Genomic DNA, 72,089 nt, shown 5'->3' with positions numbered 1-72,089 from the left:
AGAACCTATCAAGCAAGAGGCGTTTGTGTCGCGTCAGATGTGGACAACAGTCCAGTAACAGACGGTTGAAGACGAGAAATCTTTCTAATAACGGTGAGTAAAAAAAATTATGAATTTTATAGATGAAATAGCTAGAGATAGTAAGCTAGAATTTAAAGATGTGTCTTGTTATCCAAATGACAGTCACTTGTGGTTGTATATGTACCAAGAATGCTTAAATTCGAATGTCCGGATAGACAAATCCAGGTTTACTGTGAATAAATTACGTAAGAAAATAAGTAATGTATTGAAATTGGTAAGAATATTTAATAAGATGATTATTAATATTTTACCTGCCAAAAATGTGTGTACACTAAACCAGACAGAGACAAATAATGTACAGAACACAGGAATACATAAAAATGTGTCCCAGGATGCTCTCAGTTGTTCTAATTGTGAGATTTTGTGTAATTACATAGAAAATCTTAAGGAACAATTAGGATCTAAAAACATGATTTTGCCAGAGTTACAAAATGACAGTAAACAGATTGCTGTAATAAATACAGATGACAAAAAGGTTGAAACCAAGTCAAAGCTACAATCTTATTTTCCGGAAAGTTCGGAAATAGAGAATGTTGATGCTACTGATGAAATGGAAATGAAGCATAAAAACTTATTATGTAGGACTGCAAAACTTAAATTGCAAATTCATGATCAGCTGATGAAGGTTCTAAAAGACTTTCCTATTTATGACGTTGAGGCTACTGTATTTTCTAATTGGGATTTATTTGAAATGTTTGCAGATCGTTTTAATCTTTCAAACGATCAACGCAATTACATTTTTCAGTTGTGGATTCCTGTTAATTTTGCTAAACGAATCCATTCACTTGTTAGTGATGATGAAGGTCAAAATGACGCCACAGATAGATTGCGACTATTATTGCTATGTATGACCGGTGAACAAAAACCGACCATAGAAATGCTAGACCTATTACAGACTACTGCAGAAGAAGATCCATTTTGGTTTAAAACAAGATTTTGCAAGGTTTATGAAATGATATTTGGAGTAGATGATGAAACTGACCCAGGTTTAAAAATGGCTTTCATAAAAAAATTTAAATACCTTGACCCAACTTCAGTGGCCATAGTACAGGAACGTCAAAATTTAAATGCTATAGTAAGTTTCATTGACAAAATTAGGAGACAATTGAATCAAAGCAGTCTCGCACACAAGGTTTCTATAAGGCCCCATACTCACGAGCAAACATGTCTGCTGAAACTGGCCCGCAGGCCAGTTTCAGCAGACATGTTTGGTCGTGTGTGGGCGCGAGCGGGCCGAATTCCAGCAAACATTTGCCCGCCGGGCCTTTTCCCAGCGGACAAATATTCCTGGACTTGTTTTAAAACAGCCCGCTGGAATTCTGCCCGCTCGGACATGTACGGTCGTCAGTACAGACCTACCGTACATGTCCAGGCGCCCGCCGTCCCTCGCATGCGTCGAATGACTTCGACGCATGCGTGGAAGCATTTTAAAGGCGGGCCGCCCACGTCGCCGCGTCATTGTCGCGGCGACACCGCGGACACGCCCCGCGTATTGTTTACGCGCGGACTTCTGTACGATGGTGTGTACAACCATCGTACAGAAGCCCTCTGGCAGACATGTATGGTGAAAACGGTCCGACGGACCGCTTTCACCATACATGTTTGTCCGTGTGTACCCGGCCTTATTCAATGTGACAAAAATAGTCAGGCTACAGACGTGTCAGAAACGACAGGTCTTAGCAGGAATGACAAGGACAGGTGTAGTCAAGTGAGTCAAGGAGACGACCCCATGATGTGTTTTTACTGTCATGGATTTGGCCATATGAAAAAACATTGCTTTAAATTTAAGAGTGACTTACAAATAAGAACTAAAGATATGGAGTATGAAAAATCAGCTTTTGTGCAACCTGATTTTTCATGTCAAGATAACATTTTGACTGAATTGCCTTATGACACTGAAGTCAAACAGATCAGTAATTTGACTGTTCACAGTAGTTCAGACAATATGGCAAAAGGAGCTGTCACTGAAAAAGAAGGTTTATTGCCATTGCCAAAAATAGAATCACACCCGGATTCAATTTCTCTGCCATTACAATATGTAGCACCAATTATTTTGGACGAGAATGGGAGACCATATTTACAATGTTTGATAAATGGTAAACATATTAATTGTCTCTTAGACAGTGGATCTGAGATTACCCTTATCAAAGAAAACATACCTGTAAAACCAAATTCTCCTATGTGTAATATAGTGGGTTTTAATAATACAGGTAATTCCACTGCTAGACAGGTATCCAATGTAACATTTGAAGTACCTGGATTAGTGAAAACTAATATTAACATTTGGGTCTGTCACGAAGCAGAGAATATACTTGGCATTGATGTAATCAATAAACAAAAGTGGGTGATTGATTTGGCTAATAGAAGTATTTGGAAAGATCCATCTAGGCCCAAATCAGTGCTGATTGATCCCTCTGTATACCGTAATGTTGGTTCCGTTACCAATATGTCTACAGAACAAAAGTGGCCTGATATTGATGAAAATTGTGCTTTAAAGGAAGTGGTACAATCTTTTCCAAGTTTGTGGTCAAAGTTCAAAAATGACTTTGGAACTTTGAAAAGTGCCGAATTAAATATTGAAGGAAAGGATCCAGAACCTCTTGATCAGAGTGAGTTACCACCAGAATCAATTGGTCCACTTTCTGATATTATTCAAGAATTTGTACAACTTGGAATTGTAAAGAAAGCTAAATCAGTGGTAAATAACTGTATTTGGCCTATCAAAAATATTGATAATTCATATTCTTTATCAGTTGACGTAAGAACATTGGATAAACAAATCACAAATAGCCCAGTTCTTCCTGATAAATCTAACATAAAATTACATTTGAATGTTGAGAACAAAGTGTTTTCTGTACTAGAAATCGCTGGTAGCCATTTTTCCATTCCTTTAACTAAAAGTTGTCAATACAAACTTGCATTCACATTCAGAAAAGAGACTTATACGTTCACTCGATTAATACCTGATCTAGGTATTGGTGATGGTATAGTTCATGAAACTATAGCAACAATACTTTCTAAATTTTCTAGGCCAGATTGCATTTGTCAGCACGTGGATACGATTTTGCTGAGTACTCAGAATATCGATGAACATATGGCTCTTTTGTCTGAATTGTTTATGATGTTACAAGCTGAAGGTTTAAAATTAAACACAACAAAAGTTCAGCTGATGAAAAGTCAAGTGAAATTCCTTCACATGCAAATTAGTCAAGGAAAGAGACAATTGTTGCAAGAAACAGTTAGGGATATTACTGTTATCCCAACTCCAACAACTTACAAGGCATTGCATAAATTTTTGCATAAAATAAATTATTGCAAAGAGTTTGTACATTGTTTCGCAGAAAAAGTTAATCCACTATATAATCTTTTAAGGAATAAAGGTAATATAGTTGACCAGTGGGGTCCAAATGAGAAAAATGCTTTTGAAGTGTTGAAAAAAGATTTGCAGAATGCTCCAGCATTAAGTACAATAGAGGTTTGTCCTGAAACATCGTTTGTTTTGAAAACTCATGTATCTGAGAATGCCATCTCAGTAACATTGTTTCAGTTACAGGAAGGTAAGGAGAAAATAATTGCCTATTTCTCCAGAGTTTTATCATTTTTGGAAAAAACTTTTGAGCCAGGTGTGAAGCAACTTCTAAGTGTTTACTATGCAATTAAAGTTACAGAGAGCATAGTAAAATCAAACAAAACCATTGTACGGACACCTGACTGTTCATTAAAAGATATTTTTGAGGAAGGTAATTTTAGTGAAATTAAGAAAATATATCCTTTATGGTTCAGAGCTTTATTACAAATACACATTCAGATAGATGGGAACGAAAGACATCTACAGAAATTTACACCAGCACATGTTTATACAGCTGTAGCTGAGAAGTCTTTATCTCAGATTTCCAGCGTAAGAGCTGAGAAATGCATTGAAGTACTTGCAGAACACTCTGACACTAAAGTAAGAACTCCAACACAGAATACAGTTACGCATATTTCTAATCGTTTAGAGGTGAGAACAAAGGCATAGTCCATTGTCATCTCTGGGGTGATATGAAATCTAACTTTGTTCGTTAGAAATAGAATTTGTATCATGACCGAAAAATGAAATATTGCGTCCTGACATACCTAAACCTCACAGTACATATATTTTATAATTTAGGTTATTTTTAGACAGAATAAGGACAATACACAGAAGTATATAGACGTACATAGTCACACAGAAAATCTCTTTGAAGGAAAATATGAGATAGTATTTCACATATAGTTTTAACAAATTCACAAAGTTATTGTCTCATAATGTTTTAATATTTGTTGAAAAAAAAAGGAAAATGTATAAGAATTAATATAAATATTTTATTCCTGAGTAATGATACTGCCTCTCTTTCACAGATATGGCATCTAAAATCAAACAAATATGGAGGATAACAAGCTTCTATAAAGAGCAAAGAGAAATTTGAAGTTAAAAGAAGAGATCCTTTTTGGAAGAATATTTGACAAAAGATATATATTTCATATTTATGAACTATTTTAACGGAACTTGAAGAAATTTTAAAGACATTTCATGAAGAAAAATTAATCGGAAGGAACATTATCTATCTAATATAGATAAACAATTTAGGACTGAAACATTTGTCCACATATACATATACATTTTTTGATTATCCAATTATTATGATATTAATGTTCACATGAAGTTAGGATTATTATTTTTATTTATTTTTATTTATTCACATATTGAATGTTAGCACACTCATTCTAGTTAATAGAACATTTTTTGTTCATAACTTAAGAAAGATATCATTAATAGAACTATGGAAAGTTATGAAAGTTTTAGAGTATAAAGTATATTTCCAAAGAGCTAAAAATATTATTTGAGCACATATATGGAAATATATTATTGCATTATTTACTTTTTTTAATAATAATAATTTTCATTATTATTATTAATATTAATAATTATTGATATTAGTCATCATTATGTTATACATTTTTTAAATCTATACCATTATTTCTGGTAAGATTTTGATTAGATAGATCTAAGAAGAGTTAAAAGTAAAGAGTAAAGCATTTAGGAAAAGGAAAATTTCTAGTTGCTTCAGTTCTGAGGAATATCGTGTCCAATCGTTTGATACAAGGTGGAGAAAATGAGATATGAATGTATGTATGTGTGTATTAAATGATTTAGTATGATTAATCATAATTCAGGGGGGATTGTTAGAATATTATTCCAAATTCATAATTCGGCAATTCATGGCAAGCTTGCAAAACATATTTTGATTTATGATTAATCATAATAATTAGGTATGAATGAATGACCTTGATCAATTGATATGACATAATTCTTCTATCCAAAACTGAGCATTACGGATAGCCAATTTGAGAATGACTTATAAGGAATCCTGGTGTAGGTTGACAAGAATAGATTCAGAATAGATCTGTATTTACGTAGTGATATCAATAATATACTAGTTCATATCTATTGTTAAGCTAGTTTAGTAAAAATCGTATTTATACTAGTATGTATTGGTATATAGTTACTTAATGAAGTTATAGCTTTATAGCTGATAATATATGTTCTATGACATTGCATCATCAAGCACACTACTCTAAGTATAGAGTGTCACATGTGTGCCTGTCAATCAAACTCCATACGACTCTGTGCTAAGATCTTCATATTGCTGAACCTAGCAGATATTAATATTTGCCATACAAGGGTCTAAGCCTGGGCCGTATGAGGTCATGACGTTCACTTGTAACATATATTTAAGCTTTGCTTTAAAGAAGGCTGAACACATTTGCACCACACACTTACATGACACACTGATACTCACTCACATTTACATCACACTTAAACTAAGACACACTCATTCACACCCTCTTTGAAAGACAACACTGACATACTGACATATTGACTAGGAGAACAGCTGAAGCCAGAAGTCAAACGTCATTTCCTGTTTCTTCCTGGATCACTTTGGAAAATCTCAGAAGACAACATGGCTGCAAACATGCTTTCATAAGCTTGCTACAATACTATCGATCCAATTCCAGATATTTTCATCTACGCTAAACTGAACTTTATACTATTTTTCATTGTGTTTGTGATGCCACCTGTGTGACAATAAACTCACACGTTATTTTCAAATCAACCTGACTATGAATGATCTTCATTCAGATACGCCCTTGAAGCTATAAGAATATTAGTTATTAATTTTACATTCTTACAACTAGATACGCCTATTCACTAACGTATGCCAGGCCGACGCAGTACAGATACGCCGTTTCCATAAGAGATAGGCAGCCTAAAGATAAAGATGCCCCCTAGGTGGCGTAGCCAATGTTAAAGTATGGCCGCCGTTCCCGCTTCGAAATTCGAAAATTTAACGTCGTTTCTGTAAGTCATCCGTGAATAGGGATTTACGTCATTTACGTCCATTTACGCATGCGCCGTTCCAAAAAAACATCAATCACGTCAGGTCAAGCCCCATTGACATAAAACAAGCCCCCTCAGCCAAATTTGAATTAGCCGTCCTTACGCCCGCCCGATTTACGCTACGCCGCCGTAACTTAGCAGGCAAGTACTTTAAGAATCATGTACTTGCCTCGCTAACTTTCGGCGGCGTAGTGTAAACTCGATACGCTACGCCGCCGCAAAGTTAGGACACCCTATGTGAATCTACCCATATATCTCTTTCCCATTTCTGAAGGAATCCCGGGGCATAACCCTCTGACGATTGTACTAACAGTTTATACATCTCAGATACCCCATGTGCTGAGGGAGCATTTACCAAGCATACATTTTCCACGGGCGTATTTGGACGATCTGACCACTCCTTACGAAGACGGGAACTAAGAAAGTGAGTAAGTTGCTGCATCCGCCATGGATCCAGTGGTGGATTAAACATCAATTGTATTTCCGCCCTAGTCTTCAGCCTATATTCTTCAAGATAATCACCTAGACGAAATTTACCCTGTCTCACTGTTTGTCTGAAACGGCTATCTGTATATCCAGGGGGAAATGCTGGGTTTCCCAATATTGGATACATCCGGGATATTTCTCCTTCTTCCTTGGAGAAAAAAATGGCTTTGTTGTATTACTCGCAGAGTTGCCCCTATCAAAGGATGGTTCCTCAATGTGCCAAGTGCATTTGGCCTTAACCATGGCACACATTGAAGTGGAATCTTGGTGCACGATTGTTCAATTGCTACCCATGTTTTATATCCCTCATCTCTGCACCACGCCATAACCCTGGCAAGGTGTACTGCCTGATAGTATCGGTTCAGATCTGGGAATGCCATACCACCCTGGGTTTTAGGCCTGGCCAGAAGATTGTAGGATAGACGTGGGTGCTTTTTTGCCCAGATAAATCTGATAAAAATACTACGCAGTGATTTCAGAAATGGCCCTGGAATAACTATCGGTAAAGTCTGAAACAGATACAATAGCCTGGGCAGAATGTTCATTTTAAGAATCGCATTTCTACCCATCCATGTATAGGGCCCCTTATTCCATCTCTCCAGGTCCGCCGACAAATCCTGCATTATCGGTGGAAAGTTAGCTGCGAATATTTTGTCTACTGAGGGAGTCAGTTTGACCCCCAAGTATGTCAAATAAGATGAAGCCCATGGAAAAGAGAATGCAGCTTGAAGAGCTTTAACCCGCGCAGGAGACAGGGTAATATTAAGCAGTTCCGAGTTTTGAATATTAATTTTGAAATTTGACAGAGCAGAATATCGATTAAACTCTTTTAATAGGTTTGGCAATGTGGTCTCTGGAGATGTAATAAAAAACAGTATATCATCTGCAAAAGCCGCAGCTTTATGATCAGTCTTGCCTACTGAAAAACCCTGAATATCCATGCTTCCTTCGGACGTATCGCAGAAATGGTTCTAAAGTTAATATAAATATCAAGGGAGATAGCGGACACCCTTGTCTTGTACCATTCCTCAGATTGAAGTATGAGGAGGTTACCTCATTGATTCTAACAGCTGCAGATTGAACTGAGTAAATAGCCTCTATCCATTTACTAAACCCCTCCCCCACCCCGATATGGATTAACGTCTCCTTCAGGAATGTCCAATCCACCCTGTCAAAAGCCTTTTCTGCGTCAGAGGATAACAAACACAATGGTATTTTATGCAGATGAGCTAAATGAATGATATTTAAGGCTCTAGTAGTGTTATCCTTTGCCTCCTTCGTTGGTACAAACCCGGCCTGATCAGGGTGGATGATATCCTGAAGGTGAGATTGTAATCTTGACGCTAATATACGTGTAAAAAATGTTATTAGGGAGATAGGCCGATAGTTCATACAGTGAGCGTGGTCCTTACCTTCCTTTGGAATCACAGTAATGTGTGCCCTTAGGGTGTCTATTGGTATAGACCGTCCTTCCAAAATGGAATTAAATGCCTTAATAAATCTAGGAGCTAAAAATGAAGCAAATGCCCTGTAATATGCTGTTGTATACCCATCTGGGCCTGGGGCTTTATGAGGTTTAAGCATCTTAATCGCCCTCATATATTCCTCTGACGAAATTGGAGCATTCATTAATTCAACGGCTTCTTCAGATATTGATGGTAGCCCAGACGAAGAGATATATTCCCAAAGTACTCTCGGAAAACTTCTGCAATTTCCCTGGATATATATTTACGTTTCCCACTGTCAGAATCGATAAATGGAACATAGGGCCAGATTCACGTACCCACGGCGCAGCGTAACGTAACCCGTTTACGCTACACCGCCGCAAGTTTTCAGTCTAAGTGCCCAATCCACAAAGCACTTACCTGGAAACTTGCGGCGGTGTATTGTAAACACGTCCGGCGCAAGGCGGTCCAATTCGAATGGGGCGGGTACCATTTAAATTAGGCGCGCTCCCGAGAAAGACGGGCATACTTTAACATGGTGGAGTAATTTTACACCATGTTAATAGCAGCCCTATCTTTGCGACGGGAATCTAAGACTTGCGCTGACGTAACGACGGGAAAAACCTTTGTGGATCGCCGTAACTGCTAATTTGCATACCCGACGCTGGTTTACGACGCGAACTCCCCCCAGCGGCGGCCGCGGTATTGCATCCTAAGATCCGACAATGTAAAACAATTACACCTGTCGGATCTTAGGGCTAACTATGCGTAACTGATTCTATGAATCAGCCGCATAGTTAGAACGGCCAGGAAACAGAGATACGACGGCGTATCAGGAGATACGCCGTCGTATCTCTTTTGTGAATCTGGCCCATAGTTTCTCCGGGAAATTTCCCTAAGTGAATGGACCAATAGTTTACCTGATTTGTTCCCATGTACATATTGCATATGTCTGGCTTTTAATAAAAATATTTTAGTTTCATGTCCAAGAAGAGATGCCAATTTTTCTCGTTCCACCCTAAGGTCCACTGCTACCGAGCTAGAAAGTGATTTTTTTTATGTTTGGATTCTAAATTAGCCACCAAATTTAATTGAGTTTGAAGAGTTGCTTGCTTATTTTTACGTATTTCAGTCGCCTTTTGAATCAGTAGACCACGCATAACACACTTATGTGTTTCCCATAATGTAAATGGAGAGATATCCTCTGTATCGTTATCACAAAAAATTCTGGCCAATGCCTCAGATAGATCATTACGTAATAGACCTTCTTGTATCAAAGATTCATTGAGCTTCCACGTCCACGGTCTAGTTGCATACTTATCAAGCTGTAGATCTATAACAGCTGAAGAATGATCCGATACAGTCTGAATACCAATTGAAGAGCTCACTACCACTGGTAGTAGGGACTGAGTTACCATTATATAATCAATCCAAGAATAACTGTCATGTGGTGCCGAATAAAAGGTATAATCTCGATCATTGAGGTGTTGTACAGGCGGGTATTATTCTGCAATTGTTATTGTATTCTGGAAAAGTAATGCATATGATGTACCTGTACTTCTTGCTGCATAAGAAATGTGACTGAATGTATGTTGGCTCTGTCTCTCAAATTTTTTCTTCTGATTAAAAATAATATATATACAGGGGTGAGCTAAATGAATGTGATTAAAGAAAAAGGGGATATGGAAAGTGGGGCCGTGTATATTAGTGTGCAATGTGAGTGAATGATGATGACTTCCTTTCCTCTCAAGGTCCCCTTTATGCAGATAGCATTCCTGCAGGGCCACCAAACACACAAAAAGAAGAGGAGGAAGAGGAGGAGAAGGAGATTTGTGTCAGTATGAGTATGGATGTAGAGCACAGGGGTCAAACTGGCAGCCCTCCAGCTGTTGCAGAACTACAAGTCCCTTGTGCCATTGCAAGGCTAAGGCCCCATACACACGGGAGGATTTATCCGCGGATACGGTCCAGCGGACCGTTTCCGCGGATAGATCCTCTCGAGGATTTCAGCAGATTTTAATGCGATGGAGTGTACTCACCATCGCATTGAAATCCGCGCCGAAATCCTCTGGCGATGACGTGTCGCGCCGTCGCCGCGATTATGACGCGGCGACGTGCGCGACGCTGTCATATAAGGAATTCCACGCATGTGTCGAATCATTACGACGCATGCAGGGGATCCCTTCGGACGGATGGATCCGGTGAGTCTATACAGACCAGCGGATCCATCCGTTGGGATGGACTCCAGCAGATGGATATGTTCTGCATGTCAGCGAATATTCGATCTGCTGGAATCCATCCCAGGGGAGATATATCCGCGGAAACAGATCCGCTGGCGTGTACACACCATAGGATCTATCCGCTGAAACCCATTTGCTGGGATTTATCTGCGGATGGATTCTATGGTGTGTACGGGGCCTAACAGTTACAAGCATGACTTTCAAGAGGCAAATGCATGAGTTTTACACCCCTGATGTAGAAGATAACATTCAGCAGTCTTCAAGGGATTGTTTTAGGTCCCCACAAACCCAAGGAGTTGTATGTGGCTGGGAGGAGGTAATTCCTGTAATCCTTAGTGACCCAGAATCTCATGCCTCTTCAAACTTACGCTACATGGGTTTCCCCCGATTCTGCAAAGCCTGCGAAAGGACCCGAGGATTTGTGGTATGAAGGAGAGGGATCATTACTGGCTGGCAACCCTTCTTGATCTATGTTACAAGGGTAAAGTTGCAGAGCTCATCCTGAGCTCTAACTGACCAAGGGAAGGCATAGGTGAGGTTCCAATACACCAGTCTATGTACCAACAGCAAAACACAGATTTCTTCTCAGAGTTACCAGGCTGCAGAAATGTAATTTAGTATGACATTGTCACTGACCACAAGGTTTCGGTGTGGCTTAAGCCGTATTGTATTTCAGAGGCCCGCTGACAGGCAGTAGCCAAAGAAGTTTAGGAGGATGTTCGACCTCTGGTTAATGGAGAAGTGAATGGTGTAGTCCTATAGTCATGGTTCCCAAACAAGAGGGGTCCCTAAGATTTTGAAATGACTTCCACAAACTGAACAAAGTGTCAGGCCCCGTACTCACGACCAAACATGTCTGCTGAAACTGGTCCGCAGACCAGTTTCAGCAGACATGTTTGGCCGTGTGTTGGCCCGAGCGGACCATTTTGGGACGGATCGGACAGGTTTCCAGCGGACAACTGTTTCCCGGACTTGTTTTAAAACAGTCCGCTGGAAACCTGTCCGCCCGGACATGTACGGTCGTCTGTACAGACCTACCGTACATGTCCTGCCGCCCGCATCCCTCGCATGCGTCGAATGACTTCGACGCATGCGTGGAAGCATATTTAAGGCGGCCCGCCCACGTCGCCGCGTCATTGTCGCGGCGACACCGCGTCATCGACGCGGCGACACCGCGGACACGCCCCGCGTAATGTTTACGCGCGGGCTTCTGTTCGATGGTGTGTATAGCCATCGAACAGAAGTCCCCGGGCAGTCCCCGGCCAGACATGTCCGATGGAAACGGTCTGCAGACCGTTTTCATCGGACATGTCCTGCCGTGAGTACAAGGCCTTAGAGTTTGACACCTATCCCATGCCCTGGGTTTATAGGTGTGCGCAGCCTATTGCATTAGGGTGTGCGCAGCCTATTGCATTAGGGTGTGCACCCCAAAGCTCAAACACACATGCCTTTCTCTGTAGCCTTAGCTGTACTGGACAGTGAATGGATGGGACGTGCTCTGTGCAGTTTACTATGCTTCAGTTATGAATGAACACAGTGAGTGTGTTCAATGTGTTAATTTAGAAACTACATATTTATAAGGTTGTTTCCCCGCTCTCCATCCAGAAACATCCCACGCAGCATCCGGGAGAAGAGGAGGAAAGCCAGCAGCACTGTGAAGCAGGGAGGGCGGGGCCAACATGGGGAAAAGCCCAAGCCGTACAGGGGAATCTTCACCGCACGTTGTGATTAGGGTGTGTCCAGACACGCTTGACACACACCTATGCCTGGGTTGATGAATTAGTGGAGAAGTTGGCCCCCGACAGATACATAACCACTCTTGATCTCACTAGAGGGTATTGGCAGGTTCCCCTGACAGAGAAAGCAAAAGAAAAAATTGCTTTTGCAACTCCAGAGGGCTTATGGCAGTATGTGCGGATGCCTTTTGGGTTAAATGGAGTTCCCGCTACATTCCAGCGGATGATGGAGGAGATTCTTAGCCCACATCAAAGCTTTTCTGCAGCTTATCTACAGTGCCTTGAAAAGGTATTCATACCCCTTGAAATTCTTCACATTTTATCATGTTACAACCAAAAACGTAAATGCATTTTATTGGGATTTTATGTGATAGACCAACACAAAGTGGCACATAATTGTGAAGTGGAAAGAAAATGATAAACGGTTTTCAACATTTTTTACAAATAAATATCTGAAAAGTGTGGTGTGAATTTGAATATAGCCCCCTTTACTCTGATTCTCCTGACTAAAATCTAGTGGAACCAATTGCCATCAGAAGTCACCTAATTAGTAAATAGTCCACGTGTGTGTAATTTAATCTCAATGTAAATACAGCTGTTCTGTGAAGCCCTCCGAGGTTTGTTAGAGAACCTTAATGAACAAACAGCATCATGAAGGCCAAGGAACAAACCAAACAGGTCAGGGATAAAGTTGTAGAGAAGTTTAAAGCCCCTGCTTTAGGTTATAAAAAGAATCCCACGCTTTTAACAGAGCACTGTTCAATCCATCATTCGAAAATGGAAAGAGTATAGCACAACTACAAACCTACGAAGACATGGCTGTCGACCTAAACTGACAGGCCGGGCAAGGAGAGCATTAATTAGAGAAGCAGCTAAGAGGCCCATGGTAACTCTGGGAGAGCTGCAGAGATCCTCAACTCAGGTGGGAGAATCTGTCCACAGGACAATTATTAGCTGTGCACTCCACAAGTCTGACCTTTATGGAAGTGTGGCAAGAAGGAAGCCATTGTTGAAAGAAAGTCATAAGAAGTTCCATTTGCAGTTTTCAAAAACCCATGCAGGGGACACGGCAAACATGTGGAAAAAGGTGCTCTGGTCAGATGAGACCAAAATCTTACTTTTTGGCCTAAAAGCAAAACACTGTGTGGTGGAAAACTAACAATGCACATCACCCTGAACACAACATCCCCACCGTGAAACATGGTGGTGATAGCATCATGTTGTGGGAATGCTTTTCTTCAGTAGTCAAAGTCCAGACCTAAATCCAATTGAAAAATTGTGGCAAGACTTGAAAATGTGCTCTCCAACCAATCTGACAGCTTGAGCTATTTTGCAAAGAAGATTGGGCAAAAATGTCAGTCTCTAGATGTGCAAAACTGGTAGAGACATCCCCAAAAAGACTTGCAGCTGTAATTGCAGAGAAAGGTGGTTCTACAAAATATTGACTCAGGGGGGTGAATACAAATGTAGGCCACACTTTTCACATATTTATTTGTAAAAATGTTGCCTACTCACAAAGAGAGCTTGAATACAGCTTATCAGACAATCAGACTGGTCTCTTGGTTCCTGCCAACAAGACCTAATGATGCCAAGGATCCAATGGTACCCCAACGGCGTTAGCCATTCCGCCGTTTTGGTACCATTGGATCCTCTGCATCATCAGCTCTTGTTGGCAGGAACCAAGAGACCAGTCTGATTGTCTGATAAGCTGTATTCAAGCTCTCTTTGTGAGTAGGACATTTTACTTTTATTCATTTAATAAAATCTTTTTATGGTAATGCACTAGGTCGGTGCGCCCTCCCCCTTCTTTTCTTTATATATATATATATATATATATATATATATATATATATATATATATATATATATATATATATATATATATATATATAATATATATATATATACACACACATACATACACACACACACACACACACACATACATATACACACATACACACACACACACACATGGGGAGGAGCAGGGGAGTGCCTTGCCATCGTAGGCTATGTGGCTGTGTGTTTCTACTGATTACAGTTTCAATTCTGCTGGCTCCTGCTCTCTCAGTGCTGCTTCCCTGATTTTCTGGTCTTTACAGGAAAGCGTTTAACAGCAGACAGCGCAGTCTGCAGTTAGTCTGTTAGCTTGGTGAAAGGGGGGGGGGCAGGGGAGTGCCTTGCCACCTTTGTCTATGGCAGGGATCTTCAAACTATAGCCCTCCAGCTGTCGCAGAACTACACATCCCATGAAGCATTGTAAAACTCTGACATTCAGAGACATGACTAGGCATGATGGGAATTGTAATTCCTGAACAACTGGAGAGCCATAGTTAGGGGACTCCTGGTCTATGGGGCTGGGTGTTTCTATTGATGCACACAGTATAGGGAGACACAAGTCTAGCCCCTACGTGTGAGTGGGGAGAGAATAAGCTCCATTGTTGGTGTGAGGGAGGATAGAATAAGCCCCATCATTGGTGTGAGTGGGGAGAGAATAAGCCCCATCATTGGTGTGAGTGGGGAGAGAATAAGCCCCATCATTGGTGTGAGTGGGGAGAGAATAAGCCCCACCATTGGTGTGAGTGGGGAGAGAATAAGCCCCACCATTGGTGTGAGTGGGGAGAGAATAAGCCCCACCATCATTGGTGTGAGTGGGGAGAGAATAAGCCCCATCATTGGTGTGAGTGGGGAGAGAATAAGCCCCATCATTGGTGTGAGTGGGGACAGAATAGGCCCCATCATTGGTGTGAGTGGGGACAGAATAAGCCCCATCATTGATGTGAGTGGAGTGATAATTAGCCCCATCAATGGTGTGAGTGGGGAGAGAATAAGTTCTATCATTGGTGTGAGTGGGGAGAGAATAAGTTCCATTATTGGTGTGAGTGGGGAGAGAATAAGCCCCATCATTGGTGTGAGTGGGGAGGTAATTAGCTCCAACATTGGTGTGAGTGAGGATAGAATAAGCCCCATCATTGGTGTGAGTGGGGTGAGAATAAATTCCATCTATGGTGTGAGTGGGGAGACAATAAGTTCCATCATTGGTGTGAGTGGGGAGAGAATAAGCCCCATCATTGGTGCGAGTGGGGTGAGAATAAGCCCCATCATTGGTGCGAGTGGGGTGAGAATAAATTCCATCTATGGTGTGAGTGGGGAGACAATAAGTTCCATCATTCACCTGGGGAGAGAATAAGCCCCATCATTGGTGTGAGTGGGGTGAGAATAAGCCCCATCATTGGTGTGAGTGGGGTGAGAATAAGCCCCATCATTAGTGCGAGTGGGGAGAGAATAAGCCCCATCATTGGTGTGAGTGGGGAGAGAATAAGCCCCATCATTGATGTGAGTGGGGAGAGAATAAGCCCCATCATTGATGTGAGTGGGGAGAGAATAAGTTCCATCAATGGTGTGAGTGGGGAGAGAATAAGTCCCATCATTGGTGTGAGTGGGGAGAGAATAAGCCCCATCATTGGTGTGAGAAAGGATAGAATAAGCCTCATCATTGGTGTGAGAGAGGATAGAATAAGCCCCATCATTGGTGTGAGTGGGGAGAGAATAAGCCCCATCATTGGTGTGAGTGGGGAGAGAATAAGCCCCATCATTGGTGTGAGTGGGGAGAGAATAAGCCCCATCATTGGTGTGAGTGGGGAGAGAATAAGTTCCATCAATGGTGTGAGTGGGGTGAGAATAAGCCCCATCATTGGTGCGATAAATAAACTGTATTGCTGGTGTCAACAGAAGCAAAATAAGTCCCTTATCATCAGTGTTGAGAGAAAAAGAACACCCTGCAGGACGCCGACCTTTTAAAACAGCATCAACAATCCCTGGGCTGTCCCGCGTGATCTGGGATGCTTGGCAGCCATGTAGTAACCCATACCAACCAATCACATTTCAGGCTACTATAGAGAACTTGGTATGACTTAATTCTATACGTTAAGGCCTGTTCGCATCTTTACGCTTTTGCCGCGCTTTGGCAGCTTCCCAGTGTGCCAGAGGTGCATGTCCCCTTTAAATACTATGTATCAGGTGTGAACCTGTGGGCTGTCCTTTTAAAAAGTCCTATGTGCTGCATCTTTAGTGCGTTTTGTGGAAAAAACGCATGAAAAATACACCTTTTTTTTAGTGTGTTTTTTGAGTCACATGTCCATTTTTACCCAGGGGACCATGGAGCAAAACACATGAAAAACACATTGTGCCTTTGTTTAGTTTGATTGTTGAATTTGACCAAATAAAAGTGACAAACCTTTTTTTTCTTCTGTAAACCATCAAAAAACATCCTTAGGCAAGTTGTGCTGTGCAATGCAAAAGCAACACCGAATCTGTGCAATAAGAGGTTAAAGTTGAAGATGTGTGGCTGTGTCAGCTGACCTTTAACTTCCTAATCCACCATGCAGGATGAATTTTTCTCTTTTTTTTAATCCTTACTTTATTTTATTTGCCCTTCTCTGCGGCTGTCCAGGAACAGCGACACATCCGAACCCTGATTGCAAAAGAAAAAGTTATTTTAAACTTTTTTTGAGAGTTTGTTAGCTTTGTCAGTTTGGTACTGTCATAAATAAAGTTGAGTGAAAAAAATGGCTGCTTTACATATAAATACGCCCACTTGTGTGATAGTCTCTGTTTTGGCCTACAGATGTGACTTGTTGTTGCCATGGTGGTTTGGTAAGTTGTGTTTGAGCATGTTTGCAATATTGACTTAATAGCTACAGTTTGTTTAAATGTGAAATATGATGCAAAGGTATAATCTCAGATTTACTATCAATTGTGTTATTCTGGGGCCTGCTTTAATGGTCTGTGTTTAAACAGGCAAGCTCTTGCACTATGTAAACTAATCTTTCAACTCCAGGGGAAAACTGCTAAAACCAATCCACTGGTGATGAATGGGAAGCTTGTATCACCTTGCTATTGCTGGTGAGTGGGAAGCACCTTGCCACCATTGGGGATGGATGGCAGGCCCTCATTTTGCCATTGGGGGGGGGAATGGGAGAATGTGCGTTCTGTTTGTTCTGACCAGCTGACTGTTTTCCAGCCAAGTTGTGGCTACGTACGCGTCGTAGTTTGTGCTGTGCGGGGCCTTGGTGTTGGGCTTCTTGCTTTGACCCAAGCTCAGTCCATGAACAGGGTGGGGAGGAGTTCATGAACGAAGAATTGGTTGCTCCAGCATGACCAATTCTGTCATATGCCTTTTGCTGTGGGAGATCCAGGAGAATAATCCTGATTTCAAGAATTGTCTCCGGATGACGTACCCCGTTCACCATCTGTTGGCTTTGCTGTCCCCTTATATCATGAAGCAGGACATCTGCATGAGGCAAGACATCACTCCCGAGCAGAGGCTAGTTGCGTTGGTGACAGGGAGAAGTCTGCAGAACCTCAAGTTCATGACAGGCATCTCCCCCAGGCTCTGGGGATCCTTATCCCAGAGACCCGTTCTGCCATCAAATTCTGCAGAAGGACTATATTGAGGCAAGTTTTCTCCTTTAACATCACATTCTATGCATTTAATGTATTTCATCATTCCCTAATTACCATGATTGTAATATGCTGTGAATGTCCCCTTTGTCCTCATGCATGCTGTAAGCTTTTAATGCTCCTTTTTTTTTTTTTTTTGGCCTACATGCATATTTGCCTTCACTAACCTCTCTAGCATGCTATCCTGGGCCCATAAACACCTAGCCAAGTCACTTAAAGTGGATGTAAACCCCAAATTTGTTTTTGATGTCACAATGTAGAGAATACGATTTCCTATCATCTGTGCCCAGTTTTGCCACACAGTTAATCCAGCTCTGAGCAATCCTCTTATTGTTCAGTGAAAATTAAGACTTCCAGATAAAAACCTGTCTAAATAAAAAGTCCTTTCTGTCCCCTTGCTTCGAGTGACATACATTACCTCTCACAATGAACTGTGGATCACCCCCCATATTATGATAAACATCCAGGAATGTGCATGTGTCCAAGCTAGTGCACGAAATATGTAAAAACCCTGTCACTCGAAGCAAGGGGAGGGAAAGGACTTTTTATTTAGACAGGTTTTTATCTGGAAGTCTGTTAATTTTCACTGAATAATAAAAGTGGATTGCTCAGAGCTGGATTAACTATGTGTAGCAAGACTGGGCACAGATAGGAAATCTTATTCTCTGCATTGTGACATAAAAAAAAATTGGGGTTTACATCCACTTTAATGTATTTTGTCAGCTCCATTGTAGTGCTTTACCCTAAACACACTCTAAAATGTGTACAAATGTTCTCATTAAATTCAGGCAGAGTGCTAGAGGCTTTTTTGGCGTCCCAAACTCAGCTAGAACTCCACTAAAAAAAATTCAATGGGCCATCAGAGTGGGTGAGGAATCTGATAAGTGGACCCTATATTTTTGTCTTTAAATACTCCTTTAAATAAATGTTATATTGATGTTGGCCAAGAATGTTTTTGTATAATCTGCTTGCAATGTTATGTGCAAAAGTGCTCATTTTTTTTTCTGGTTTGACTGCAGTTTCCTTCACAGGAATGGCAGACAGGAATTTCGCAGAGCAGTGGGACTTTGCTAACTGTGGAGGGGCAATAGATAGAAAATGCGTCCACATCGTGCCACCACCCCATTCGGGGGTCATACTATTATAACTATAAGGGGGTTTCATAGTATAGTTTGATGGCGGTAGTGTCGGCACAATGAGTTTCTATGTGGACGTGGGGGAAAAATGGCTAGGTGTCCGATGGTGGAGTCTTCACCCAGACAGATTTTTTCCTGCCGTCTCTAGAGTGGTGGCTTGGGATTGCCACCTACTGAAAACTTTGAAGGACTCCATTTGTGTTTGTCACAGATGAAGCATTTGGTCTGGGGAAAACATCTGAGGCCATTCCCCCAGGGGACCCTCACCCCTGAGAAGAGGGTTTTTAACTACCGGCTTCCATCTGTTCCTGACAGCTATAAATATGGCGGAGTATAAACTGGCTTCCCCCCCAAAGTGCCTGTGATGTGCACCAAAAATATGTGGACTATTTTATGGGTAAGGGCCCATTGCTATGCCAGAATTTGATCATTTTTTTAAATAACAAAATATTTATATCTGAAATCATCTTGAATTTGATTTACTGCTTGTGTTTCTTTTAGCTTCTTTTAGGTTCTCCTAGTGCACTTCTTGTGCCAAGTGTTTTTTCCATTATTAAAAAACCCCCATTGTCTCTGTAAACACCAAATTACTACAAAAAATGGTATTGAGCATTGAAAGAAGCCACACATTGAGTATAAACTTTCACTACGTGCACACTCACGTGTGCATTATAACATTTTTTGGTCAAAAACATCTTTGTGTTAAGTTTTACATTAAAGGGTTTGTAAAGGATTTTTTTATCTTAATAGGGTTGCCCCGATACCACTTTTTTAGGACCGAGTACAAGTACCGATACTTTTTTTCATGTACTCGCCGATACCGAATACCGATACTTTTTTAAATGCCATGTGGCAGTTTGACTGATGGGCACTGATGGGTGGCACTGACTGATGGGGAAAGATAGATGGCAGGATCTGGGTCTAGCACATAAGTGGCCACAGACTCGTTCTTCCACAATGATTCGTGTTGTGGAAAGGAAACAAGAGGCTACATCAGGGCTCATAATTTCAAGTCCTGAGCTACTAGCTCAGAGGCTATGGTAATAACCCCAGCATTGATGTCAGTGGATGCATTAAAAACCCCCAGCACTGGTGCCAGACGCAATAACCCCCAATGCAGGTATCAGAGGACACATAAATAACCCCTGGCATTGATGTCAGTGGACATCATATTATCCCCTAACACTGGTATCAGACGACACATTAATAAGGGCTAGCACAGGTGTCAGTATTAATATCCCCCTCTCCTACATTGGTGGTTAGTGGCATTAAAATGTAACCCCCTTACATGATCCCCAATGTGTGGGGGGAGGGTATTAACTTTCACTGACATTACCACATGCAGAAGGGGGTGGTGAGTTAGTTTCACTGCCATTGGGCCAATGCAAGGTGGGTGGGGGATGAGGAGGTTAACATTCACTGCCATAAAGACCAATGCATGTGGGGGGTCAACTTTCACTACCACTGACACAACGACCCCCCAACATCCCCCACCTGCATTGATGGACATTCTAATGCTAACCCCTTCCTCAATTTCAGCCTGTTCCAGTCACATTGCCCTAACGTTATGGTGCTGGACAGGGAGCCAGAGCAATGAAACAAGTAGTTAGCTGAGCTTACCTCAGCACACACTCGGTCCTCAGTGCAGGTGGACGGGTGGGTGGTTCAGGCAGATGGACGGGCGAGTGGGCGGGTCAGCAGGCAGACTATTCAGGCAGGTGGGCGGGATCTCAGAAGATTGCTGCATCCCTATCCCACACAACAAGCAGCCAGAGCTTGAAACTGACAGTCTCGAAGCTGGAGGGAGGGGGAGCAAAATCCTCCCACCAGCCATCGGAGCCTGCACTGTGTGGTGCTTGTGCTCGGAACTATAGCAGTGACGGCGGCGTTACTACAGCTGGGCATTTCAAGGCTGGGCTACATGACGGGTGTGGAACGAATTGATGCTCCTCCACACTGCTCCGATCCGCCTTCTGACGTCGCCTGCTTAGCCCACTCAAGCCACACACCAATCCAATCCACCTACTGACTCTGCCCGATCCGGCCCAAAGAGGAAGTATGGGGTCAGGCATCGGGAGCATTTGTGCGAGTACAAGTATTTCTTCTCTGATCTCCACACTTCCTGGTTGTCTGTTTCCTGATGACTACAGTCCTGGGAGCTTTCTCTCTGTGGTCACTAACTTCAAGGAGGTGTGATTACTGTGTGTCTAAAACCGTTTTCCAAACCATCACTGCCCTGTATTGGCTCTGTGGCTCTGTACAGCAGAGAGGCAGAAACCACATGCAAAAACGAAACTAGAAACTACAGGTACATTATATGATTGATTTTTATCTATTTTTAATCGTATTTAATTGTGTCTCTATACCCTGTAAACAGTCATTCCAGCATATTTTTTTTTTTTTTTTTACAACTTTAAGTTTTATAGTTACATAACATACACAACTCTGGAATTTACAAAGTTCAACATCGAAAAAACTGAAGGCAATAACATTATATTATGTCAAAAATGTTTTGATCTTGCCTTCATCAGATGGTGTGATGACACCCCTGAAAAAGCCAAATTTTGAAGATGCACAAAAATTGAGGCAAAATTGGGATTTCCCCCTTCTTAACCAATGCCTAATGTCAACATGTGCCATCTCCCATCATGGGGGATTAATGGACGTGTTTTGGGGGTGCAACCCCTTCCCCTCATCTACTTGAGTTGCAAGGAAGGGGTTCCACCCACAAAACGTGTACATTGATATCCTGTGATGCAGATGGCACATGTTGACACTGCATCTTCAAAATTTGACTTTTAAAAATGTGGAAATGGGGAAAAAACAAAAGGGGGGGGGGGATTTTGTGTTATTTAGATTCTCCCTAATGCATCAATCATGTTTATTTTTGTGTTCAAGAACATTGAGTTTATTCCTTATGTCTATTTCCCCATTCCACACCATGATGTCCTGGATTAGGATTTGTGCACTAGCACTTGTGAAATGAGGATATTCTTCCACAACATGCACATCACCTAACAAAAAAAAGAAACCATGCCTTATAAATATGCAGGCCTACATCTATTACCTGAAGCTGTGGTCAGACAGACGTGTTGTGACAATTTCAACCACATCTTCCACCTCTCCTCCCTCCACATCCTCAGGTTCTGTTGTCATCACTTCCCCTTCTTTCGGAGGTGTGGGGTTCCTGGTGTCCTCAGATGCCTCAAGTCTTTTCACCCCTATGATAATGAAACATGAAGTATACTTGGCACACAGATATTTGAGGCCAGAAATAAATTATCAGTGCAGCCTATAGGTGCCCATCATGACAGCCTCATCAGTGTACATCAATGAAGGACAAAAATTACCCTTTAGCAAAATTTTATAACAAAATATAAAACGGTTTTGTATTTTTTTTTTAATTCGGTCTTTTATTTTTTTTAATAAAAAATGGCTTGGTATTTTGGACAGCTATTTTATCTAAGAGAAATTCCCAAAGCATGGCCTGTTGGGGGTACTTGAGGACAGGGTTGAGAACTACTGATGTACATGACAAGTGCTCTTTATACTCCCATACATGACAAGTTCTCCTCCACACCACATGATCTTTCTTCTCCCCCATTCACCTTTAGGCTCCCATACATATTAGGCTATTTTTATGATACCATACATAACAGGTTCTCTTTACTCTCCTATGATGGGTGCAATTATACCATGCACAACATGTTCAAGTTCCATTCTTACACATAACAAATTATCTTTATTCTGAAAGAAATAACAGATCTTTATACTTTTGTATGCAACATATCATGTTGAGGTAAAATCCACAACTGTTCGGCAAGAAATCTTCTTTTTCTGTAATTGTAAAAATAAAGAATATTTTAAAGCTTGCTATTACTCAAATAATATTTAAAGAAATATTCAAAGCATAGGTGTGTACAGCCCAAAGTTCAAACACAAATGAATGCCACCTAGACATGTGCAATTTGTTTATTTCCGAATTTGTTTTTTAAAGAATTTTGACACATTCGTTAATTCCGAAATTTCAGAATTTAAAAATTTCAGAATTTTCGAATTTTGTAAATTCGAAAATTCTGAATTAGAAAATCTTTGCGTTTCAGAATTTCCAAAAAAAGCTAAACAAATGAAACAATTTTTTTGTCAGTGCACATGTCTAATGCCACCTGCTGTCACAGGAAGGGGGCTCTGGTGGTGGGAGACAGTTGATTGGGAGCATGTTACAGTACACCCTAAATACCTTGAACCTAGACTTTACTATAATGGGGGCATTTACACTGGCTACTGGCACCCCCCAACCACGCACCTGGTGCTGCTCCTGGATAATGCTAATGCACATGAAGTGATTAGGGTGTGCCCACCTATGATTCAAAGTGTAATTTTGGTGAATTGAATCAAAAAAATGACCCAAAGCCTCTAAACCCAAATCATAAATCGTACAGATGTTTTTTAGTACTGACCAGTTCAACTTGATACTTTTTAATCAATAAGAACTTTAGGTATTTTCTAGTGATGACAATAGAACCAATTCAAAGTTAATGCAGAACTGACACCTAGAGGCTGATGGTGAGTGACAATCGCACCTTAAAATCAACTCCTCTGACACTGGCTGTTTGCATCTCTTCAGCTAGGAATGCAAACATTTCAATTTAGAATTTGTTGCGCATACACCGAGCGATACAAAAATACAGGACTCAAAAAAAATCATACTGTGTCTTTAACGCTTGTGTGTGGTCGGGTGTCTCCATCTATCTTAAAGACATGTATCCATGCAATGTATTCAGTTCAGGATGTCTACAAAGGGGCTTCTATTGCATGCCCAGATTGCAGCTTCTGATGGACATTCGTTGGGCACGGTTCATTACGGTCAAGAACAAAAAATTCACACGTGTGTAAACAGTGAAATGTATGCTAAAAAATGCCTCCTGACGGTTGCCCGGTCGTTTGCAGTTTAACCACTTGCTTACTGGGCACATATACCCCCCTCCTGCCCAGGTGAAATTTCAGCTTTCGGCACTGCATCGCTTTAACTAACAATTGCGCGGTCGTGCGACGTGGCTCCCAAACAAAATTGACGTCCTTTTTTCCCCACAAGTAGAGCTTTCTTTTGGTGGTATTTGATCGCCTGTGCGGTTTTTATTTTTTGCGCTATAAACAAAGAAGTGAGACAATTTTGAAAAAAATACAATATTTTTTACTTCTTGCTATAATATCCCAATTTAAAAAAAAAAACATTTTTTTTTCTCAGTTTAGGCCGATACGTATTCTTCTACATATTTTTGGTAAAAAAAAAAAAAAAAATCGCAATAAGCGACTGGTTTGCGCAAAAGTTATAGCGCTTACAAAATAGGGGACAGAATTATTATTTTTTAATTATTTTTTTTTACTAGAAATGGCGGCGATCTGCGATTTTTAATGGGACTGCGACGTTATGGCGGACACATCGGACACATTTTTGGCGCCATTCACATTTATACTGCGATCAGTGCTATAAATATGCACTAATTACAGTATAAATGTGACTGGCATTGAAGGGGTTAACACTAGGGGGTGAGGAAGGGGTTAAATGTATCCCTGCTTAGTGTTCTAACTGTAGGTGGAGGGGGGGGTGACTGGGGGGGTGACCGATCTATGTCTCTATGTACAAGAGACACAGATCGGTCTCCTCTCCAGAGACAGCACCGCTGTCTCTGTGTAAAACGGCAATGAGAGATGATCTCATATGTTTACATATGAGATCCTCTCTCATTGGCCGCACAGATCGCCTCGCGAACGGCCACTCTGATTGGCCGTTCGCGGCGATCTGTAATTGGCTGTGTCCGAGGCACACGGCCAACACAGATTTTCCCCGCAGCGCGCTCTGGAGCGCGCGCGGGGAACGCCCAAAGGGGCGGCCGTCAATTGACGGCAGTTTGGAAATTGGGATCCGCACTGTAGCCGTCAATTGACGGCAGGCGGATCCCAAGTGGTTAAAAAAAAAGCGTTCCTCCTCCAGGTATTGAGTCCCGCGGGGTGGGTAGATGTTGGGCGATGCGGGGCCAACCCACATGGCATTGCTGCACCCAGCATGCAGAGAAAATCTGTTGCGATTCACTCGTACTTCCTGTGTATACCCAACAGGAAGTCCAAAAATATCCACCTATGACAGTCATCACCAAGTAAATCCACAGAAAGATCCATCTTCAGCAGATCTACATTTCTCCTTTATAACACCAGTCTATTTAACCACTTGGTTACTGGCCCATAGTCAAAAGACGTCCAGTTTTTAAAGATGGATATCTCGGGAATGGCAGCAGCTGCTGCCACAACCGAGGTATCCATCTTTAGTGCTACCGGTCCTGTAAACGATAATGGCGGTCTCCGCGGCGGATTCGCCGCGAGATCGCCGTTAACGGTGGCGGGAGAGGGCCCCCCCTCCCACCGCTCTTCCGCGCCCTGCGCCGCTTACCGTAGCCGTCGGCAGCGGCGGAGGTGATCGGGACTGTTTGGCTGTTGACTGGGGTTGCGAGTGAGGGAAAAATCTCCTTTACCCATCCCCATAGCTCTGCTGGGCGGAAGTGACGTCAAAACATCAGTCCCGCCCAGCGTCTTAAAGCAACATTTTTTTTTTTTGTCATTTGAAAAAATGACAGTTTCAAAAAAAAATTTCTTGCATTTTAGTGTAAATATGAGATCTGAGGTCTTTTTGACCCCAGATCTCATATTTAAGAGGACCTGTCATGCTTTTTTCTATTACAAGGGATGTTTACATTCCTTGTAATAGGAATAAAAGTGGTGATTTATTTTTTCTTTATTTCAGTGTAAAAAAATTATAAACTAAATAAAAATAAATAAGAAAACAAAAAAAAAAAATTTTTAAAACGCCCCGTCCCGACGAGCTCGTGCACAGAAGCGAACGCATACGCGAGTAGCGCCTGCATATGAAAACGGTGTTGAAACCACACAAGTGAGGTATCGCCGCGATCGTTAGAGCGAGAGCAATAATTCTAGCCCTAGACCTACTCTGTCACTCAAAAAATGCAACCTGTAGAATTTTTTAAACGTCGCCTATCGAGATTTTTAAGGGTAAAAGTTTGACGCCATGCCACGAGCGGGCGCAATTTTTAAGCATGACATGTTGGGTATCATTTTACTCGGCGTAACATTATCTTTCACAATATATAAAAAAATTGGGCAAAATTTATTGTTTTATTTTTTAATTCAAAAAAGTGTTTTTTTTTCAAAAAAAGTGCGCTTGTAAGACCGTTGCGCAAATACGGTGTGACAAAAAGTATTGCAATGACTGCCATTTTATTCTCTAGGGTGTTAGAAAAATATATATATATATATATATATAATGTTTGGGGGTTTTAAGTAATTTTCTAGCAAAAAAACTGTTTTAGTCTCGTAAACACCGAATCTGAAAAACAGACTCGGTAATCAAGGGCTCCTAGAATAATTGAAGTTGTTAGAATTCACATAAAGTAGATGAGCACAGCAGAACTTACATTGTAACAATGGAACCCTTTTTACTATGACAAAGTTTCCGATCCCTAATCGGGTTTTTCCATCTGTGTATTCTGTAAGAAAAACAGAAATACCGTGGGATCACTTGAAACAGATAAGCTAATGTATATCTAAACCCAAGAACAAAAATGTGTTGGAACTTGGAACAGATAGGTTAATGTAAACCCAAGAACAAAAATGTGTTGATGCTAGCCATGCTTGGATATGGTGGCTGCATTCGTTTTTTTTTTTTTTTTTCAGGCCAAGTACATTTTTTAATCAAGTACTAAAAAATACTGGTTGGTCCTACAAGAAATGCAGTATCCTGTAACTGGACTCAAATCTCCAATGCAATCTTCTGTGAGTTATAAAACATCCCCTCTATGCAGTGGGGCTAAAGAGGACGGGTTTGTAGTTCAGGAGAGCAGCCTTAGGTGACAATGTTGTTCCTCCACAGACACAGTACAGTGAGTGGGTGAGTGTTGTCTCAATAGGACAGGTAGTGTTTACTGACAAGATCACATGGTATAAAATAAAGGGGGGAAAAAAGAAAGAAGTTTGTTTTTGTTAATAATCACACTTACCTAGGTGGATCTGGAAAGGGCTGTGGAAGGGGTGGGAGCTGCTGGCTCAGGGTCTTGCTTAGACTGATCCATGTGTCGGTCTAGGTATGTGGGTGGATCCTGACTTCAGCAGACAGCGGGCAATGGCCAACTGTCTGCTGAAGATGGGTCACAGGAGTGGAGAAAGAACTGATCCACAGGAGAGGTACAGCCACAAATGAGCTTTGGTTGTACTTCTCCTTTAATGCAGCCACCATATCTAAGGATTGATCAGCTGCAATATATGACCTTTTTTCATGGGTTTAGATATGCTTTACCTACTTAATACTATATAGGTAGACTGTTAAAATGACTCCATACATTCATAGAAATCTAAAAGCTGAGTTCCAGGTATGGATATTTTTTTCAGGATTACATTGGTCCTGCTTGGACCAGTAGAACTATGTATGATCCGTACCTGTGGGATCCCTGTGCAAGCTGGAAATTTAATGTAATATGCAGTGATGTTACCATCTCCACCTTGTCCAATCAGAGAAATCTTTGCATTCATTAAGAAAATACAAAGTGTCCTCTGAATGGTGTCCATGTCATGCAAATGACCTCCTGTATTCATTAGCAGCAAGGCAGCTACTCGGCACAGGACTCGGGAGCTTGCAGTGATCATTGTATTAGCCAATAGCCATGCATACCACAGTGATTTCTATCTCCACAGGTATCCCACCCAGGTATGGATCATTCATAATTGCATCCAAGCTAGAACAATGTAACTGCAAAAATATCCATACCTGGATTGCAGCTTTAGGCCCCTTTCACACAAAGGGAACGATCAGGTGCTGCATGGAGAATAGAGGAGATTTCAGATCCCCAGACTTCTGGACTGGCTGTGTGGGTACTGACAGCTCAGGATCACCACAGGTAATTACAGCGTGGACCTGGGGGTGTGGGGAGGGTGTACGGTCTTGGTTCACCTTTAGGCTCTATTCACACTTGCGCGACTCCAAAATTGGACTTTTGAGTTCAACTTTGGTGCAACTCTGATGCAACTTTGGATGGGGGCAACTTGAATACGACTTTGGCTTTGACCAGTGATAATGGACAACTGTTGCATTGTACACGACTTTCATGCAACTGAGGGTTAACATTGAAGTCTATGGCCTTCAAGTTGCATGAAAGTCAGACCAAAGTAGTGCATGAACTACTTTGAAGTCCTGCAACTTTAACATGCGCATATATGAATGGTTATCATTGGAAAACATGGGGAATGACTTGTCATGCAATTTGATGTCCAAAGTGACATGACAAGTCATAAAAGTGTGAATGGAGCCAAACATTTTTTCCCCGCACCAATAGGACTCAAAAATGAATGAATCAAGCGTAGATGAATAGAGCGGAGGTGCAGGGAGAGACCTAGCCTGCTCTATTCATAAAATGTGAAACAGCCCAATTATGGTTAAAGTGATATTAAAGGAAGAATAAAAAACATGTCATACTTACCTAAAAAAAATCCCAATAAGTGTTTGGTTTGCGCAAAGGTTATAGCTTCTACAAAATAGGAGACTGTTTTATGGCATTTTTATTATTTTTATTTTTTTTACTAGTTATGGCGGCGATCAGCGATTTTTATCTTGACTGTGACATTATGGCGGACACTTGACACCATTTTGGGACCATTGTCATTTTTACAGCAATCAGTGCTATAAAAATGCACAAATTACTGTAAAAATGAAACTGGCAGTGAAGGGTTAACACTAGGTGGTGCTGCAGGGGTTAAGTGTTCCCTAGGAAGTGATTCTTACTGTTAGGGGGTGTGGCTAGGGAATGGTCATCAGTGACGGTGTCACTAGGCAGAATAGGGGAATGCCTTGTTTACAAAGGCATTCCCCTGTTCTGCTCTTTCCGACTGCAATCGCGGGACTCCCGGTAAAATCAAATTCGCGGGACCCGCGGCCGCACTCGCGAGGCGGGTGGCCAATCTGCCTGCCTGTGCCATTCTGTCGACATAAATAGGCGTGCGGCGGTCGGCAAGTGGTTAAAAACCCTCAAACATTATATATTTTATGAAAATTTACACCCTGGAGAATAAAATAATGCTAGTTCCAATTCTTGTGTTTTTTTACTTTTCATGTGTGCAGCGGGAGGATGGACTCAACATTTATTTGGGGGGGGGGGTTCCCAAGTGCTGGGGTGTAACTTCAATATTTGACACTAAAATTGTATTTAAATCACTTGGGTGCCAAAAAAAAATCTTCATAGTGATATAACACCCAACATCACTTCCTGTGTTCTTAAAGCGGAGGTTCACCCTAAAAAACAACTTTCTACCATGCCATCCAGCATCTTAGCGTGAGCTACAGTATGCCTTTATTTTATTTTTTTGCGCCGTACTCGGTTTAATCCATTAGTTTTGTTTCAGACTCCCCGCGGGGAGTAGGCGTTCCTATGAAGAGGGGAACATGATTGACGGCCAGCTATGGCGCGTCACACTTCCCGAAAATAGCCAGAGTAGGACTCGGCTCTTCACGGCGCTATACGGCGCCTGCGCACAGACTAGGAGCTGACTGCACAGGCGCCGTGAAGAGCCAAGTCCTATTTCGGCTATTTCTGGGAAGCGTGACGCGCCATTGCCAGCCGTCAATCATGTTCCCCTCTTCATAGGAACGCCTACTCCCCGCGGGGAGTCTGAAACTAAACAAATGGATTAAACTGTGAGTACGGCGCAAAAAATAAAATAAAGGCATACTGTAGCTCACGCTAGTATGCTGGATGTCATGGTAGACAAAAAAAATATATTTTTTTTAGGGTGAACCCCCGCTTTAAGCAGCAGGGCGCAGGACCCGGAATCTACTAGTGATCATGGTATGAGCTGTGCATACTAAATACATTTTCAGCTTCTACTGAGACCACCAGGTATGAATCACACATAGTTAAAGGGTCACTAAAGGAAACATTTTTTTTTTTTTTGCTGAAATTACTGTTTACAGGGTATAGACATAATAGTTAACTGATTCCTTTTAAAAACGATTAAAAATAGATAGAAATCAATCATATAATGTACCTGTAGTTTTTTTAGTTTCATTTTTGCATTTAGTTTCGTTTTAGCATGTTATGCTGTATCTGTGCCGGACAGTGCCATATAGCAGTATTGGTTTAAAAACGAAAATAAAATCTCCCAGTACTGTGGTGATCAGGAAACAGACAACCAGGAAGTGTCCAAAACAGAGGAGAATTACAGCAACATCAAAGCAAAAACAAACAATGAGGACATGAAACCATGACTGCCGTAAGGTAAAGGAAGCTATTTAGCTAAAAAAAAAAAAAATTCCTTTAGTAACCCTTTAATAGTGGTCAATGTAACTGGGTAAAAATAGGCATACCTGGAATTTTTTATGAAAGTCGCCCCCCCCCAAACTATCTCCATAGGACAACTGAAGGGGAGAGCTCAGGGCCCAGGGCTTATATCACATAGGAGGACAAAAATTCTTATGTGATGTAAACCAACCCCGAACACCTAAACTCCTCCCCCAATTCACACACATACTGTATATGTAGATACTGTGTATACACATACAAAGAGCAACTTACCTTCCATCCATGGGGTGAAAATTTTAAGTTTGGAGGTTTCCAACCTATACTTTCCAATTAGAAGGGTGTGCACTTCTGTGACTGTCACCGACTGACCAGGAATTGAGATTTTTTCTACATATATCTCAGAAAAGAAGCGGTAATATATTTCGCCCATCTTGGTCTGCATCCACTGTCCGCTCTGAGCGTCTGATAGGCGAAGTGACAGTTGCTCACATTCACTGGTCATTAGAGCTGTTAGACAGCAGAGGCCTGAGCCCAGGGCAGTGGCCAGTAGTCAGTGGCATGACGGTACATGACAGTACAGGGCATAATATGTAGCTTGCTGCCTAACCAGCTGCTGACAAGACCTGTGCTTGTTTTCAAACTGGAAGAAATACTATTGGGGGCGGTTCACACTAGGAATCGCACAGGGACGCGCTGTGCATTCCTGTGCGATTCACATGCAGTTCTGCGTGGCGCAATTTCAGACCATTGATTTTGATCAGGCTGAAATCGCACCAAAAGTAGCGCATGCACTTTTTCCCAAAAAGAATAAATTGTTGCTGTAACTGATTTAATGGGGTGAGCTGGAGTTTGGCTTCAATGTGGTAGTGTATCTAAATCTGCAAGAATATCGAACATCAGATTGACATTGCTGCTGTCCAAAGGTGTCTCTGTTGCTCCTTCATCGAGAGTGTAGGCAACCTAAAGCATGGATTCTGTTACTGGTCCGATCACCAGTAAGGATGGGCTCGGGCATGTTCGCAACCCCCACATGCCCGTGCCTGCCAGGAAGCTTAAACTGCGCAGCGCTAATCACAGGCAGTGAGACATTTCCTGATCCGCGGCTGCAGAAATCAGGAAATGTCTCGCTGCCTGTGATTAGCAATGTGCAGTGTAAGCTTCCTGGTGGGCTCGGAATGTGGGGTTGCGAACACCCCCGAGCCCATTCCAGGTGAAAATAGGAGGGGAAAAGCCTAAAAATTAATACCAGTGAACCCTGCCTTCAGAATTCCACATTAAAAGGGGGATACTGCTGAGCCCATGTCCTGTTCCACCAGTCCAGCATAACTCTGCCACCTCATTCCCAGTGACAGAATGGGGTCCCGCCATGCACTAGCACAGACCTTATGTGAGAACACAAATGACTCCTTCAGCTCTCCCATGCCATGTACCATGGGTTACATCCTGATTGTTTTTTGGGAACTGAATGGTAGGTAGAGAGAGTACAGACCCCATTGTTACTGGAGGACCTGGTACCACTCCTAGCTGTCTGGCTGCTGTACATTCCCACCAGCCCATGGTTACCCCTAGCAACTACACACATTCTCCAACTTTGCTGCTGAGTTAAGTCTTTATGGTCGCCTTCTGTTCCTTCCTTTTCACCCTGACTGTGCTTTACAGGCCCTGATCTTTTGATATGCCATGTACCTTCATGCACCCCTTTGAATAACTTCAGACCAGGCTTTACAACTGTTAATAAACATTGCTGGACTTTCTCAGCAGTACAGTCCCAAAGTGCAACAGTCAGTTTATATCTGACTAAGACCCCTTTCACACTGGGGCTGCGGGCGTGTTCACGGTACAGCGTCGCTCGTTTTAGCGATGCTTTACCGGTGTTTAGGCGGTGCTTTTGCACTTCTGGCAGGGCACTTTTAACCCTGAAGGGACCCGATGCGTGTGCCCGGCGGCCGTAGGGAACCCGCGATTGCCCAGTAACTGCGCAGGACCGTCGATCTGTGTGTGTAAACACACATTCACGTTCTGTCAGGGACAGGAGACCTATGTTGTGTCCCTTGTACATGGGGTCACACCATCGGTCACCTCCCCCAGTCAGTCCCCTCCCCCCACAGTAAGAATCACTCCCAGGGAACACATTAACCCCTTGATCGCCCCCTAGTGTTAACACCTTTCCTGTCAGTCACATTTCTAAAGTAATCAATGCATTTTTATAGCGGGGATTGCTGTGTAAATGTGAATAGTCCCAAAAATGTGTCAAAAGTGTCCGATGTGTCCACCGCAATGTCACGGTCACAATAAAAAAATCGCTGATCGCCGCCATTACTAGTAAAAAATAAATAATAAAAATGCTATAAATCTATCCACTATTTTGTAGCTGCTATAACTTTTGCGCAAACCAATCAATATACGCTTATTGCGATTTTTTTTTTTTTAACCAAAAATATGTAGAATACGTATCGGCCTAAACTGAGGAATTTTTTTTTTTTAAAAATGGATATTTATTTTAGCAAAAAGTAAAAAAATATTGTGTTTTTTTTTTTTAAATTGTCCCTCTTTTGTTTATATCGCAAGAAATACAAACCACAGAGGTGATAAAGTACCACCAAAAGCTTTCTCCAGGTGGGAACCCAAACGAATATCCACCGTTGCAGACAACTCAGGTAAAGGCAATGCACTAAGCAAAGCAGAAACAAAGATTGTCTCTGGACAGACGCACACTGAACAAATTGTAGCCTTTATTGAAAAAAGGACAGCACTACAAGTCACAGCAAAGTGAAGTAAAATAAAACCCAACTGCTGACGCGTTTCGCACTAACACTAGTGCTTAGTCATAGCTCTATCTGTGGGGGAAAAAAAATATAAAAATGTAATTTGGGTACAGTGTTGCAATTGTTGGAGTTTAGATATAGAACATGTTCTATTTTACTCCGATGGAATTCCAATGTGATTTGGCCAGGCAAAAGCCTGATTGTAAAAACGGGGCATTAGGCTTGGTTCACACCTATGCAAATTGAATGCGCATTTTCATGCATCCAATTCGCATAGCAGGAGAATGTGACTTGCTCTCTAAGGAGCTGGTTCACATATCTCTGCAGCAGGTGTTTTGTGGTGGTGCATTTCCGGTTAGATTTCAGCCCAAAATTCAGGCTGAAATCGGACCTGAAATGGTGAACCAGCATGCATCGGACCCCTGCTGTGAGCCGCATGCGGCGACGGCGTGAACCGATCCTCAATACTGAAATTTGCACTTAAAACTGTAATTTAGTACATTTTTGAAATGCCAGTAAAAACTTTGCTGTGCCAGTAAATTTTGGGTGTTGTCAGTAAATTTCAATCTGGAAGGTTGTCAACACTGGCATAGGTGTGAATAGGGCCTAAATCAACTTCCTACACTCACTACCTGTTGCGCCAGACACTATTCTGGTACAGAGCCACCTAAGTGGCAAAGTGGCTAACGGCACCTGCCTACATGTGTAGCCAGTTTTCCTTGGAAGCCCACATAATGGGGCGACAACATAGGAGCATAATCGGGAGACAGGGAAGGTGCTAAACAAAGACCTTCATGGCAAGATCACCAGGTACTGTTTTATTGCAAACTACATGTAGCGCCCTGCTCCCAATGACCAGGCGCTATGTCAAATTTAGAGGGTGTCTGAGCTGGTAGTTTAGCTCAGACTCTGTTAATTGGGGCTAAACCAACCTCTGTTCCGGTTATGGCTGTGCCTGGAGGCATTTCCCTTTGCCTGTAGGTGGTGGTACTGCCACAGGCCAATGTTGGAACTAAGGCAAGCCATGGTGTATTGGTTGTCTTTCCTCGGGAACAGCCCAGTGGGAGTGGTCTCCCCACTAGGCATGCTGGGGAACGATACTTAAAGGGAAGACTGCATTTTCCGGGGCTCTTTTTCGCCAAGTGTCGTGTGATTTTTGGCTTTGGGACCATGCGGCCTGAGGCTGCATTTTGGCCTGGTAGGCACAGTTACCCTGACTGGGGCTTACACCATAGAGGGGATCCTGTGCTGTCTGTCCTGAGGGAGGAAGCCACTCAATGGAGGAAGCCAGGGGAGGGCCTGTCCCGGAAAGGACCGAGCGGAAGGCTGGTACTTTGGGAGAGGCCTGGTAACTTATTGAATGGTGCACAGTAGCCTACAATACCTTAGTGTGCCGGGTTGGCTTAAAGGCTCTAGAACTGTAAGGCCAGATCTCCGGATATTAAATCCAGTGGCAGAGGATTCTGGAATCCCTCATTTGAACTTGCAACCAGTCTGTGGCAGAGACTGAGATTATCCTTGTCTGTGCATCATCCCAGCTGCTAGGCCAGGTGAGAGGTCTATCTGGGTGAGCAATACCCACTTAAGATAAAGTGGTGAGTGTGTGACTTTGAAGTTTAGCAATTCTCCAGTGATCTGTTTTGTGCATCTGAACCTTTCCCTGATCCTTCACCCTCTACTTCTACAAGTTGTTTGAAAATAAAAGCAAAAAGAAAAGGAACTATAACTTGTGGACATTGAACTTTTTGCAGACTCTCAACCCCTAGACGACGAGTATCGAGGTAACGTGCAAGGCCCAAAAATTAACCAGCAGCTCCTACGGGGGTAGTGCTACATACAGAAGAGGGGTATTTTGACTTTACTTGAGTTCTGCTTTAAATGTAAGGGACTGACAAGTAATGCTGTGATTTGTAGTTTCTCAGTCTCTGCTTTGCAAATTATGTAGGCAAGGAACCAGTTAACATGTATAGACATTTGAGCTTTAGCATTTACACCTGGGTCTGTTGCAGGGATCTGTGGAGTGAGATTAATTGGCTGTTAGTGGGGTGTATGGGCAGCAGATGTGGCTCCCTGTGGTCCTTCGATTTTCAGACTGTCTGAACAGAGACATCTGTCCCGGAGCCAAGAAGAAGCGAGGACCATGATCCCGCAAAAAATGAAGCCTGATTCTGCTAACAATGGTCTGACGTGGAGTTCCAAGACTACAGAGAAGACACTAAATTAGAACTTTTTATGGACAACCTAGGATATTTTTCGACTAACCATCCAATGATATTATCTCTATCTGTGCATATATTTCCATGGTTTTAGTAAATATGGAATCTTTTTTTTTTTTTTCTGGCGCGCTAGATTCTATTTTCCTAAAATACGTGTGAGGACACCTTCTTTTTTTCTTATTTTTTTTTTTTTTAAGAGATATGAAGATTAGCCACTAGAGGGAGCACTCAGCCCCCTCTTAAAGGGGAACTAAGCCCATTCAAAAGCGGCTTATATCCAGCATTTATGATTGTAAATTATCTATGGTCATGTTTCTACAATATTAGAAGAATTGGCATGCAACACTGTAACCAAATGGCATTTTTTATATTTTTTTGGAGACAGAAGAGCTTTCTTTTAGTGGTATTTAAGCCAAGCTGATGTTGGGAAGGGGATTTGAATAAGAGTGTGGAACCTTTGAAACATGTTATGCTCGCTTTCTTCTCAACATCAGCTTGGCTTTTTGACAGCTGTCATTCCCGGAGTGCAGCCTCAGATGCCGCTGTTTTTTTTTCCACTCCACTGGCTGTTACTGGCACCCTGGTGTCCTGCTGCTGCATGCACGGCCATTGCTCTCTTGACATACTGGTTGTATAGCTGCCTTGTGCCCTGGTGTCTCATTTATCTGTACTCTCACAGACTGGCAGATTAGTATTATCTTTACATGTAAGTGTGCTACTTTTTTAATAAAGGCATTTTGGCTTGTATTAACCTCAGCGTCCTCTTTACTTTCCTTCTACTTTTTTTTTCCTATCTAAAAAACAGTCTCAACGTATTATCCTTATAAACCTATAATTGAAAGTGTATACAAGGCCCCATGGTCCCTAGCTCATGTCCTATGCTGTACCTTTGTCCCACTTTCCTCTTTTCTTGACATAAAGTTTAATAAGTTCTATTCCTACCCCCACCCATCCAGACCCCTACATTAACTTGGTATGCGAAGATGGAGAGGGGTGTCCCTAGGGAGGTAGGAGGGTCGGGCAAGAGAAGAGAAAGAAGGAAAAAAAACGTGCCCCCATTGTTGAAAGGGGTGTATTAACTTGACCCATTATAGGGCTTTATTTAGAGGGGCAAATTCAACGACCCCATGCACTCCCCCGTGCTCCAATCGCTAAAGTGCTTGTGCATTAAAATTCAGAAGGAGAAAAAAAGGGGGGGTGAGAACCCCCATCTTGAAATAGTGTCTTGTAAATTAGCCCAATTAATGGTGCAAATTAAGAGGGGACTATACCTACAGCCCCAATCCCACCACCGTGTCCCTATCTATAAAGTGCTTAAATACAAAAGAAAAAAAAAAGGGGGGGGTGAGAACCCCCATCTTAAAATAGTCAAGTACATTGGAGACCAAGGGGTGGGGAGGGTGTATGATGTTAGTTTTTCCTATTTCCTCTGCTCAGAAACTAAGAAAGATGACTGGTTGGGAGGGTAAAGAAAAAAAAAATATTGGTGTGGGGAGGGTAAAGATTGAGGGACTGTGGCCCTGACTCTTCTAAGTGTGGAAGTCAGGAGGGAAGTAATCACACATTCTTGTATATCTTCAAATAACACAGCCACAGATGCTGGTATCACGTCGAGCTTGGCAGAATACTCTCTAGGATAGGCAGCTCCATTTTTATGTATACTGTCAACATGAATAACAAAGAAAGGTGGTGGCTTCAGTATCAGACATTTGTATTCTTCCAAAAGAACCAAATCACACACATGTATAAATTCAAATAGAAAAACAGGTGCAGCACTATTAGATGTATTGATTTTTAAGTGCAACAACAAATCTGTATGATTTATATATTCAAATAGAATTCCAGTAGCGACGTGTGCAGAGCCATGCAGCAGATTTTCTGAGACACAAAGGGGGTTATTTACGAAAGGCAAATCCACTTTGCACTGCAAGTGCAAAGTGCACTTGAAATTGCACTGAAAGTGCACTTGGAAGTGCAGTCGCTGTAGATCTGAGGGGGACATGCAAGGAAAATAAAAAACAGCATTTTAGCTTGCACATGATTGAAAAATAAAATCAGCAGAGCCCTCATTTCAGATCTACCACTCAGATTTATAGCTATTGCACTTCCAAGTGCACTTTCAGTGTAATTTCAAGTTCACTTTGCACTCATAGGGCCAGATTCACAGAAGAAGTACGCCGGCGTATATACTGATACACCGGCGTACTTTCAAATTTGCCGCGTCGTATCTTTAGTTTGAATCCTCAAACCAAGATACAACGGCTTCTAGCTTCGATCCGACAGGCGTGCGGCTTCGTACGCCTTCAGATCGTAGGTGCAATACTTCGGCACCCACTGGGTGGAGATTGCGTAATTTTCTGCGTCGGGTATGCTAATTAGCATTTTCCGGCGATCCACGAAGGTACGCGTGGCCGTCGCATTCTCTTACATCGTCTCTAGTCAGCTTTTCCAGGCGTATAGTTAGAGCTGCTATTTTGTGGCCTATAATTAGACTTGCCATGTTAAAGTATGGCCGTCGTTCCCGCGTCGAATTTTACATATTTTTTTTGCGTAAGTCGTCCGTGAATAGTAAAGGACGTAACTCACTTCTACGTTCAAAAAATGACGTTGGTGCGACGTCATTTTCGCGCAAAGCACTGCGGGAAATTTCAAAACGGAGCATGCGCATTTCAATCGGCACTTGTAGTGCAAAGTGGATTTGCCTTTCTTAAATAACCCCCACAGTGTCTCACAATTTGAACGCTACTTGCATGGCTCTGAACATGACCGTGTGCACACCATCCCACTGCTACCAATGATGCAAGCCATACTCTATCATGGCTCAGTGGGCCATAATTTTTGTATGGTTATGCTATGGTTCCAATGTACGCAGATCTGCTTACTAGGAGCGTTAATGCAGCAGCCATGAAGTGGCCAGTCTATTGGTGAGGCATGAAAAAACATCCTTAACCACTTCCATACCGCTCCTATTCTGGCACTTCTCTCCTTCATGTAAAAATCTTTTTTTAGCTAGAAAATTACTCAGAACCCCCAAACATTCTAATATATATATATATATATATATAACACCCTAGGGAATAAAGTGGCGGTTATTGCAGCTTTTTATCTCGCACGGTATTTGTGCAATTTTTTCATGAATTAAAAAATAACAAAACAGTAAAGTTAGCCCAATTTTTTTCCATGATGTGAAAGATGTTACGCTGAGTAAATAGATACCTAACCTTTCACGGCTGATTTGTTCTCCGGGCCTCCGATGGCATGGGAGACCCCGGAGAAGTGCCGGATGGCAGCAGGAGGAGGGGGTGGGATGTCCCCTCCCGCTGCCTATAAGAACGATCAAGCGGTGGAACCGCCGTTATGATCATTCTTATGGTGCGCATAATCGCCGCCTGAAAAGGATATCTGATGCCTGTAGCTGCACCTATCATTCAGATATCCCCCACTGAAGTCCAGGACGTCATAAGACATCCTACGGTACGGAAGTGGTTAAAAGAGCAAACAGACTGCAGCCAATGGTCTTCCACCAACGTATGCATGTGCGAGCGTATTACAGCAAAACTGACACTGGGGGACATCTGTCAACATACATTAATACAAATTTCCACAACACTTCCTCCCCCATCTCCCCTTTCTCCACTCCACTTCCCTTCTCTCCCACCCCTCTCCTCTCCTTTCCCTCCCTCCTCTCCTTTTCCTCCCTCTCCTTCGCTCCCATCCCTCTCTTCTCCTTTCCCCCTCCCTCTCTCTCTCCTTCGCTCCCTCCCTCTCCTTCCGCCCCATCTCCCTTCTCCTTTCCCCCTCCCTCTCTCTCTCTCCTTCGCTCCCTCCCTCTCCTTCCTCCCATCTCCCTTCTCCTTTCCCCCTCCCTCTCCTTTCCCCCTCCCTCTCCTTTCCCCCTCCCTCTCCTTTCCCCCCCATCTCCTCTCGCTCTCCTTTCCCCCCCCCCCATTTCCTCTCGCTCTCCTTCCCCCCCCATCTCTCTCGCTCTCCTCCCCCCCCCCCCCATTTCCTCTCGCTCTCCTTTCCCCCCCCCCCCTCTCCTCTCGCTCTCCTTTCCCCCCCCCCCATTTCCTCTCGCTCTCCTTTCCCCCCCCCCCATTTCCTCTCGCTCTCCTTTCCCCCCCCCATTTCCTCTCGCTCTCCTTTCCCCCCCCCCATTTCCTCTTGCTCTCCTTTCCCCCCCCCATTTCCTCTTGCTCTCCTTTCCCCCCCCCCCCCATCTCCTCTCGCTCTCCTTCCCCCCCCCCATCTCCTCTCGCTCTCCTTCCCCCCCCCCCCCATCTCCTCTCGCTCTCCTTCCCCCCCCCCCCATCTCCTCTCGCTCTCCTCCCCCCCCCCCCCATCTCCTCTCGCTCCCCCCCCCCCCCCATCTCCTCTCGCTCTCCTTTCCCCCCATCCAAAAGCTGCAGTGGCTGAACATTGCAATGTTTAGGGCAGTAATAACCATCACATATAAGAGACACTCCCATGCAAATTGTAAACATTTCTGTGAGACTCCCAGCTGGATCTTGACAAGTCTGCATACTGATAAGTGTGTTTTTATAACAAACAAATTCACTGTGCAATGTGGTATAACCTGCTGCACAAACAAGTTCATTTTTTTTCTTAGAAATCATCCTCTTCTGTGAGCCTGACTACAGCACATTTCTTTGTTTTCCCAGAAATTCCATTTTCATTACCAAGCAATATTTGCACTTTCTTTGATCACAAATAGACTTTTCAACCCATAAGGCATTAACACACACCTCCGATTAATTTACTGTACATGTTACTTTATCTATATCTTTTTTGTAGGCGTAGCGCCCCCTTTACTTTCAGTAAGGGCACTACGCTAAAGTTAGTGGGAGAATGAGAGATGAGTTGCTCTCATTCTTAATTTTGTTAAATTTTGCTGTCGCCAAATTCTGGATTGTTCTGTGGGTCAGTCTGCGTTCCAGGGATGCGGTACCATCCCTGGGCGGTAGTTGGCGCTAGAGAGGTCCAGGCAGAGCCGCTTCTTCCCAGCAGCCAATGAGAGGAGTTGGGCCTCGCTGTGCATGCTGGGAGGGGGTATTTCTGTGGCGGAGGCCGTTCTGGGTTCTTCGCGGGTTCCTGGTTCCAGGTGCGGCACCCACCTTTAGGGTGTACGCACATCGCGGCCCCCACCACTATGGCCTACCTGGCCTCGCGCGCTACACGGAGTTCCTGACTCTGGGCCCTTCTGGCCTGGAGCAAATGATGCCACAAAGGGGCCCCAGTAACTTACTGGGTCTCCACTTCTACTGAAGAGATCCCAAGCTGTATGCTGTTCGATTGGGGGAAAACCCAGAGGCAGGTTATCCAAAAGGGCTTGAACGAAACCATTGGGGATCTGGTGACCGGGCATTGACAGCTGAAACTGTCAGACGGTGACCCCAACATGAGTTATTGGGAGGATTCGCTCTGCAGTTCACATTGTCAGCATTGAGCCTGTGTCAGAGGCCTCATCTGGTATCTTAATGTAATTAGAGCCAAGTCTGTGGCAGAGACTTGTTCCTCCCAGCAACCTTAAAGTGGCGCTCCGGCTGCCAGGTTTGTGGCAGGGGTCTGTCCAGGGGCACTTCACCCACTCTGGCTAAAGTGGCGACGTATTGCTACAACTGTGGAGAAGCAGGACTGCTTTTCATTATCCAAGCCTGATACTGCAAGGCTACTTTATTTCATCAACCTTTCCTGTCTACCTCAAGTTGATGTTGGTCGTGTTGGGCCAAGAAAATAAAGCATTCAGAAAACTTCAACTACAGATTGGACATTCGCTTATTGCTCTGCTCACTATCTGCACCCCTAGACAACACATAGAGGTAACTTAATACGCCGATCCCAAATCAATCGGCAGCTCCTGAGGAGGTAGCGCTACATAGGTATTTCAACTGTACACACAATTCACAGAAATCCACATAAATTCACAAAATTTATAGCGTTTACAAAATAGGGGATAGTTTTATTGCATTTTTATAAAAAACATTTTTTTTACTAACGGCGGCGATCAACGATTTTTTTTTGTGACTGCGACATTAGGGCGGACACTTCGGACAATTTTGACACATTTTTGGGACCATTGTCATTTTCACAGTAAAAAATGCATTTAAAATGCATTGTAAATTGTGAAAATGACAACTGCAGTTTGGGAGTTAACCACTAGGGGGCGCTGATGGGTTTATGTATTCCCTGAAGTGTGTTTACAACTGTAGGGGGTGTGGCTGTAGGTGTGACGTCATCGATTGTGTCCCCCCTATAAAAGGGATGACACGATCGATGCTGCCGCCACAGTGAAGAACGGGGAAGCCGTGTTTACACACGACTCTCCCCGTTCTTCAGCTCCGGGGACCGATCGCGGGACTCCAGCGGCGATCGGGTCCGCTGGTCCCGGAGCTTCGGACCGGGTCGTGGGCACGCGCCCGCGACCTACGGCTGGGTTACTAGTACAGGATGTACCTGTACGTACATGTGCCCAGCCGTGCCATTCTGCCGACCGTATATGTGCAGGAGGCGGTCCTTAAGTGGTTAAAGAAGAGAATTTCCCTTCCTAGGGGTAGATTTCCTCTCGCTTCCTGTTGTCTCCTTCTGTTTGCAAGTAGGAGTCGTTTGTAAGTTGGATGTTTGAAAGTAGGGGCCTCTCGTATATACTCTGCAGAAATTTGGGCCCTAGGTGTTGGTGTTGCCACAACACTGTAAGCCCTCAGTTAGTCTTGGTGGGCGCTAGAACGCCCTGCTGTGTGAACTATTATGTCAAGAACTCTAATTACATGCCATTGTTGAACAGTGGTAGAAAAATTGGGCCTTTGGTGCTGGTGCCACAACACTGTAAGCCCTCACAGTTAAAAATATTAGATCAAGAATTGTAATTACATGCCCCTGTTGAACAGGGGCTGAAAAATTGGGCCTTTGGTGGTGGTGCTGGTGCCACAACACTTAAACCCCTTACAGATACTCTAGTTGGAGCGCAGGAATGAGCCTGCTGCAAAGTATTGTAATACAAATTGTAATTACATGCCCCTGTTAAACAGGGACAGAAAAATTGGGCCTTAGCCACTGGTGGCGGTGCCCAGAACCAAAAATGTTCTTACAAGCTATCAGCGTGATCATTAAAGGAAAAGGATAGTCACTCAGCATCAGCATAGGCAGTCTTGAAGGGATCTGACATTTAAAAAAAAAATACTCAGTTACATCAGCATCAGGTGCTTGGTAGCTGGTGGTGATCCAAGCCTGATTCATTTTTATGAAGGTCAGTCGACCAACCGAGTCGGTGGAGAGGCGCACCCTGTGATCGGTTACAAAGCCTCCAGCAGGACTGAATGTGCGTTCTGAAAGAACGCTGGATGCAGGACAAGCCAGTAGCTCAATTGCGTACTGTGCAAGCTCTGGCCAGTGATCCATCCTCAAGACCCAGTAAGCCAGAGGATTTTCGGTGGGAAAGGTGTCCAAGTCTGATCTTGCCCCTAGGTATTCCCGCACCATGTAAAACAGACGCTGGCGATGGTGGCTGGAACCGGTCATACCTTGGGGCTGCAGGCTAAAAAATTGTCTGAACGCATCGGTCAGACGGCCACCTTCACCGCTCCTTCTGTGACTGACCAAAGCCTCAGCAACAGGTTGTTCAGGACCTGGATTTTGTAACCCCCCCAGTCTCTGGGAACGCGTTGCACAGACCTTTCTGCAAGGCCTCCCGAAGATGTTTCATCTTCTGCTCCCTCTGTGCTGGCAAGATAAGGTCCGCAACCTTATTTTTGTAACGTGGATCAAGGAGAGTTGCCAGCCAGTAATGATCCCTCTCCTTGATAGCACGAAAACGAGGATCCTTCCGCAGGCTTTGCAGGATCAGGGAAGGCCATACAACATAAGTTTGCTGAGACATTCTGTGCGGAGTCCTCTGGGTCACAGAGGATGACAGGATCCACAGCCACCTCATCCCAGCCACGTACAAGTCCATGGGTTCCTTGGGACTGTAATTCATCCCTTGAAGGCTGATGCTGAGTGCTAGGCTCCACCTCCATGCTGACACAATCCTCCTCCTCCTCCTCTTCCTGTGTGATAGGCGGGCAAGCAGGAACACTGTCTGGATAAAGGGGGCCTTGAGAGGTAAGGAAGTCCTCCTCTTCCTCCCTCTGTTCTGCCTCAAGGGCCCTGTCCATTATTGCATGCAGGTGTGCTCCAACATGTGAATAAGAGGGACAGTCTCACTGATGCATGCAGTCACTGCTCACCATCCTCGTGGCCTCCTCAAATGGTAACAGAACAGTGCATGCATCCCTGATCATGGCCCACTGATTTTTGGGGGGGGGGAAAGAAACAAGCTCCCCTGACCCAGTTCTGCTGTCATATTGGCACAGATACTCATTGATGGCCCTCTGCTGTGTGTGCAGCTGCTGCAGCATGGCCAACGTAGAGTTCCACCTGGTGGGCATGTCACAGATTAGGCGGTTCTTGGGCAGGGTGTATTCCCTTTTGGAGGTCTGCCAGCCGAGCACTGGCATTATATGACCGTCGAAAATGCACACAGACTCTCTTGGCCTGCTTCAGGACATCCTGTAAGCCCGGGTACCTGCCCAAGAACCACTGCACCACCAAATTAAGGACATGAGAAAAACAGGGCACATGGGTCAGTTGTCCCTGTCGCAGGGCGGAGAGGAGGTTGGTGCCATTGTCGCAAACCACCATTCCTGGCTTAAGCTGGCGTGGCGTCAACCATCTCTGAGCCTGCCCCTGCAGAGCTGACAGAACCTCTGGCCTCTGGAGGAGAGAGGTGTGTCACAACCAGTAGTAGCATTTTGGAGGCGTGGTGGCGGAACAACCTCCAACACTACTGTACCTTGTCCTGCGTCCTTCCCAGCTGCCAACAGTCACCCAATGCGCCGTGAAAGATGGGTAACGTCCCTGTCCATGCCTGCTGGACCATGAGTCAGCAGTAATATGCACCTTACCACTGACTGCCCTGTCCAGCGAGGCATGGACATTGCCTTCCACATGGCGGTAGAGAGCCGGAATCGCCATCCGTGAGAAAAAGTGGCGTTTGGGAACTTGCCACTGAGGTACCGCACATTCCACAAACTCACGGAAGGGGGCAGAATCTGCCAACTGAAAAGGCAGCAGTTGAAGTGCTAGCAATTTAGCTAAGCTAGCATTCAACCGCTGGGTATGTGGATAGCTGGGAGAGAACTTCTTTTGGCGCTGGGGCAGGGAAATTTGCCTGGTACAATCTGCTATCGGTGTACCGATAGATTGCCCGCATGTACTAGGCTGTGACACGCCTAATTCTACACCTTCAGTCCTATCAGTGCAGGCTTCAGAGAGGACTGAGGGTATAGTGGGGTTGGAGATCCCAGCTGATGAGGGGCAAGAGGAGGTCCACTTTGTTCTTTGGTGTGGGTCTTTGAGGTACGCTTGCCAACAAAATGCATGGCAGGTCGACATATGTCTGGTCAAGCATGTGGTGCCCAAGCAGGTGATGTTTTGGCCACGCGAGATACGCTTGAGACAGATGTTTCAATTAGCAGCCGTGCGATCTGATGCACTTGTCTCAAAAAAGGCCCACACCAAAGAACTTTTGGAATAACACTGAGACACAGCAGCGCCCTGCATATGCGTAGCTCTGCGTTGTGATGCAGTCGGTGCGCTGCCCTTAAGCTGGCCCCTGGAGGGCATCCTGCCTCGTTTGAGATATGCCTGTGCCTCCTCCTCCTCTTCTCTCCTATCAGGCACCCACGTAGAGTCAGTGACCTCATCATCCCCTCCCTCATCACTGTAGAAAACCTGGCAGTATGCTGCAGCTGGGGGAACATGACTGCCAGATTGCTGTCCTTCTTGGGCACCCCCTCTCTGGGCTCACGTTACTGTTTTCCTCTAGCTGTGTAGAATCATTGGAGCCTTCAAAATGCTGCGCATCCTCATGCAGCATGTACCCAACACTGTGGTCAAACAGGAGGACATGGTGGGGCTAGGGAAGGAGTAACTGATGCCATTGAGCAGAAAGAAGAGGACGCCTTGGCAGCTGCTTTGCCAGACAAAGTTCTCTGAGCCTGGGTGAGAGAGGATGAGGACGGTTGGTCATCCACTCTACCAAGTCTTCGGCATGTTGCGGCTCAACACAGCCGGCTGCCGAAAACAAGGACGAGAGTGTCCAACGGCCACGTGCTGATCAGGATGCACCGTGTCCACGACCAGCACTGTTGCCTCTAGACGCAGAGCCTGCTTGCCCTCGTGACTCTCTGCCTTTCCTTGATGTCCTTCCAGACATACTAATGGCCTGCAGAGGACAAAGGCAGTACACACACCTCGTAGCTTTAGGTGCAAACTGCAGAGGACACGGGCAGTACACACTACGTAGCTTTAGGTGCAAACTGCAGAGGACACGGGCAGTACACACTACGTAGCTTTAGGTGCAAACTGCAGAGGACAAAGGCAGTACACACACTACGTACCTTTAGGTGAAAACTGTAGAGGACACAGGCAAAATACCACATGAGAATACTGCAGCTAGCACAATCGCCTGCCAGTAAATTAGGAATAGCTGATCTAGCTAAACTATACAGTGTATAAATATATGTACAACACCTGAGATGCATATATATCCTCTACACACTAACTTTAACTGCCTGCTCTATATACCTAGAAAAAAATCTTCTCTCCCTCTCCCTCTCCCTCCAACACACTACACAAGGCCGACCTGCAGGCGGCCTTTTATAGTGTGGGGCGTGTACTATACCCCCTGAGCCATAATTGGCCAAAAGCCACCCTGGCTTTGGCCAATTATGGCTCTCCGTTTTTTGCGCGCTGTGTTTGGCCAAGCATGTGGGTTATAGTGCATGCTTGGCCAATCATCAGCCAGCAATGCACTGCGATGCCGCAGTGAATTATGGGCCGTGACACGCCACTTGAAATTGGCACGAACGGCCCGAAACGTTCGTAATTTGACGAACGGTTGAACATACGATGTTCGAGTCGAACATGGGTTCGACTTGAACACGAAGCTCATCCCTAGCCAGGAGGATACAAGCATGTCTAATGAACTAGCTAGCAGGGGGCAGGAGGCTAGTAGGGAAAAGCAACAACGGGCTGGAACTAGACTTACTAGGCAGGTGTGACAACAACTGGTCGAGGACCACTACTGGGCACCAATCATTGTGGGTCTGGAAGAACTTTGTGTCGACCCCCAGTTTCGGACTGTTGGGTCTTGGATACTGTTAGATGTAGAACTAAATGGTCTTGGAGGCGGGTCAGGTGGCACCTGTATAGAACCTGGCAACCAGGGTCACTGTAGGTAAACTCGCCTGGTCATAGAAGGCCAGGTAGATGGCCGCTTGGATGACCAGGCTGGGCAGTAACCCGATGGGGGATCGTGATAGGATGGCCAACATGTCCCAAAATGTGCCACTTGATTAGAGCTAGCGCTTGCTATTGGCTGATGTTTTTAGATTCCACGTTAAGCCTTGATTCATCATGTGCAACCTCCACCTACACAAATCACTTGCCAGATATATAGACCCACCACTCGTTAGAACGACAGGAGGGTTCCCCCACTCCTCCACCTCTCTCATTCAACAGCACCGCTTCAATCCTCTTGCTCTTGAGTCTGCACCACTTATCTCTCCTAAGGGGTTCCACCACTATTGCACGTTTCACCTTAAAGGCCTCGTTAGGGAGAGTAGGGTGATATGTGCATTGAGCAAAGGAATACGTGACGTCATCCCTCAGGCAGAGTTGGGTTCGCACCAGGCTGCGTGGTGGAGCCCAAACTAACTAAATGAGCGATTGATCTTAGTGCTGGGAGACAGCACAACCACAGGCCTAGCGATTTACGGTGCAATAATTGGATTGAGCAAATCCTCCCAGTAAATTTCAGTGAAGGTCACCGGTTGACAGCTGCAATATACCTGTCAGTGTCATGGTGACCAGATCCCCGATGGTTCATTCAGACCTCCTGGATAACCTCTCTCTGGGTTCTCCCTGAGCCGATTCCCCACCGCACAGCACTCAGCTTAGGATCCTCTTAGCAAAGGTTGGGACCCAGCAAGTCGCTGGGGCCCCTCATCATGATGAAGCTCCGCATGGTGCGCAACTCCGGCCAGGTAGGCCATGGTGCCGGGGTCCATGGATGCGCGCACCCTGAAGGTGGATGCCGCACCTGGAACTCGGACCCCGCGAAAAAAGACTTAGAATCAATGGCGTCTGCCCCAAATATACCCTTCCTCAGCATGCCCAGCGAGGGATAAACTCCTCTAATTGGCTGCTGGGCAAAAGTGACTCTGCCAGAACCCCTCTAGCGCAGACTGCCGCCTAGAGGTGGAAACGCACCCCTGAAACGCAGACTGACCTACAAGACAGTTCTGAAAGGACAGCAGCCCTGCAATTGAACAAATTGTGAATGGGAGCAAAATAACTCTCCCATTCCCCACTAACTTTAGCGTAGTGCCCAAACTGAAATTAAGGGGGCGCTACATGCGCATGCTCCAACTACAGCTGATGGATCAGATGTTCATTCTCTGAGATTTCGTGATCTCTGATTGCGCATGTGCAGTCGGAGATCACGGAAATCTCAGAGAATGAACATCTGATAGAACAGTGTTTCTATATATCTGGTGATTGGTTTGTGAAGGTGGAGGTTGCACACAGTGAATAAAGGCTTAAAGTGGAAAGTGGTTGTAAAGCACATAGGACACTAAAGCCTCATACACACTGGGCAAATGCCGGGCGACATCAGTCGGTTCAATAAAAACTGTCTGACTTTCGGCCTGTATGTATGGGAGCCGGTCCAAGCTGTCTTCTGTTGAATGAGCATGCTGAAAAACCAGCAGCCGACCAACTCCCAATCAGCGCTTTCAGCCAGTGGCAGAGACTTAAAGGGGTTGTAAAGGTAATATTTTTTTTCCCTAAATAGCTTCCTTTACCTTAGTGCAGTCCTCCTTCACTTATCTCATCCTTCAATTTTGCTTTTAAATGTCCTTTTTTCTTCTGAGAAATCATCACTTCCTGTTTTCTGCCTTTAGGAACTACACACAATAATGCAAGGCTTTCTCCACACCAGGGAGAAAGTCTCACATTACTGTGTGGAGTTACAGACAGAATAGCAGGAAGTGAGGATTTCTCAGAAGGAGCACCCTCGTCCGGGATCTTTGTGTTGTGGAGCGGTGATTCACCAGCGTGCCTCCGGAGGAGAATTCAGGCGGATCGGCCTGTCGGGTGAGAGAGCACTTGCTCAACTTCTGACTCTCCGTTTATACAAACACCTAGAACCACCTCACAGGCCGCAGACACGTTCTCGGCCTCAACCCGAAACGTAGAGGCCCAGTTAACTGTTTGAGTGTTCATAGAAGTGACTGACACTGACTAGTATCAGCTCACCAACGTTCGCTGTTTCAGACATCCTGTTTAAGTTCCCTCATTAATTACCACCTTGGATTACAATTTCTTATGTGCACCAACCGGCCGCGACGTGATCATTAACTGTTTTGTAGGACTGCCCATCGGCTTCAATCTCCAGTGAATAAGAAATGAACGCTCATATGTTTAAGGGAAAAAAAGAACAAGAATGCTCCATGGTGAAGTACTGCGAGTAAAAGGACTTTAATGTAAAGTATTGCACTTACAATTCAGTAGATGTAGAATGGCTTGTCAATAAACACAGCGTGTGCGGTCAATCGGATCCTAACAGCTGTTCTCCGTGTGTGTAGCTCTCTTCCGCACAAGCGATGACGAGATGCGCGTTGGCCACTCCTACGTACGTTTCGTCGTAAGACGTCGTCGGGGATGGACCAAAAAACTTTTTGGTCCATCCCCGACGACGTCTTACGACGAATTGTAAGTGCAATACTTTACATTAAAGTCCTTTTACTCGCAGTACTTCACCATGGAGCATTCTTGTTCTTTTTTTCCCTTCAACATATGAGCGTTCATTTCTTATTCACTGGAGATTGAAGCTGATGATTTGACTCTTCCTCTTTCCACCTGCTGGATAGTAGTCTGCTTGAGAGGACTTTAAATATCTCTGGGCTCAACTGACCGCTGTAATAAACGGTCAGTGGATCTGGTAAGCAGATTGGATTTTTACCACACGGGTGCTTTCTTTTGGTGGAAGATTATCAATTTCGTTTCTTCACTATTGGACACTTTATGGATTTTTATACATTTATATTTTTATCATCACTCATTAACATTGAATATTCATTCATTTGGTATTCATCTTTTTTTCTTTTTTTATTTGTTCACACATTTTGGATTTTCACATATTAATTAGCGCTGTACCTTTCTTTTGTATGTATTTTTTTTGCTTTAGGCATTTTGAGCAATAGGTACCAGCTGCTTTGTCACCTATAATATTTCAATATATTTATCACTAGTTAGCGCAGTGTTTTTCCTAGGGTTTTTCCCAAGGTTTTTTCCATTTAAGTTTTTTTTCCTTACTGTCCTTAAAGTGGAGGTTCACCCGGAAATAAAACATTTTAACCTTAGATTCCTGCTCATTTTGTCCAGGGGAATCGGCTAGTTTTTTTTAAATCGAAGCTGTACTTACCGTTTTAGAGAGCGATCTTCTCCGCCGCTTCCGGGTATGGGCTGCGGGACTGGGCGTTCCTATTTTGATTGACAGTCTTCCGACAGGCTTCCGACGGTCGCATGCATCGCGATATTCCAAAAGTAGCCGAATGTCGGTGCGCAGGCGCAGTATAGAGCCGCACCGACGTTCGGCTTCTTTCGGCTACTCGTGACGCGATGTATGCGACCGTCGGAAGACTGTCAATCAAAATAGGAACGCCCAGTCCCGAAGACCATACCCGGAAGCGGCGGAGAAGATCTCTCTCTCAAACGGTAAGTACAGCTTCGATTTTAAAACAACTAGCCGATTCCCCTAGACAAAATGAGCATCAATCTAAGGGTAAAAAAATTTTTATGGGTGAACTCCCGCTTTAATTTCTGATTCCTGCAAGGGCCCTTGCGAATCATAGAGAGTCATTGTTTATCAATTGTGTCCACAATTAAAACCTATGCTTGTTCCCTCAAGTTTTCACAAAGTAAACTTATTCTTTTCATTTAAATATATTCACTGTGTAGAGTGTATTTTCTTGCCTGGAGGAACCACCCTTTGATGGCAGGTAATTCTATTGTTGTATTACTGCTATTGTGACCCCAGTTCAACAGAGGTCACAATATCTCAACCACCAGGTTTCTGATGTGTCAAGGGAGGGTTTGAGCTAGTTAATAGGGGTGAGTTGAGCCAAAAAGAGAGTAGATCCCAAATCAACCAGCGGCTCCTTCGGGGGTAGCGCTACAGAAGGAAAAGGTAAGTGAACCAACAATGCACTAGCTTAAAGAAACCTATTTAGAAAATAAAAGACGAACCATTACAACCGGCATATTTCTTGCATAAGGCACTTTATTGATACACGTTTTTTGTATTAAGTTGCTTCATATATAATCACGTGTTTTTTTTTTTTATAAACTATGGTCAATTTTGTATATAGTACTGAGCACATAATTGGCACTTTATATATAATTGTTTAGTTATATATTTTTTTTGTCTTAAATTTTCTTTTGTAGTTTGGCTCAGCTCTGCATTTATATAACTTGTATCTTAGATCTCATTCTGATGCAGTACAGCAACTGTATACAAAGTAGGGATGCAGCACAGGATTAGGAGTGTATACTGTGATGAAAATAAAATTGTTGATCTTTAATTCAGTGCAGAGTGACAGAACATGATGGGAGGGGAGGTGTTGTCCAGGTAGTGAGCTGTAGGCTGGCTAAGGACTGTCAGCAGAGCTATTGGTAAGAGTAAAAAGGGAGGGCCACATTCTGCACAACAAATACACATCTACAGCTCCAGGCAAATATTATCTTCTCACCACTGCAAGCTGCACATGATACAACACAAGGTAAGGCCATGTACCTTCCTTTAGCATATGCCTTAACTCATTAGTGACAATAGATATTGGGGGTTGTTTACGAAAGGCAAATCCACTTTGCACTACAAGTGCAGTTGCTGTAAATCTGAGGGGAAGATCTGAATTGAGGGGGAAGCTCTGCTGATTTTATTATCCAATCATGTGCAAGCTAAAATGCTGTTTTTTTGTGCACCACCACTTGTAGTTTGCACTTGTAGTGCAAAGTGGATTTGCCTTTAGGCCCCTTTCACACGGGCGGACCACTCAGGTTTTTAGGCAGACCTGAACGGACGCTTCGTGCTCCTCTATGGAGCCACGGATGTCAGCGGTGACATGTCCGCCGACATCCGATCCGCCAAAGTGTGACAGATGGAAAACCTATTATCTGTCTGGCAGATAATAGGGGAGAGTGGTCCTCTGACAGGTCAGTCCCTGCACAGTGTGAAGAGACAGACCTGTCACCTGCCTGCTCAGCGGGGGATCGGCGGAGCGATCTCCGCTGAGCATAGCGGAGCCTGTACACGTCCGTGTGAAAGGGTCCTTAGTAAATAACCCCCCTTTCTGTCCAGAGATTGGAATTTAATGCTGTGACATAATGTTCACTAATATAGCTACACTTGTACATCTGATGGAGATATATATATATATATATATATATATATATATATATATATATATATATATATATATATATATATATATATATATATATATATATATATATATAATCTGTGATATGTAACACTTTCCCCATATCCATTGACACTGAGACTAATATATCAGACTGTAAACAATAAATATTTTGTATACAAAATGTATCTGTAATCAACCCAGTGATAGGTAACTAGTGGAATCCCAGATGCTGGGGGTATACAAGTCTCAGCTTGCCTGGCTGAAAATCTATACATTCATGGAACAGAAGGATATTATGGAACTTGTAGTCCTTGCATACACACAGGTTCTATCTATATCTGATCCTTCGGAAATAAAGCTGACCATGCAGCAGTAGAATTTTATACGAATGATTGTTACAAATTCTTAAAATTTGATCTTATCATTAAAGTGTTACTAACCCCACAACAGTATAATCAGTGCGTGTATATGCAGTAAAGCATGCTTGTTATACTCACTGTGGAACCTAAGAGGTTAATCCTTTGCATTGTATAATCGATCCTTTCTCTCCGATCCTCTTTTTCCACTGTCTCGAATAAAAATAACCTGAAATTTGCAGAGCCAGTGGACAGGCTGAACATGCTCAGTTTGGTGTGTATTTTTTGTCCAGACAGAGGATCAGGGGAGAATGAAAACTCCTCCTACAAGGTTTGCTAGAAACTGATAAAAGTCACAAGACTGCTATATACTGCTGATGAGAGAGGGTATTTTATCAGTTTATTTTTACTAAAATAATTGCATTTCCATGTTCTGTGTACTGTGGGACAGTGGTTCTCTCAACAGGCCTTGTTTTGGGAATTTCTCTTAGATAAAATAGCTGTCTAAAATTTAAAGGCGTTGACTCTGATTTAAAGCACCTGTGCAAGATGAAGGAAAACCTGCAAACATGGCCTGTTGGAAGTACTTGAGAACCACTGCTGTGGGAGACAGGATATAGTGAATGCAGGTTCTGGGTTTCTTAACACTTTAAGACCCCTTCACACCGGAGCGTATTGCAGGCGCTATAGCGTTAAAAATAGCGCCTGCAATCCGCCCTCAAACAGTTGTCACATTCACTCCAGTGTAAAAGCCAGAGGGCTTTCACACTGGAGCGTTGCGCTAGCAGGACGGTAAAAAAAAGTCTGGTTTGGAGTGGTGAAGGAGCAATGGGACAGCGCGGCTATACAGCTGGCAATGCGCTGCTGCAGCAGCGCATTGCGGGTGGTTTTAACCCTTTCTTGGCCGCTAGCGGGGGTAAAACCGCCCTTGCTAGTGGCCGAGATGCTCTGCAAATCTGCCCATAGCGTCGGCGGTAAAAATAGCGGAATAGCAGAGTTTATTACTATTACTAACAGCGGCTCAGTGTAAAAGAGGTCTAAGTCAACTAACTTCACTGGAGAGCCCTTAAAATGTCATCCAGATCTGCTACTGTAAAGCGGAGTTTCAGTTATTTAAAAGTCAGCAGGAGGGATGAGCTCTGGTGTGTTCGCATCGTACACGTGCAGAGCCTGCCAGGAAGTTTGCACAGCGCTGTGCTAATCACAGCCAGGGAGACATTTCCCAATCTCTGCAGCCGAGCATCGGGACAATGTCTCCCTGGCTGTGGTTAGCGCAGCGCCGTAAAGACTTCCTGGCGGGCTCTGCACGTGTGCGATGTGAACACACTGGAGCTCATGGCCAAGCAGCTACAAAAAGTGTTAAAATCAGACACTCACCTGTATCACGGTCCAGCAATGCAGGTGCACAAAGCCGCGCACCCCCCCCCCCGTGGCATCGGCATTCTAACTGTGGGCGCCCAGCTGTGGCTTCACAGCCAGGTGCACACTGCGCATGCGTGAGCCACGTAGTGAATTGCGGGGGCAATCTTCTGACATGTCCCAGAAGATTGCAGGGAGAGGTGATTTTTGTCGTGGGAGCTGGGTACCCGTTCCCCTCCCGAAAAAAAAATGACATGCCAAATGTGGCATGTCAGGGGGGGGGTCACCAGCACTAAAAGCGGAAGTTCCATTTTTGGGTGGAACTCTGCTATAACTACTTGACCCATGGAAGATTTACCCCCTTCATGCCCAGGCCATTTTCTGCAATACGGCACTGTTACTTTAACTCAGTGGTCATCAACCCTGTCCTCGGGGCCCACTAAAGGCGGCCATACACGGTTCGAATTTCGAAATAATTTTCTTTCGAAAATCGTATCAAAGAATTTTCGTACGAATTTCGCACTGTTAGTGGGCTGCAGCAACAGCCGATTTTTCGTGCGGCAAACAAATTTGAGAAATCCGACATGTTGGAAATTTTTTGAAAAACAAACGATTTTCTGATCAATGATGGGAGAATTGTGCGAGAAATGTAATAGAAAAAAAAAATGCGCATTTGCAAGAAAATAATATTCCCAGAGAAACGAATATTCATGAAGGTTTTGTCGGCCGAATTTCGAAAATCAATGGTGGCATCATCCGATCACAAAAAAAAAATAAGTTCGAAATTCGACCGTGTATGGCCTGCTTAACAGGCCAGGTTTGCAAGATAACTGAAATACATCACAGGTGATATCATTTGCTCCTCAGTGATTGCAGTATTCTAGTCTGCATCTCCCCAAGGTAATACATAAAACCTGGCCTGTTAGTGGGTGTGATACATTTGCCTATATGTCTCAGTGTACTGCTCCCTGCTAGCCATATGGGTTAGAGGTAGAAAGGAATTTCATGTGTGATTCATTGCTCTGACCGGTTATTGACGTGCTAATGTCCCCTCACTATTCTAAAGGTTAATTGATCTATTGTGTTGTGTAAAGAAGATCTGTGTTTACCCTTAAAAGATGTGTATTGTATCATCAGGCTAAATGATTAGAGAAGTAGTATGTTAATTATTCTGATTGCTTCAGTGTATTAATTAACTCCACTGATGTCTTTATCTAAAGAAACGTGTCTGCATGGTCGGCTCCGACTTGTCTCCTATAATCTGTATGGGAAACCCCACTGTGTGAGGGGGGCGTTCCTAACAGGCTGTAACCACATATAAGCTGAGTTTTTGTGTCAATAAAGTGTCTTGGTTCCAGCATCCAGTCTTGACTCATGTGTGGGGAATCCTGTGACGTTCTTGTATGGAGAGGAGGGAAGGCTTGACGGGGATATCATACCGATACCGTCACAGTGGGCACTGAGGACAGGGTTGATGACCACTGCTTGATAACTGACAATTACGCTGTTGTGCAACACTGTACCCCCCCCCCCCCCCCGAAAAAAAATGTATGTCCTTTTTCCCCCCACAAACGGAGCTTTCTTTTGATGGTATGTGATCAACTTTGTATTTTAAATTTTTTGCGCTATAAACAAAAAATCAATACTTTTTACTTTCTGCTATAAAACATATCCAATAAAAAAAATGATTTCTTCATTCATTTAGGCCAATATGTGTTCTGCTACATGTTTTTGGTAAACAAAATCCCAATAAGCGTATATTGGTTTATGTGAATTTTATAGCATCTACAAAGCATGAGATATATTTATTTATTTTTTATATACTAGTAATTGTGGCGATTAGCAACTTAAAGCGGGACTGCAGTATTTTGGTGGACAAGTGGACACTAACTGACGCTTTGTGGAAACCAGTGACACTAATACAGTAATCAGTGCTAAACATATGCACTGTCACTGTACTAATGACACTGGCTGGGAAGGGGATAACATCAGGGGGATGTCCCCTGTCGTTTCTAGTCCGTTTTGCAGAGACACAGAATACATCCCTTCCCATTGTCAAAACTGAGATATGCCTTGTGTACATAGGCATATCTCAGTTCTCATCACTTCTCTGATGTTTACACACAGAGCTCCACGTCCCTGCTGTGTCACCGCCGATTGCGTGTACCCGGCGGACATCACGGCCGCCAGGTACACGCATCGGCTCTTCAGCGATGGGACAGTATTTACCCGCTGCGCGCCACCCAGTGGCGCGCGCGGGTAATGCTTTTAAAAAGACGTCCAAAGACGTCCACCCGGCACTTGAGAGCCGCGCTGTTGACGTCTTTTGTCAATAGCACGGATCTGAAGTGGTTAAAAGAGTTGTAAAGAATTTATTTTTTTTACCTTAATGCAATCTATGCATTAAGGTGAAAAAACATTGGATGCTGCTCGACCCTCCCCCTCCCCCCTCCCCCCTCCCCCGTGTTCTACTTACCTGACCCCTTTTGAAAGTCCCGCGCGGTCCCGAGATCCTCTTCGCCGCTCAGCCTGGCCGCTGATTGGCTAGAGCGGATGGATTGAGAGCAGCGCAGCCATTGGCTGGCGCTGCTGTCAATCACATCCAGTGATGCGGCACGCCCGAGTGATACAGTGAGCGGCTATGGCCGGTCGCTGTATCACGGGAGCGTGCCCTCAATTACTTTTCCACCATGTGAGCTCTCGCATGACTATGGTGAGTAATTGCAGAGGGGACAGAGACAGCCGCCGAGGGACCCCAGAAGACGTGGATCGGGGCCACTCTGTGCAAAACGAACTGCACAGTGGAGGTAAGTATAACATGTTTGATATTTTAAAGGAAAAAAAAATTCCTTTACTAACGCTTTAAGAAATTGGCCCATCGGATGTGAGCCAAGCTTTAAAATATTTAATCAAGGCGACTCCTGCCATCAGGAAGTCGGAGCATCGGTTTGTTATTTTCAGGTGGAACACATAATGATTTTACTGCTTCCAGCAAGATTATTGCCTCTTGGTTGGTAAAGCTCATCTCCTGGGCCTGCAAGTTGAAAGGGTTAAAAAAAAGGAAACAAAAGGCGCCCCGAAGTGCAGTATGCAAAATTTGCACAATGGGTTAAAAGCACATGATAATATCAGGAGTCTTCATCTGTGTCTTGTGTCCATCCTCGGCATGGTGGTGGAGAGCAGTGTAGAGCCGTCCAGCAGCTGTAAAGCGTTCATACGTGTTGGAGAGAGGAGGCAGCAGGGAATCCATTATTCCGGGTTCACTGCGGTACACCCAAGGCTGATAGTGTCAGTGGGGAGAAGGGGCGGTAACGCGTTTCGGAGCATGTGCGGCTCCTTCGTCACGCCTACGCCCATACTCCTCGAGCTGGCTTATGAATGGTGAGGGGGAGGAGTAAGGGCAGATGTTGAATACACAATGATAACGGAAGTGACAGGTGTATTACAAGGACGGACAAGATGACCGTGCACCCGCAAATTGGATCATTAACGTCCGTGCTATATACAATGAAGTCCTGAAGAAATTTGACAACGGGGTACACCTCACAGATGGCAGTGGTTAAATTAACAATAATAAATAAGTATACAAACGTAGGGTTGACATTGAATCAGTATACAGGCGTGTTACATGGTCGGCCAACCGTCTATATGCATGTGTTAAAAAGGCAACCGGGCGTTTTTACACATGCAAATAAGGGCGTAAGTCTAATGTTGAGTTGACAATGAATAAATATACAGCCGTGTTACAAGGGCGGCCAGGCGTTTATATGAATGTGTTACAGGGGCAGCCAGGCGTCTCTATGCATGTGTTATAGAGGCGGCCGGGTGCTTGTACACATGCAAATTAAGTAATCTGTTGAAAGGGGATTTTAAAAATAGGTGTAGCAGCCGGTACTCCAGACTGATCTAATCTATTGGGGGACAACTGTCTGCTGCAGCAGCGTGGGCTTTTTCACCCCCCCCCCTTTCTCTCTTCACACACACACAGATCTGCTTGTTTGGCTCAGGTTCTTCAAAAAGGGAGTTTACAATCATCAGGCAGCAGCAAAGAACTGTGGTGGAGGAGATAAAAAGCCAGAGGAACTAGGCCAGAGCCTCTTTTTGCCTGCACCCCATCAGGAGAGCATCTCCTGCACTCTGTGTGTAATCGCGGCCTACCAAGGGGCACACAGCCTGCAAATCCAGCCCAGAGGAACAGATTGTTCATGCAACTCCAGCCCAGAGGAACAGAATGTCCATGCTAAAGGACACCCTGCAACAGCTCAAGGACTGAATGCCACTGCAACACACCTGCATCTAAGATCGATTGCTCAGGGGAGGCCCGCTGACTGTGTATAGGATTTGGTGAGGGGGCTTTGCCCAGGAACCTTTTAATGCTTTTCATAGACTACCACATCCAAATATTGTCCACAGAGCTCCTACATTGCTGGTGAAGATAATAAAATGCAAAGCTTTGCCTCCAGGACATTACCGCGGTTGCTCTTAAAGGGAACACATCACGGGTATTGATATAATTTCACCGGGTGTGTACTAGAAGTATCGTAGGCCGGCCTGGGCTTCCCCTTTAGCCACAGCATCCCACACACACCAAGTTATTGGGGAGTCTATTTAATCTTTACATATTGTTACCTATTGCTTTCGTTGTTTGCATAGTGTTCCTGATTATTTCTTTAAACTGTTTCAACCAAGTCCTGGGTACTTACACAGGTCCTGGCTGACTAATCTTAACCTGAATTTTACTTTTCTTCAAGTAAACTACAAGAAGAACTGTGTTGTGTATTCCTGTTGAGTTATGGGATTAAATGCAGGATGCCTGGACATACCAAGAATGGAAACCACACCAAACTATATATATATATATATATATATATATATATATATATATATATATATATATATATATATATATATATATATATATATATATATTTTTTTTATAAATAAATACAAAGATACTTTATTAACCTTAACACAATTTTTTTTTTTTTTTTTTTTTATAAATTTGGCCGCGGCATAACTATTGGTTTAAATAACTGATTATTAAAATAATACCATTACTCATTAAACTTCTATCAACCACATCAATCAAAATTTTAACAGCTCAGCCACTACGACTCAAGCTGCATCACTCCTTAAATATTCCAACTACTATCCCCTTTTGCTAACCTGCAAAATGGATTTACCAATGTTATACCGCGACAAAGGGAAGGGGGGGCGGGAGATCCGCTGTCAGTTCTCCCTTGAACACGGCTGGCCCTGACCCACGGAACCAGCGCTTTAAATAGGGATTTTCCCAGAACTGGAAAATTCTGGAAAAATCATGTGACCTGGTTTGACCTATCCTGAACCTCAAAACCCACAAATTTACCCAAGCACCTACACCAATCCAAATCTTTCCCACTCAAAAACCTCCTTAACCTATCACCACCTCATGTTTTACCTCTAGCAACTAAAACCTCTATCCAATCCCTACGCTTCCCGCCTAAAACCCTAGGGGAGCCTTGAAATTGTCCCCTGCAAAAATCCCATGAGGAGGGCTGAAAACAGCCTAAAACCCCTTTTCCCCTTTATTCCATTTATCACATTGCTAGTTGTGCCAGAGGGGCTGGGACAGTTCATTGGGGTTGAAAGGCAGAGTAAAGGACTGAACAAACAAAAGCAGCTCCCTCTGGGGTTTGCTACATGGGAATATAGTGGATGTTATGTGAATTGTACTGATTATGGCTGTAACAAAGATAAAACAATGCTGAATATTGAGAAAAAATAAAAAAAATGCGCTACTGGTATAAGAAAAGGGATAAATGTAGCTGCCAGCACCAACAATAAGACAGTATCGTGAATTTTTTTTTTTTAAAAAGTGCGGCGCTAGGTAAAATATAGCATGACCTATATGTAGGAAATTATGTAGAAAATAAAGTGTAAGGGAACATAAGAGTGTCCCTGTGTGATAATGTCCCTCTACAAATAAGGAAGAATCGATAGATCAATAATCATGCGACTGTGAATGTAACACAATATAATGAAACAAGGTAGTATAAATCACATAAAACTACTATACAAATGAATGTAAAGTGGTTCAACACACAGTGGTGGGGTGGCAACCCATGTGATAAATAAACAAGAACGTCCTACTGTGCGACTATGCCGGAAGCATGTGAGATAAGTCGCAATAATCAGAATAGTCCGACTATGCGACTATGCTGGAACAAGCAATATGGGTGACATCAAATTGGAAATGTGTAGGTTTTGCTGGTGGGTCCAAAATGTAATCCAAATACAGCCAGAATTAGTAAGAAATGGATACTCTTACCAGACGTAGTGGACACATACGCCAGCGGCGGTGTGTCAAACAGGCAAAAACGAAATCCACGGACTGATGGCGTCCACAAAGGAAGGCGATGAGACTTCAGGGAAAACGTTGCTGTTCCACGTCACTAGGTATTGGACATCCAGGGTAAGGTGCACAGGAAGGGAAACTCCTCAGAGAATGGTGAGAGAAGGTAAAAAAAAAGAGGCTCCACATAGTGTAGTTAAACCCAAATGGGAGGTAAAAAATCCTTTATAGGAGTGGATAAAAACAATAAAAATACAAGTCCCTCTGAGAAGACAAGTACAGGTGATCACAAAAAAATATCTGTATAGCAGAGCGTGGTAAGTAGGTAGCTGTAGTAAGCTATGTACCCCATGCTGAATATTACTTGACTATGAATAAGTGTATAGGTGTGTTACAAGGGCAGGTCTATACACTAAAGACATGTAGACATGTAGACATGTAGAGAAAAATATTGGATGCTTATACAAATTGTGCAGATTATGCCTTTAGCAATCTCACAGTAAGGGGTATTACTCAACTGTGAATTGGTATATAGAAGTGTTACAGGGACAGCTGGGCGTGTATACACTACAACAGGGTAATGGGAGGTAGTGGATGCTTATGCAAATTGTACAGATTATGCCTCTAGCAATACTCTGATGAGAATAGACTGTAAATAAGTATGTGGGTGTGTTACAGGGGCAGCAAGGCATTTTCACCCGCAAATAAGGTCACAAATTTAATATAAAGAATTTAACCACTTCCTTACTGGGCACATATACCCCTTCCTGACCAGGTGAAATTTCAGCTTGTGGCACTGCGTCACTTTAACTGACAATTGCGCGGTCGTGCGACGTGGCTCCCAAACAAAATTGACGTCCTTTTTTCCCCACAAATAGAGCTTTCTTTTGGTGGTATTTGATCGCCTCTGCGGTTTTTATTTTTTGCGCTATAAACGAAAATAGAGCGACAATTTTGAAAAAAAAAAACAATTTTTTACTTGTTGCTGTAATAAATAGCCCAATTTAAAAAAAAAAATAATAATTTTCTCAGTCTAGGCGATACGTATTCTACATATTTTTGGTAAAAAAATCGCAAGAAGCGTCTGGTTTGCGCAAAAGTTATTGCGCTTACAAAATAGGGGACAGAATTATTATTTTTTATTTTATTTTTTACTACTAATGGCGGCGATCAGCCTTTTTTTTCGTGACTGCGACATTATGGCGGACACATCTGACACATTTTTGGCGCCATTCACATTTATACAGCGATCAGTGCTATAAATATGCACTAATTACTGTATAAATGTGACTGGCATTGAAGGGGTTAAAACTAGGGGGTGAGGAAGGGGTTAAATGTGTACCCTGAATTGTGTTCTGTGTGTGGAGGGGGGTGACTGGGGGAGGTGACCGATCTATGTCCCCATGTACAAGAGACACAGATCGGTCTCCTCTCTCCCCTGACAGGACATGGATCTCTGTGTTTACACACAGAGCTCCACGTCTTGTCCCTGTAGCCGCCGATCCCGAGTCCCTGGCGGACATCACGGCCGCCAGACACTTGCATCGGTATCTCAGCGATGCGTCGAGCACGCCGCCGCTGACTGCGCGCGCAGGCCGGAAAAACACGGCCAGTTAGAGAATTAGAACCACCCTGCTGCCGTATAAAGTCGTACGGCCGTCAGGTAGTGGTTAATTATAGGAATAGGTAATAAGATGTAATGGATACTCTACAAATAGTACAGATTGTGCCTATAGTTGTCGATTAATAGATCATCTTTGATTGTGACAGAAGGCATATATGTACATGTATATACATGTACATATAACAGGCAAACACCCTGCGGTATGGATATTATAATGATACGAGGTAATGAATGATAAATGAACAACTAAATGTAGTAGATCATATAACTTACACAATATAAAATTAGAAGGTTAGAGGTAGATAGTATACCAGTAGTGGATAACAAATAGACACCATAATATTGCAGTCTGTATGTTAAATGTAGTATTATCTAGAGTAAGGTGCTAATTTCCAATTCTTCATTAATACCTCCAGGTGAAAGTACGTCAAGTGCGTATATCCAATAAGTCTCCCGTTGGCAGAGACGTTTAAATCTCTCTGCTACGGGGAGAATGGCTGGTATGGATTCGATGATCCATACTGTGACAGACTCACCCAGGACTTCCCCGGACCCTCTTATGTCTAAAATCATCCTATGTCCACTCGGGGCATAGGATGACTGAGAAATTATATCTTGGACTACCTGAGATGGGATTATTATGCAATTATTATCCACAATATATTCCAGGATATCTGTAAAGAACTAGTTACTGTTTGTTGATTCTGAACTCAACGGGTTAATTGTAAGAGTGACTCATTCATAATTTTGGGACACATTCTGTTAGATGCTAATGCCATCCCCTCAAGCCATCTGTCTGTTCTCTGTGCTAATTGACCCTGCTATTGTGTGAAGATGTCCTGTGTTTACACTTCTGATAATGTGTATTGTATAGCAGGTGAGCGAGGAGAACGGACGTCTACCCTGAAAAGGTCATATCTATGAATCACGTTGTTTGGGTAAATGATTAGTTAATTAGCTCATGTTAATTTATGTTCTGGTTACTGCCTCTAACTGTATATAAGGTTGTTTTCTTGGTTCTAATAAACACTCCATGTTCAGCACACAAACAAGTTTCGTCTCGTTGTGTGCTTGTGAGCAGCTGGAATATCTGATATCTATATCCAGACTGATAGGAAGCGGTATATGACGGAAACACTCAAGCGGAGTGTGGGACTAACAGTTACACATACTTTTAGGCCTATGATGGATTTAGGATGATGTTGAGTAAAATGTCGTGGGACGCTATGGTGGTCTTTACCGGCCTCGATGAATCGAGCTTAGCTTAATTAATCGGGAAAAGCTCTTCTGATTTCCATCACCCAATCATTTACAAGCAAAAAAATTAACTTTGCAAAGTGAACATACTCTATTATTTAGTAAATAAACCCCAATAGGTCACTAGGGTAATATGGGAAAGATGATTGCTAAGGGTTTGCTGCACAGATGAAAGAAATACAAAAAGCATTTTCTTAAAATTCCTCATTTGTTTCCTGTTTAATTTTCTTCACAGCTCTTGAAGAGATAACTCCGCTCTGTGGCAGTCCACCTACACGTTGTGCGCACACCACCTAGAATGGAAACCAAGGTGCTCATGAGTTGTAACATGGAAAGAGCCGTCTCCTCCCCAGAACTGTATGCAAGAATTCTTTGTAAAATGAAAGAGGTTTTTCATGGTACTCGGGAGGCAAAAGCTAGCCAAGGTTCTTGGAGGAAAATTTTGCTGGCCATAGGAGTTATGTTGGTCTTCACATTGATGGTGATGTTGCTTCTTTGGAACTACAAATGTATTGTGGTTGATCATCTTTGTTTGGGTGGTGGTGATGATGCAGAGAACCCCACAACTAAAGATAATGAGATTTACAATATCGGCACCAATGACCTTGTTCGTCAGTCATGAGTCACTGTTTTTGAATGAACCACCTTATAACTGTAAAGTTGGACATCCTATTAAATGGATACACTTGATAGTGTGCAGTTGACATTAATGTTCTACAGACATAACATAACCTTTAACATCGTATAGCAGATTATTGATTTATCTTGGTGGCCATTTAAGGTTGGACGTGTGTCTTTTTTTTCAGCCAGACTAACTATGTAAGGCTGAAAAGTAACAGCATTAATTAAATTGTATGTAGCACCATCAGAAATCATAGAGCTATGTAAAACATATAATAATAATAATAATAATAATAATAATAATATGAAGACATTATATGGAATGGCTTGACTAAAAGTCAGCTATACATTGGAAAATATAGGTCACAACTGTCACCTAAAAAACTTCTACAATGACTTAAAGCGGCACTTTACCCCTAACAACTTGATAAAAAATAATGTTCTTTAGCAAGGAACATATATTCCACGCTAATAGTTATGTTACCAAAATTAGTGTGTGCTGTAAATTGCCTCCAGCATTGCTCCTGTTTCTTCTTGTTGGTGCCTGCCATGTTGCTGAAGCCCAGAGCCCCTGAGCATTAAATCGTAAAGTGGAAATAAACTCATCGATTTACAAAAAAATGGGGTTGCTAACTGTCACACTTGCTTGTGTCCTGCAGATCAAACAGAAGCAGCTTCCTTGGCTGTATAGGATGGTTTAATTCCACTTTAAGGCTGTCAGCAGATCCTCCTCTACAAAATCGGCAGTGCCTAAAAATAGAGAGTACTGAGCATGTGCAGAGCAGGGTAAGACAGTTTATTACTGTATTTTAATCAGTATAGGCACTTAAACTGTTTGGCCTTTGAGTGCCACATCCCGCATTCAAAATATTAATGTTCGAAAAGTGTTAAAAAAAAAAACCCTAATAAGTATGGTGGGATTTTATAGTTAAAATATAAAGATTATTACAAACAATTTTATTTTTTTTTCAAATAGCAAACATTTAAATTGTAAAATTGTGTTCATTAGTACTGTACATAGACCCTTTACACAATCAATCCAGTTAAGGTATACAAACTTTTATCCAGTGATATGTCTGAGCAATATGCATGTTATGTTCTATTTTGCAACAAAACTCAGATCATTTCTTGGACTTTGGTCCATTTCATCCACAGCTTATTAGTGGAACGTATGTGTACTTCACTAAATATAAGAAAAATTTACATGTTATGATAAATTACTAGTATCGTTCTATATTCATGCATAATCTATTTTTTTTACCTGGATAGGGCTGGGCACAGGGAGGGTCAAATCACACCCCACAGGGGGACAAAACAGGCAAACTCCAGGATTGGAGAAACGAAACTCAGGGGATCCACATATGAATATAATATACAGTATCTGACAAAAGTGAGTACAACCCTCACATTTTTGTAAATATTTTATTCTATCTATTCTATCTTTTCATGTGACAACACTGAAGAAATTACACTTTGCTAGTATGTAAAGTAGTGAGTGTACAGCTGGTATAACAGTGTACATTTTCTGTCCCCTCAACACACAGCCGTTAATGTATAAACTACTGGCAACAAAAGTGAAAATGTCCAAATTGAGCCCAAAGTGTCAATATTTTGTGTGGTTACCATTATTTCCCAGCACTGCCTTAACCCTGTTGGGCATTAAGTTCACCAGAGCATCACAGGTTGCCACTGGAGTCCTTCTACTCCTCCATGATGACATCACAGAGCTGGTGGATGTTAGAGATCTTGCGCTCCTCTATCTTCCATTTTAGAATGCCCTACAGATGCTCAATAGAGTTTAGGTCTGGAGACATGCTTGGTCAGTCCATCACCGTTACCCTCAACTTCTTTAACAAGGCAATGGTCGTCTTGGAGGTGTGTTTGGGGTCGTTATGTTGGAATACTGCCCTGCGGCCAAGTCTCCAAAGGAAGGGGATCATGTTCTGCTTCAGTATGTCAGTCACAGTACATGTTGGCATTCATGGTTCCCTCAATGAACTGTAGCTCCCCAGTGATGGCAGGAATCACTTCAGCCCCAGACCATGACACTCCCACCACCATGCTTGACTGTAGGCAAGACACATGTTTACACAAAGTATAATATCTGTAAAAAGGAAAAAGAGGGGGGGAATGATTACGGCTCATGGTTGAGAGGGCTTAAACCATGTCTATATTTTGTACTACTCTTGATATGTCCATCAAACCCATATATCACAGCCTACATGTTACCCAAAGCAACAGTTTATACTGCTAATACATTACAGCCTACATGCTATCCTAAATAATAAAGTGACACAAAAACCAGATCAATTTATAAACTGAGCCAGGAAAATAGAAAACAATATAAAACCCATCCATACACAAGGTGATACATCATGGCGTATGCCAAAAGGGTTTGCATTAATCAACTTAGAATGTCATTAAAGGGCCTTTAACATAAAAGATAAACCAATGTGTGCATAGTGTGACGGTATCGGTATGATATCCCCGTCAACGTTCCCTTATTCCCATAACGAAAATCACCCCAATATTCCACGAGGAGGGATATCCCTGGAATCGCCAGAAAGCCACACATGAGACCAGCTTACTGCTTGAACAACACCGACTTTAATGTTATCCCACACACAGCTTATATGTCATTTCCAAAACTGTTACAATGACAAATCTCCGCCCCCCTCACACTGTGGGGGGTCTTCAATACAGCTCCTTTGAAATAAAGATATTTCTTTGAACTACTCAGTAGCTAGCCGGCTCGGCACCGCATATAGAGAGATAATTATCACAATGAAGCAATCAGCATAATTAACACAAGCCACTTATCTAATCACAGTAAACAGTAAACACAGGGCTAGAACAATTAACATTTGAAACAGGGCTAGCTGCAGAAGAGTAATTACAATTAACAGCCTTAAACAAGCAGGGAGGATTAAACTGAAGCATATAGGTAAAAAGTCCGTCACAATGGCCCCCTTTTTTCTCCCTGCTCCGGCAAACCCGGTTGGACCTTCCCTGGTCCAGTAGGGTTGACGGGTTCAGAGCTTTAAGTCCGAGGTTAACTCCATTTGGCATGACTGACCTCCCTTGACAACTGCTCCCGACTCAGGTATGCCACCGGGTCGTCAGATCACACGCCGGTCAGTCCCCAAGTCTTTGTGCGATCTGCAAAGTCACCAGAAGTCAGTGTGAAGACGGCGAATGGGTCTGTGCGCCGCCATCTAGGTGTCCCACTATGGGAGGGGCAGGTTATGGCTCTGAAGTGACAGTCACAGGAGATTCATAAAAAGAAAAAGTTATATTTGTTGAAATGCTGTAGTACTGGTGCTCAGAGTCCGGGGGGGGGGGGGGGGGGGGGGAGGGGACTCAGAGCCCCATAAGGTCAGCCACCCCCTGCTCCCTCCGCAGCCGCCGGTTCTCCTCTTTGAGCTTCTCCAGCTCCATCTCCAATTCATGGAGCCTGGGGGGGTCAGCCCGCTGTGACCTCAGGTGGTTGTTCTCCTCCTCCATGCGGCTTATGCACTCCTCCAGCTCTATGTACTCACGGATCAGATCCTGCTTGCTCATGTCCTGCAGGCTCTCCACGTGGTCCTTCATCATCAGGAACTGGGTGGTGGTGTAAGGGGCCACCGGTGGGCCCTTGGCGAACATCTCGGCCCGCATCTGGGGCGCCCGCTGCGATTCCATCTCCTCCAGTCGCTTCTTCTCCTCCCAGGTCAGCTTGTTATAAGGCTTCCAGGACCTCTTCTTCGTGAAGGGTGGCCGGCGGTGCCTCTTTCTGCCCAGCTCCCTCCAGGGCCCCTCCGGCTCAGGGCTGTCGCCCATGACCAGCTGACAATGGTGTTCCCTGTTGTCCGTAATAACAGATTGTACCATGAGGGCTTCGTAAGGGGTGCCCAATGGTTCTTCCTGACCCAGCTCCTTTGGATCCCAAGCCGAGTCTACACAATGGGCTGCTGCTGGTGGGCGGTACCCAGGTTGAGACCAATTTGACCTGGTGTTGTCATTCATGGGGCAATTATGCTTGAAGTGACCCAACTGTTTGCACCGGAAGCAGCGTTGTTCATTGTCCTCCTGGCGTGGGTAGCGAGGGCTATATGTCATCGGTCTGTTAGGCGGTTGGTATCTAGCGGCTGGTGGGTGTGAGGGCGCCGTTGGTTGTGGGGGTTGTACCCGTGGTGTGACCTGGTTTGTCTTGCGAGTATCCGCATATTCATCCGCCAACTTCGCGGCCTCTGGTAGAGTCATGGGCCTGCGATCTCTCACCCAATCCTTGACGTCCGTCTGGATGTGATTGTAAAATTGCTCCAGGAGCATTAGTTGCAAAATGTCCTCTGCGGTGGTGGCCTGGCTGCTGTTAACCCAGTTAGAGGCCGACAGGGACAGCTGGCATGCCCATTCTGCGTAAGAGTCTTCCGTGGTTTTGCGTGAGTCCCTGAACTTCTGTCGGTGGGACTCTGGGGTTACTGCATAACGAGCCAGGAGCGCTTCTTTAACCCTGGCGTAGCTATGGATATCCTGATCTGGCACGGTCCGGAAAGCATCAGAAGCTTTGCCTGATAGTTTGCCTGACAATATTGCGACCCAGTCTCTTCTAGCTATTCGGTGCAGGTTACATTGTCGCTCAAAGTCTGCCAGGAAGTTATCAATCTCACAGTCCTTTTCATCAAAAGCTTTAAAAGCGCTAAACGGAATCTTCCTTGCGTCTGCTGTGCTGTACTCACTGTTCGTAGAAGGTGCGGCTGCTTGTTGGACTGCTGCCAGTTTTAACTGTAGCTCTGCGTCCCTTATTTGTTTATCCTTCTGTAGCTCCGCGTCTCTTATTTCTTTAGCCTTCTGTAGCTCTGCGTCTCTTATTTCTTTAGCCTCCTGTAGCTCTGCGTCCCTTATTTGTTTATCCTTCTGTAGCTCCGCGTCTCTTATTTCTTTAGCCTCCTCCGCTAACAGGTCCATCACTTTCAGTACCACATCTGGCGTTGGGTTCGGGCCGAACCACGCTAGCTTCTCTCTCATTAGCTTGTTGGCTGGCGATTCCTCCTCCTGAATCACTGGTGTCTCCATCTCTTGTACCGCTGGCGTTGCTGCAATCCCGTCCTCCTGGTCTAGCTCTATTGATTCTGCCATGATGACCCGCTTGGTTTTGTTGCTAGCAATCCTTCCACGAACTTCCAGTAGTTCTTCCAGTGTCTGCTTGGAATCCGGGTGTGAAGGGGAATAGAAGGGAAAAATCCCACTGCTACCAACCAATTGTGACGGTATCGGTATGATATCCCCGTCAACGTTCCCTTATTCCCATAACGAAAATCACCCCAATATTCCACGAGGAGGGATATCCCTGGAATCGCCAGAAAGCCACACATGAGACCAGCTTACTGCTTGAACAACACCGACTTTAATGTTATCCCACACACAGCTTATATGTCATTTCCAAAACTGTTACAATGACAAATCTCCGCCCCCCTCACACTGTGGGGGGTCTTCAATACAGCTCCTTTGAAATAAAGATATTTCTTTGAACTACTCAGTAGCTAGCCGGCTCGGCACCGCATATAGAGAGATAATTATCACAATGAAGCAATCAGCATAATTAACACAAGCCACTTATCTAATCACAGTAAACAGTAAACACAGGGCTAGAACAATTAACATTTGAAACAGGGCTAGCTGCAGAAGAGTAATTACAATTAACAGCCTTAAACAAGCAGGGAGGATTAAACTGAAGCATATAGGTAAAAAGTCCGTCACACATAGTAACAATAGAATAGGCCAAAATGGCTTGCAGCAAAAGTACCAGTACTTGAAAGTAAGCAATCAAAGGGTACATACCAACTATAGATTTCTAAAGAAGCGTGTGTTCCTAGCGTAGGAGTACAGCCTGTGTGATCTCCCCCAGCAGTACAAACTCCATCCTGGGTCAGCTGCCTATGTACCTCCTAAAATGTCAATTTGTATAGGCACCATTTTTTGATGTTTTTCATAGCTATACCTGCAGGGGGGCCAGCCTGAAGTGATCTAGCAGGACCTAATTTTCTGACAACCGTTGGGCGGGACCGCTCTTGTTCTGGGAGGATGTCATATGATGTCCTCCCACCCAGTGGCGGGCTGTGTCCAGGGGCGTTGCTAGGTGGCAAAAAGACCACTTCCCTGCTGCCCCCACCTCTCTTTTCCAAGCTAAGACTGACTGGAGCCTGCACTGTTCCCTTTTAGCTCTTCCCTGTGAGGACCAGAGAGCAGGGGCCAGCAGCATTGAAAGTTGTAAAATTGTGCTGGATTAAGAATTTTAATGAATAGTTTCCTGGGGAACACAAATTATTTATTTTTTTGTGCTCAATGCTAGGTTTAAAAAAAAAAAAAATGCTGAGGGTTTTGTACTATAACTTTCTCAAACTGTAGATGTTAAAGAAATTGTATTTATTTTATTATTTTGATCTCACAATGTAGGGTATAAGATTTCCCTATCATCTGTGCCCAGTCTTGCCACACAGAGTTAATCCAGCTCTGAGCAATTCTCTTTTATTGTTCAGTGAAATAAAACGGACTTACAGAGAAAAACCTTAGTCCGTTCCGCCCCCTTGCTGTGAATGACAGGTTATTTACATATCTCATGCACAGAGGCGCATCCTGTGTAAAAAGTTCACAATTCACATCCCTCTTCCCTCCTCTCCCTTCCAGATATCCCAGGATTGGCTGCATTTACTGTGTTTTGACTGGATGTTTTTCATCATGGGGTGTGATCCACAGTTCAGTGTGATGAGGAAATGCATGTATATTGCAGTGAAAACACAGAACAGAAAGCAGAATATACACAGACAAGTGATCTGATTTTAGGTTAGATGTATCTAGTGAGAGCTGGGCAGAATTGCAGTGTGTGTTTCTGAGGTCACCTGATTACAGTTGCAACATCAGGTTATTTACATATCTCATGCACTAGCATGGAGACTAGCATTAGTTTTTAATTCCCACCCCCACTTCTTTTCTGAAGTCATGTGGTTACTTTTCTGGATTTTGACTGGATGTTAGTGATCATAGCAGAATTTAGTGTAAAGAATACACAGGAGAAAATGTATGTTGACAAGGGGAGTGTAGAGGAGGGCGGGGAGTCTACTGACATCATGACTCCACCCACCGAGCTCCAGACAACAGACCCACCCACAGAATCTGCATTTTTTTGGGTCTCATAACAGATAGAAGGGAGACATTTGACAGGTAAGGATACATGCAGGAGGCATATATATCCTTATGGATCAGCACTATGGCAGTAGTTTAGAAAAGATGAGAGTGGGTTTACATCTGCTTTAAATTCTGTAAAAGTTTCCAGTTGCATAAAGCCGGCTAAGAACTTTGCAAATGCTTTGTAAAAGCTTGCTGTACGCATTGTTCTTTCACAAGCTAAAGCACATATGTGCTTGAGCATAATTACAAGTTTGCAATTAAGAACCTCAGCTCTCTCTCTAGGTGAATCACATACACATTTAAACCAATATCTTTTCCTAGGCCCAGTATGTAAGGTCCCACTGCCATATTATGGTTGATCCCAATGTCAAACCACTGGCGCTGGGGAATGTATGGAATAATTCTCTATTCCATGGTTGAACTGACATTAACAATGCGCATACTGACCTTCTACGTCTGGAGCTTCTGGTAGAGGTTATGCAAACCTTCGTAAAAATCATACAGAGAGAGAAACAGTCACCCCAAAGATTCCTTTTCTGTGCATCGTGCCATCATTTGCTTGGCCCCGGGAGCCACCCTCTTGCTGCCAATTTCCATCAGGGACAGATTTCAAAAGAAAAGGGGAACGTCAATTCTTGTTAACCACTTAACGACCGCCGCATGTACATATACGTCCACAGAATGGCACGTACGGTCAGATGGGCGTTCCCGTACATCCCTGCCTGGTCGGGGGTCCGATTGGCACCCCCCCCCCGGTACATGTAGCGGTCGAAAATCGTCTGGGAGTGATCCGGGATGAGGGGGCGGCTATTAGTTTCTAGCCACCCCCTCGCGATTGCTCCCCGGAGCTGAAGAACAGGGAGAGCCGTATGTAAACACGGCTTCCCCGTGCTTCACTGTGGCGGCTGCTTCTAATGTGTCATCCCTTTGATAGGGAGACACAATCGATGACGTCAGACCTACAGCCACACCCCCCTACAGTTGTAAACACACACTAGGTAAAAACATAACTCCTTCAGCGCCCCCTGTGGTTAACTCCCAAACTGCAACTGTCATTTTCACAATAAACAATGCAATTTAAATGTATTTTTTGCTGTGAAAATGACAATGGTCTCAAAAATGTGTCAAAATTGTCCGAAGTGTCCGCCATAATGTCGCAGTCACGAAAAAAAAATCACTGATCGTCGCCATTCGTAGTAAAAAAAAAAAAAAAAAATAATAAAAATGCAATAAAACTATCCCCTATTTTGTAAACGCTATAAATTTTGCGCAAACCAACCGATAAACTCTTATTGCATTTTTTTTTTTACCAAAAATATGTAGAAGAATACGTATCGGCCTAAACTGAGGAAAATTTTTTGTTATATATTTTTGGGGGATATTTATATTTTTGGGGGATATTTATTATAGAAAAAAAGTAAAAAATATTGCATTTTTTTCAAAACTGTCGCTCTATTTTTGTGTATAGCGCAAAAAATAAAAACCGCAGAGGTGAACAAATA

General features: G+C 43.6%; 2 long non-coding RNA genes across 2 annotated transcripts; one reads left to right on the top strand and one right to left on the bottom strand.

The window, feature by feature from the left end:
- Nucleotides 1-22,488: 22,488 nt before the first annotated feature.
- Nucleotides 22,489-52,537, bottom strand: LOC120914120. The gene is made up of 3 exons (XR_005743618.1): nt 52,367-52,537; nt 26,496-26,567; nt 22,489-22,845 (listed from the first exon to the last, which is right to left on the bottom strand). It is a non-coding gene; the product is annotated as an uncharacterized LOC120914120 (long non-coding RNA).
- Nucleotides 51,110-63,689, top strand: LOC120914119. Its single transcript, XR_005743617.1, has 2 exons — nt 51,110-51,227; nt 63,035-63,689. It is a non-coding gene; the product is annotated as an uncharacterized LOC120914119 (long non-coding RNA).
- The last annotated feature ends 8,400 nt before the right edge of the window (nt 63,690-72,089 follow it).

This window comes from Rana temporaria, chromosome 9 (assembly GCF_905171775.1).
Source record: "Rana temporaria chromosome 9, aRanTem1.1, whole genome shotgun sequence".
Lineage (NCBI taxonomy): Eukaryota > Metazoa > Chordata > Amphibia > Anura > Ranidae > Rana > Rana temporaria.
This window is presented reverse-complemented; position numbering and strand designations above follow the sequence as displayed.